At 44.3% G+C, this 72,089-nt stretch overlaps 1 protein-coding gene across 1 annotated transcript; it reads right to left on the bottom strand.

The window, feature by feature from the left end:
* Positions 1 to 17,274: 17,274 nt before the first annotated feature.
* LOC147679604 (2'-5'-oligoadenylate synthase 1-like) lies at positions 17,275 to 54,970 on the bottom strand. The gene is made up of 6 exons (XM_086943179.1): positions 54,532 to 54,970; positions 47,629 to 47,935; positions 46,292 to 46,467; positions 23,270 to 23,508; positions 22,539 to 22,683; positions 17,275 to 19,288 (listed from the first exon to the last, which is right to left on the bottom strand). The coding sequence occupies exons 1-6, from the start codon at positions 54,709 to 54,711 to the stop codon at positions 19,016 to 19,018; spliced, it is 1,320 nt and encodes a 439-aa protein (XP_086799305.1). The 5' UTR covers positions 54,712 to 54,970; the 3' UTR covers positions 17,275 to 19,015.
* Between the last annotated feature and the right edge of the window lie 17,119 nt (positions 54,971 to 72,089).

Raw genomic sequence — 72,089 nt, 5'->3', positions numbered from 1 at the left:
CGTACGGAGCGGTTCGGACCCAGAAACGATTCGGACGGAGTTTTCGCGCTAATGCAGAACCCGATTCGGTGCCCTTCCGACCAAGATCGGAATCGGCCCTATGTGTTGTGATCTGTTTCATAGAATTAAAGTTAAGGTCTGGATTCCCCTGGACTGAAACAATGGCCTCATATTTATATTTTATCTATGGATATATTTTAATAATTGTATATTCCTGTCCCCTTCCCCATGAGTTGCACATTACATTGTGCTAATCAGAATGTGTGGACTGTTGAACTGAGATTGTTATGCACTGTGGTGGTTTGAGGTTGGGCTTCTGAGAGTCGTAAATAACGTATCTTTTCATTGGCCACGAGTCATCTACTTTCTTCACTGGTGACAAGGCTGGGATCCAAACCCATGTGTGCAAAGCACAATGTATATGTACACGTCTAAGGACTGAATGAAGCACTCCTTTTCAGGAAGCTGATTCTGACTAACTCGCTAACGTTTTCCTCCCCAGCAGTTTTAGGAAATATTACTTTCTTTTGGCTGTGTGCACAGTCTGATAACATTTTCCTATACAGCAGTTTCAAAGAAGGTGTTAATTCATGTGTAAGGTGCACAATATCTTACAGATGTATCATTAACTCTTCCTTCCTTTTCAGGTGACTATTCTCATACTGGTGCTTGTTAATTATCAAGAAATACTTTTTACAGCTCAGATTAAGTATTTAAGTCAAATTAAGCACTTCTAAATATAAAGGTTTATTTATTTTTCTACGGCAGAGTAGTGTCATGGCAGTTGCAAATATGGTGCACCCCTCCACCTTTCTTGGATGAAGTTGGTGAGCCTACTGTGCCATGGAAAGAGTGGGAAAAGTTGTTCCAGTCTTATTTCATTGCAAGTGTGATTGAAAAGTTTTCCCTATTGAGGAAACAACATGTTCTTTTGCAAAATCTAGGTGTACATGGCAGGAGAGTATATGAAAAGGTTGTCACACCTTCACAGGAGGAAGAAGATGAGGATGATGATCTTGAGGACGTGTATACCCGGCATTTCGCAGGTTGGAGAATCACTTTGGGAGGAAGATAAACACTGTTTTGAAAGACATACATTCTTTTGCAGGATCCAAGGAAGAGAAGAAAAAGTTACTAATTTTATAGCATATTTAAGGGGAATAGCGAGCTTGTGTGATTTTGGTCCCTTATGTGACTCTCTCATTAGAGACCAACTGGTGAGGTGCACCAATAATATGAAAGTACAGGAAAATTTACTTGCCCACAATCCTAATTTAAAGGAAGCCATTGTTTTAGCATAAAGTGTTGTGCATATAGCTGAGTGCATCAAAGAAATGAGGCAAAATAATGTACAGGATACAGTACATGTAGTGAAGACACAGACCACTAGTGACGACGGGAACAAAGGAAGCAATAAAGATAGTGGTAGTAGCATGAAAGATCAGGTACCGAATTCTAACAAGGGCATGCTAAATAATAGAAGTAAGGAAAGGTATAAATGTTACCTTTGTGGCAATTATAATCATTTGGCTAACAGTTCTGTGTGTCCTGCAAGGTCTGGTGTATGCAGGAAATGTAATAAAGAGGTCATTTTACTCGTGTTTGCAGAAACGGTGAGTTACATAAACAGGTTCATACCATTGAGGAGGGTGAGGAACACATTGATAAGTGCGTGTTCCAAATTAAATCTAAGGAGAATTGTGTTGATTATCCTATGTGTGAAGTCCAGTTAGATGAGACTAAAGTAAGGATGTTTGCAGACTCTTGCTTGCCTTATACCTTCATCGACTGCAAAACATTTCAGCAGGAATTGGGTAATAAGGGTTATGTTTGTGTGTCTGCTGATGTAAAACAGGGGAGTTACAATCAAGATCCTATATCTTTATTGGAAATGTTAGAAATGTGCATTTCTTTTAAAGAGCGTTCTACCAGAGGTATGGTGTATGTGGCTGAGAGAAGGTCAAACTTACTCGACTAGAAACATCAAAAAGAACTAAGCATTCCTTTAGACCACAACAGAAATGGTCATGGCCATTTGAAATTTGCATTTGAAAAATGTTGTTCCTGTGACATTTCCAGAAGCTTTTTGTGAAATTTTGGGCCATTTAAAAAACTTTCAACACAGAATAATTTACAAAAATAATGCAATGCCTATTGTATACAAAGTTAGAAACATTCCGAATTTAATGCGTGTGCATTTTGAAAATTAATTAAACAGACTAGTATCACAAGGTGTAATCGAGCCTATTGAGAGTTCACTATGGCTTGCCACCATTGTCGTCGCACAGAAGGTGGGTGGTAGAGGTATCCGGTTGTGTGTGGACCTCAGAGATTTAAACAGTATATGGGTTGACACGTTTCCCCTGCCAAAGATTAATGGCATGATAAGTATGATTGGTGATGCAGTGATACTTCAGCGTGCTAGATATTTCCTTAGCTTTTCAACAAATTGAACTCCACCCAGAATCCAAACCCCTTACTTCATTAATCACACTATTTGGTGCCTTTCAGTTCCTCAGGATGCCATTTGGTCTGACATCAGCGGCGGCTGTTTTTCAAAGAGTAATGCATCAGTTGTTGAAAGACATTGAGCATGTCCTTTATTTACAATAAAATATGTTGATTTTTGGTGATTCAGTTAGTAGTTATTATGTCATTCTGGATGCGGTTCTCAACACTCTGAAGAATGTGGGTTTGACCATTCTGGTGGACAAATTCAGTTTTTGTGTTCAATCAGTGAATTACTTTGTTCATAACATTTCTAAAAATGGAATTAAACGTAAAGATGATTTACAGGTTGCATTCAAAGAGGCTCCTTTACCCACGAATAAAGAGGAACTCAAATCGTTTTTGGGGTTGGTTAAGTATATGGCAAAATATGTGAAGGATCTGCTGACTACACTGCACCCATGAGGCATCTTTTAAAAAAGGTATTCACTTTGAGTGGGATGAAACTGTGGCAAGGCCTTTGAATTGATTAAATAAGCCATAATGGGTGCTCCATATTTAGGACATTTTGACACGTCAAGGAAAACCATTCTTTCCATGGATGCTGGCGAGAAGGGTATAGGAGCATCTCTGGTGCAAGTTGTGAATGGTAAGGAAAGAATCAGAGCGTTTGCCTCGAGATTGTTGAAGAGTGCTGAAGTAAATTACTACACTATTGAAAGGGAAGCCCTTGCTTGTTATTGGGCTACATCACATTTTAGATTTTTCTTATGGGGTTTACCTGTTACCCGGAGGTCTGATCATAAGCCACTAATGTACATTTTTTTCACCAAGGGCAGAGAGCATGCCACCCCTTGGATAGGTAGATTGATTTTAGGCCTATAGGGTTATAAATTCAAGGATGATTTTATACCAGGGAATAAGAATTCTGTGACGGATTATCTTTCTTGGTTAACGTGTTGTGGGGAAGAAGCAGAAGAGATTATCTGTTCAGAAGATTTTGTGTTGCAAGCGACTCTTCCTGGTATGACTAAAGAAGAGTGGAAAGAGTCTTCTGAAAAAAATATGGATATTTTAACTTTGAAAGATAAAATCTTACATGGTTGGCCTCCCAAACCCAATGGGTTGCAGTATAACATCCGTTGTTTTTGGGAAGTAAGACACAAGTTATTTATTCATGATGCCCTTGTCAGGAGGGGTGGTAAACCTATACCTCCCAGGGATTTAAGGAAAAGAATTGTAGACCTGGCTTATGAGGGCCATTTGGGATGCAGTGTTACCAAAGTCAAAGTTAGAGCAATGTACTGGTTCCCTGGTCTGGACAGTTTGGTGGAAATTAGTGTAAGCAACTGTGTTCCATGGTCATCGAGTGACCAGACTAAGGTTGTAAGGAAGGCTACCCTCTCTCCAGTAGTAGTGCCAACCAAGCCTTGGGACAAACGCGGGTTGGACATTATTGGTCCTCTCAGTTGTTCTGGTTGGAGAGAAAAATTCATGGTGGTATTGGTGGACTTCTATCCCACAGGATTGCTGTTAAGGCAATCAATCATATCACTACAAAAGACATGATTGATTTCCTCTCTTACTCTGACAAAAGGGATACCAAGTCCCCTCATTACAGACAATGGTGTCCAATTTACCTCAGACAAGATGCACAGTTATTTAAAAGATTTGTCCGTTGTCCATCTCAAAACTGCTTTGTATTGTCCTAAGGCCAAGGGCCTTGCTGAAAGAGTGAACCGCATGATAAAAGAGTGTATTCAGACTGTGCAGGTGTCAGGTTTTCCTATTGAATTTGCTGTCAAACTGGTGTTATGGGCTTATCATACTGCGCCAAATTCTATCACTGGTGTTTCTCCTTTTCATTGCTCAAGGGTAGACATTCAGGCACCAAGCTGTTCCCCAATTGGTTGGGGGGTAGCAAGAAAATGTGGGTGAATCAAGAGGAAATAGATGAGAAAATCAGGATGGTTACAAGAAAAGATGCAATGAAAGCATGGGGTAAAAGACAGGAGATGGAATGTAGGAGAGTGGGTTGTGGTTAAGAACCCAGTTTTTGTAAATAGTGGAGCTAGCAAGTTTTCCACACTATTGGGAACAACTCATGGTAAAAACAATGTTGTGGTGATGGAAGATGGCAAAGTCTAGAGTGTGGATCGTATCTCTAGGTGCAACAGTCCTGATCTGGTAAACAACTCAACACATGAGGTACCTACTCCATCACAAGCTACTACAACCTCACAGTGTAACTTAGTTTGCCTACCCCAGCTTCATCAGGTACCAATGTGGCAGAAGGATTATGTTTTCCAGTAACAACGCATGTTCTAGCCTTCGTCAACCTTATGATGGGATGATTAATATTCATTTTATCATACGATGGAGATGTGTTGTGATCTTGTTCATAGAATTATAGCTAAGGCCAGATTCCCCTGGAGTAAAACTATGGCCTCATATATATTTTATCTGTGTATATATTAATATTTGTACATTCCTTGTCCCCTTTCCCAGGAGTTGCACATTCCATTGTTCTCTTCGGAATGTGTGGACCTTTGAACTGAGATTGTTATGTACCATGGTGGTTTGAGGTTGATCCTCTGAGAGTGGTAATAAACTTATCCTTGCATTGTCCACCAGTGATCTACTTTCATCGCTATGTATACCAGAAGGATTCAAAAGTGGCATCACTTTGTAATCCCCGTTTGCCCATTTTAGGCCCAATATTGAAAAAAACAGAGGCTTTAATGCAGAAGTTAATCTCAATCCTGATTGCCCCAAAGTCCAGTGATATTTGGATAATGAAGTTAGTGCTGAAACGCCATCATTGCTCAGCTTGCTTTTGTGGCCTCTTCTTCTTTTCTTTTTTCTATTTAAAATCTTGGTTGACCTGGTCACACCTGGGACACCCACATGCTGGTGGCTAACGGTAGGGAAGCTTTAAGGCTTCTGTGGCCCCTGCAACTCCCCCCACACACTGCACTCCAGTGCAGCGTGCAGGAGCTGGCATTACACTTTCTGGTCCCTCAATGTGGGTACCACCTCTCTATCCTTTGGCCCACACACAGGAGCAGGTGGCAGGTGCTCTGGTCGGATCACAGGCTGGTCAAATATTATGTGTCAGAGACAAAAAAATCATCTAGTGCTTCTCCTCGGCAGCTATGTCAAGTATCGAGGACGTTCCATCGGGTGACTCTGGAATTGCTGGCACAGGCATGCCTAGATCACCCCTGTCCTCTGACAGGAGACCTGGAAAGGGATTTAGAATTGCTGCAAGCGTGGCTGACGGACAGGCTGGACGATCTTGCCCCTGTGATGCCCCCCCCGCAAAACAGCTAAAAGGGTTTCCGCCCCTTGGTTTACCGAAGCGCTGGCGGCTTCGCGGCGGCAGTGCAAGGTGGCATAGAGGGATTGGCACTCGCAGTATGATTCTGCGGCAAAGCTTGCTTACAGGACTTCTGTCAAAGCCTACCATTGTGACATCCTCTTTGAAAAAAAGATGCTATTTTGCGAGGAGGATTGAGACTGCCTCTAATTCGTGCAAAGAGATATTTGCTATCGTGAGGGAATTTATGGCCCCACGCACTCTTTTGGCCCAGGCACCCCTTTCTGAGGCGTGGGTCAGCGCCCTTGCCAACTTTTTTACCAACAAGATTAAAATGATCCAGGACTCTTTCTCCCTGAGGGTGGTTGTTTCATCTCCCTGCACTGAGGGTGTCTCATATTTAACAGCATGTGTGGACCCGGTTCTGGCAGACTTTCCGCCACTCTCAGTTTCCTCGTCCTTGGAACTTATGGCCAACCTTAAATCTGGATCGCCTCTTGACGCGTGCCCTGCCAAATTATTGGCTAAGGTGGCGGAAGTCATAAATCCCATAGTGAATCCCATCTTGAACTGCTCCTTGAGTGGGGGGGTGGTCCCGCAGGCCTGGAAGCAGGCGATGATCATTCCTCTGCTCAAGAAGCCTGGCTTAGATCCGGAGGTTCTGGCCAATTACAGGCCCATTTCTCTCCTGCCCGCTTTTGCTAAGATCTTGGAGAAGCATGCGCATATTGTGCTCTCCAACTTTCTGGAATCCCATAATTTGCTGCATTCCACCCAATCCGGCTTCCGCACCAACTTGAGCACCGAAACGGCGCTCTTGGAAGTTTCGGAGGCAGTTAAGGAGGTACTGGATTCAGGAGGCAAAGCGATGCTTGTGATGCTCAATCTGTCGGCGGCGTTCGACACCGTCCCCCATGAGGGTCTCCTCGCCAGACTTTATGAGATCGGTCTGAGGGGGACGGTGTTCAGCTGGTTTAGATCTTTTTTGGCTGGTCGCCGACAAACGGTCTGGGCCACCTCCTGCTCTGCCGAGATGCCGCCTTTGGGAGTCGGAGTCCCGCAGGGCTCAGTGCTGAGCCCGACTCTTTTTAACATCTTTATGACCCCTCTGGCGGCACTGGCGGAGTCTTTCGGGCCCAGATCGTTTCCTACGCCGATGATACCCAGCTCCTCTTTACGTGCGGGAAAGGAGTAGCCTTTGACGGAGAGAGTATCCGCGGGTGCCTTGGGGCTGTTTTTAACTGGTTCCAGCTTAACAGCCTCAAGTGCAACTCGGATAAATCGGAGGTACTCTTCTTCGGCTGTAGTTCGGACCCAGATTGGCAGGAAGGGTGGCCTGTCAATATGTTTCCTCCAGCAGGCTCTTCCCAGCTGGCCAAGAATCGGGGGATCAAGATCGATAATGGCCTGACATTGAGATCCCAGATCCTGGGCCTAACTGGTACTTGCTTTGGCCTCCTTAGGATGCTCCGCAAGTTTCTTCCTCTGCTCCCGGAGGATCACAGGAAGATCACGGTTCAGGCCATAATTGGCTCGAGAATGGACTATTCGAACGTCCTTTATCTCGGCTTGCCGGAGTATCTTTTGCAACGGCTGCAGGTGGTCCAGAATTTGGCAGCACGGGCCATTTTTGGCCTGCCCGGCCGAGCTAGAACTTCGGGCCTCCTGCAGTCACTTCATTGGCTGCCCATCCGGAAGCGGATAGTTTTTGAGGCCCTGACCTTGGCCCATAAGGCTCTTCACGCTTCTGGAGCAAAGCATCTCCAAAAGAGGCTAACTTTCTATCGCCCGGCCCGTTCCCTGAGATCTGAGTCTCTGTTTCTCGCCGTGGTTCCCCACGTAAAAAGGGCACGCACTAGGGCCCGGTCCTTCAGGTTGCTGGCACCACAGCTTTGGAATACTTTGCCAGTGGCATTGCGTAACACCTCTAATTTGTTGGCTTTCAGGAATGGCCTGAAAACCTGGCTTTTTACTCTTTAGATATGAGTTTCTTCTTTCTGCCTTTGGTCTTTTATTTCCTGCTTTTTTCTTTGTTATGTTTTCTTGGTACAGGTCTGCAATAAAACGCCGGGACCCTCTTTGAGTAGCAGCGCGCTATAAAAGACAAATATAACATAACATAACATAACAGTGATTTCTCCTGGCCCTTCTTTGTCTTCAGGATTCTGGGAATGGGATCCCCGGACACTGCCTTTCATTCACCATGCAGCTCCTTGTCGCAAGGCATTCCTTTTGTTTTGGCTCCGTGGGAGATTGGGAGGCCCCATGCAGCAACAGAAGATACATCAAGGGTGCCCCATGCAAGGATAATAACAGAAAGTAAAGAATCGCCACCCCCAGGAACTTGCCCACCCTGAGGGTATTTGAGGACTGATGGTGGAGCCCAATGCACTCTGTTTCTCATCGTTAAAATGGGCTAATCTTCAAAGGTACCTAACTCAGGCTGAGTTGTGTCAGTTTCAGTGATCGTTGGCTTATTTCACTCCTTCTGTCCAGCTTTAGCCACCTGGACATTTTTCAACAGGCTACTGTTACATCTGGCTTATGTCTAGCATTTCCCTTGCTTAGATTTCCCCATGGCTTAGCCACTGCATCTGGTAGAATGTTTGATGACATCTTAGAATGTTTGGTACCTGACTGGTCTGTGGAGAGGCAGTTGAAGGCAGGCAGGCTGAGCGACAGAAGAACTGCTCTTGGTGGGGTTTACATTTACATCTTCTTATATCTTAATCTGGAACTTAGCTACAATAAATCAAACCTATAATATAATACTGGTTTCAAGGACTTTTATTTGCTACAATTGGCGACGAGGTACAGAACAGAACCTATGTGTGGAAAGAAGACTGATTTAATGGACTACTGCAACGAAGGAACTACTTAAAGCTTTAAACAAAAAGGTAAATTAACGGAAACGCCCTGGTTAGCCCCACCAGTGTCCCCAGTCATCTAGACAGCCTGCTATCCCAGGGTGTTTGAGTTCTGACTGCGTGATTTGACCTGAATCTGAAGAGAACTTGGAGTGAACTACTAAGTTATGATCTGTTCTCATATCAAGCTTCTAATTGGAAAAACTTGAAGAAAACTATTAAGATTTAAACTATTTTGGCCTGAATTGTCAAGAACTTAAAAAAAAAGAAAGATGTGTGCCACGTTTGGGAAAGACACGCCTTTGCCATCTACTATGGTGAATGGAGGTTTAACATTCACTTGTATTAGACGTTTAAAGAGGTTGAGCAGCGTGAGAATGGACATAATGTTTTGCTTTGGCCCCTCCAAGAAAAATGCTGGATTTTGTGTGCGGAGCACAGAGTGCGGTGTCTGCTGTAATTTCGACGCTGGCATCTATGAGCGGAGCACTGTGTGCGGTGTCTACTGTGACTTCGGCAAGGGATGTTCAAGTGTTTCAAACCCGCGTACTGTTCTAAGGCCCAGTGCAGATTTTTGCACATTTCTTGCTTTTCAATTCTTGTGGCGATTTTTAAATAAGAACAACAACGACTTACGTGAGCAATGGCTCGAGCGCTCACAACGATTTCTGAGCGTGGTCATCTCCTTGACAACGCTGAGCATTTTCGTCTTCTCTCCGTCCATGGGAGCAGCAGATGTCATCAAGGTTGCGTGCGCAAAGAGACGTACGCGACGCAACGTAGCGTCATTGTGTCATCGGCAACTTTATTTTATTTCAGTCATTGCTGTTTTCAGTGAAGTGGTAATCCGAGTTTATTTTTGCAGGAGGACATCGCTGTTTCTGACTTCTTGTCTCGTGGCGGAACGAAGTCCTGGGTGAGTTTAATTAACATTGTACACTTCTTTGAGGTACTCTGGCCAATCTTTTAAACCGCTGATATGTAATGGTATGAAAGACAATGGACAACTCACACGCATGAATTTTCGTCAGCTTGGAGGCAGCTTTCAATTGAGGTCATGGACTTTTGTCATTAATGAAGAAAGCAACGGGTAATCTGTATTTTTGTGAAGTACATGTGTACTGTTGAATTCTTCTCGCCTAGATTCACTGAGATGACATTTGTGGATTTCTCTGCTGATAAGTAACATTTTGGTACTCCGTTTCATTAACTACAATCTGCTTTGACAAGAACTCGGTGTCATTATCTACAGTCTAAATTCACCGGGATACTTTGCTGTCATTTCAACATTCAGACTACGGTGACTATGAATGAATGAATGAATGAATGAATAAAACTTTATTTGGTTACTCAAAACCATTAAAGAAGACAAACTTTGGTGGGCATTATTTTCATGTCAGAAATAAAATAGTGAAAAAGAAAAGAGGAAAGAAACAAAAAACTTAAACATGAGTAAAAGCATGATTAAAAGAGCTGTATTCATTAGTCCATTTCATCATAGGCTGAAATGTCTCATATCAGTTGACGGCCGCGGGCCTAATTTAGGTTGGGCCATCAGCTTCCCACGTATCTGTTGTATATATTTACTGAACACAGCCATATCTTTCACTATATCCATTGTGAATAGGTAGTTCACCGCCTCCTTTGTCGTTCTAATTCCTTGTCTGAGTAGAATTGGCTTTAGATAGCGGTTACGCTCGACAGTCAGCCCCGGGCAGCAAAACAGGATGTGAGAGAAGCTCTCTTGTTTATACTTGCATAAGCGGCATTCAGAATGTGTTATCTCAAGTCTATTTGTGGCGTAAAGCTCTTTAAGGGGCAGCGGGTGTAGCCGAAACGCTAAAATCCTATTGACTGCCACCTTGCCCACAGCTTGGGTAAGGTGCTGTTTTGAGGACTGTGCCCGCTGCGGGAGTGTTAGCGATTCGTGTAAGCCTCTTAACTCCAATGCTTTCAGGTCAGTGATGCGCGAGCAGAGCCGGACTTGTCGTTTCGTTGCGCTTTTAATGGCGGCATAGTTAAGTAACTTAGGGTCCCAGTTATTCACAGCAAGGTTCAGGGTTTCTTTTGCAGAGGCAAGTGTATTTGACCACGGGTTCTCTTTTTCCAGAAAAATATTCTTTATGCTGGATTTCAGCGAGTTTTCTGGGGCTGCAGTTGTAAGGTAAAAATATTTACTAATTGCGGCCAGTTCCTCAAGCTTTTGTTGTGTCAAGCCGAATTCGAGCCGTATCAGGGTGTTTCTGGTGCTAGATGGTAAGTGAAATAATTTTTTATAGGTCGAGCAGTGGATTTTTTCCAGGGTGCTTGATAGTTTGCCTGGAAAGGCCTGCTGCGCGTAATTTAATGATGGTATTAGTTTCGCCCTTAATACTCTTTGAATTGCTGATGTTGTAGGGCTGTGTAGAGTTGCATGCAGCTTCCCCAGGGCGTACGAAATACTTTTCCCTTTTGCCCGTACTTTCTCGAGGTGTGTTACTGGTCGCCCTGTTTCACAAAACCAAACTCCCAAGTAGTTGTATTGACGTGTGCAGTCCAACATCAGTTGTCCTATCTTCCATTTTAAGGTTTTTTTTTTGGGAAAAGGGCCAAATATTATTATTTTTGATTTGGTTGCATTCACGATCAGTTTGTTTTTTGCATTGTAGGTGTCCAATGCCATTAACGCTTTTTGAAGCCCAATTTTAGTGTGGTCTAGTAATACCAGATCATCAGCGTACTGCAGTAATTGAATCTTGGTATGCCCAAGGCGGGGAGTTGCTAGTGATGCTCCCAGCAAGGCTTTGCCCATGTCTGCGGTGTATAAATTGAATAACATTGGGGCAAGTACACATCCTTGCTTCAGGCCACGATTGGTGTCAATTTTCTCTGATGCTGAGATGGTTGACAGTTTGATTCTGACCCATGTGTTTGAATATAAGGATATAATTGCTTTAAGTAATTGTGGGTCGATATTCCAGGTAGCCAGTTTTTGCCAAAGAATAGAGCGGTCGACACCATCAAAGGCCGCAGTATAGTCGATAAAGCATGCAAAGATGGGGAGAGATTTTCGTGCCACTGCCTTATGTGTTAGGTATGAGAGGGCTATGATGTTGTCCACTGTTGAAGCACCGGGTCTAAACCCTGTTTGATAAAATGGCAGGAGGCCTTCCTCACTGACCCAAGATGAAAGTTCTATTAAAAGGGTATTGGCGTAGGCTTTTCCCTCGATGTCAAGAAGTGCAATCATCCGATAATTTTGTGGATTTGATTTCGACCCTTTCTTATAGATGGGATGTAGGAGCGACCCGCGCCAGGAGTCCGGTACATTGCCTACTAATCGACATTCCGCATATAACACGGACAGTTTGTCGGCCCAAAAGTCTGTGTCTTGTCTAAAGAGGGAGCCCGGCAAACCGTTGAGTCCTGGCGCTCCGTTGGGTCTGATTTTTTTTAGTATTGTGTTAACTAGCTTTTTTTCCACTATGTATGAATTTTTAGGGTTAGACAGTTGTGTTACGTAGTCTAATTCTGTTTTTGGTTGGTTTTGGATACCTTCCTCCTTGTATAAAGATGTCACGTGGGCTGTCCAGGTGTTGGAGTCAATTGAGTTTTCTCTCTGCTTATTCCCTTGATTTAGAGTGTTGAGGTATTGCCAGAACTCTTGCGTTTTGCTGGGACTCAGCAGTCCGAAGATTTTTAGCCATTTTGCTTCAATTTGTTTCCGTTTTTCCACCCAAACTTGCTTTGAATGTAGTTTCGCTGTTTCCTGCAGGAGTTGTTTATCTTTAAATAAACCGGTTTTCAGATAAGTCTTTCGAATGTTGCGCACTAGTTTCGCGCTTTTTCGGATTGCAGGTATGTCACCGAGGTTTTGTCTCGGGTGATAGTTGGTCGTTCTTATTTTCCCTTCTTGTAGGTGTGTGACCAGATTGTGGGCAAGCTGGTCCCAGTCTTTAATTGTGCCCCTATTTGATTCCTCTAAAATACCGTCCACCCAAACTTTTTTCCATTCCTCAAACTTATGTATAGGGCCTGCGTCCCATTTAATCCTTCTTACCAATGTGTGCTGTTCAATGCCGGTTGTTGATCCCAGTAGATTAGGTATATAGTGGTTATCCGCTGTCAGATTTAAAGTTGTTATTAGAGCTGCATGATCACTTTCCTTCCGTTGCACTACTTTGTACCCTACGTGTAGTACTACGGTGACTACTTTTGTTGTTTTAATTTCTTATTTTAAAAGAAAATCTGCTTTTCTTGTTTTAATTTCTTATTTTAAAAGAAAATCTGTGTAATATGCTTTTCTATTCATATGTACCAACTTTGTGCTTTTTATGCTACTTTTTCGTATATCTACTTGTTACTGATGAATGGTATGGTTATTCCTTGGAATTTATGTATCTTAATCAGTTTTTGGATTAAGCGATGTGTTGTGTTGGTTTACTTTTATTGGATTGAGCCACGTATGTGCTCAACTTTTGTTGGGGTGCTCAATTTGTTTATTTCTCGTGATTATTTGCAGACATGTTTGATGCTGATATGCTGGTTTGAACCACAAGTGTGCTCAAATTGTTTTTGAGGTGTTCATTTCTATTTTGAATTTTTTTTTAAAGATTAATTGTTCAGTGTTTGGACTTATTGGATGTGTATTTTTGCTGGAGCCACTTCGGGGCTCATGTTTGAGGCGCTCCACATTGGATATGTACTTTTGGGGGAGCCACTTCGGTGCTCATTTTTGAGGTGCTCCATTTTTCTAGTTTTAGGTTTTGAAGAGCCGTAGGTTGCTCAATTTTCTTGATATGAACTCTGAGGAGTTCAATTGTTTAATTTAATGTTGTGAAGAGCCGTAGGTTGCTCAATTTTCTTGATATGAACTCTGAGGAGTTCAATTGTTTAAGTTTGTGAAGAGCCGCAGGTTACTCTATTTGGCTGATATGAGCCACGCAAGTGCTCTAAGGTTTTAGAGGAGTTCATATTGTATTTATTGTAGGGATGTAGAGGTTATGGGAGCAGCGTTCTCCTATTTCATAGAATGTGTTAGTGATGTGCCACTGTGGGGCAGCAAGGTTTAATTTGATTTTCCCAGGAAGGGGGATGGTGTTATTATATTTGAGAATGCAATTGTGATTATATTTGGAAATGCTAATTATATTTGAAAATGCAATTGTTATTATATTTGTACTGTCATTTTTTTTAAGAATGCAATGTAATGTGTTGCTTTCACATTGCGTTGTGTTTTTTTTTTATTTGTATATATATTTGCTTAATTTCAGTTTGTTGTTTTCTAAGGAAGGGGGATGTGTTACATCAGGCTTATGTCTAGCATTTCCCTTGCTTAGATTTCCCCATTGCTTAGCCACTGCATCTGGTAGAATGTTTGATGACATCTTAGAATGTTTGGTACCTGACTGGTCTGTGGAGAGGCAGTTGAAGGCAGGCAGGCTGAGCGACAGAAGAACTGCTCCTGGTGGGGTTTACATTTACATCTTCTTATATCTTATTTATTATCTTAATCTGGAACTAAGCTACAATAAATCAAACCTATAATATAATACTGGATTCAAGGACTTTTATTTGCTACAGCTACCTTACCTCTAAAGGTTGCACTGCATGGGGAGCATCTTTTACTGTCTCCCTGCACCATCGTCTCATCTCCTGGTGCTCCTCTATTGCTGGTGGGGGCTTCTTGTGCAGCCGCTCCACCATCCAGCAGAAGACCATTCTGTCTGCACTCCCGGTGTTCCCTAGAGTAGTCCTCAGGAGATATAGGTTACCAGCGCCACTGGCCATGGAGAGACCCATTCAGTCCTGGAGGCAGCAGGTGGCTTCTTCTTCCAGCTGTCCATGATTCTGATATTGTTGCTTTCCATGACCGTGCTCACTGTCTCTCATTTGTGCAGGGATTTACAAGTGCGGGTGGAAAGTTCTAGCCCCTGGTCAATCCTGGGATGCCACATCATCCTTCCATCCCTGCTCCATCCTCCTGCACAGCATTGTGGGTCAATCCAATATGACAGATCCTGTCTTCCCCTGTGAACAGCTTCTGTGCCCACACAGAAATGTGATTTTGTTAATGGGCAAACCCTCCCTTGTGGTCACTCCAAGCCAGTTCTGGGACAGCTCCACCTCTCATTGGGTTTGAAGCCAGCATGACTAGGAGGACAATAGAGAGGGCAATCCCAGGATTTAGTTACATCTGCCTTTCTCAGGTAAGATCCATTTAAATTAATTATGTTACAGGGCACGACCCCCAGGCCATCCTTTTAAGGGGGGTGGACTCTCTCTCCACACCCAGGTGCCTTTGTCCACTCTTTGGGAGCTACACATCCAGCACAGGGGTCATGCAGCTGCCAAGTGACAGTTGAATGTCTACAACCAGCTTCCGGAAGCTTTAGACATGGATAATGGTATATTTTCAAAAGTATCTGTTGCTTAATGGACAAAATTATATTTTAATATTCAAATGGAGTTTTGAATAACTATTAAAATCAGTTCTTGAATTATTTCTCTCGCTGCTACTAATCCAAATGTAGCATTAGTTAACATGTAACAATGTAGCCCAGGGTCTCCTTATTAAAGCCGTCTGCCTTCCTACAGTGAAAATAACTTATGGGCATCTTTCTCTGTAAGAACAGGTTCAGCGTTAACTTTTACGTGTCCTACTTTTAAATTCCATGCACTCTGCCTTTATGGACAATAAGGTTTCCCTTATTAATATTCAAATAGAGGTTTTATGGCAGTCAAAAGGGTTATTTTGACAGGTCAATTTTGCACTTTAAAGCTGCCACAGGCATGTTACATGTGTGCCGCTATCAGGCTGCTCATAGTGGTAGTCTCTCACGTGCAGCACGCATATGTGTGCACATGTGTTACCCGCCCAGTGCTTCTTACCCTAGCTGCACTACAGCGGCCTGATGTTTAAAAGGCCAATAATGGCTGCAATCACGCTCAGACCAATTACTATGATTTTACCACGAGTGAGACTGTTAGTGAGACTCACCTCAGTAAAGGTCCAGGACTAAAGGGGCTGAACCCATTTGCAATAAGTATACACAGTGGGGACTTTGGGTAAGCCCATTACTCATTATTGGATGTCTATGGGGCCTATTTCAGTTTCATGTTCTTGATTCAGTGGATTTTTTACCTCTTCTTTTTGTCCCACCCATGAAACATTTCTTCTTTACTATCCTTTTGATTGGATGATTCGTATCTATCTAAAGTGGAGATCAGGGAACTATTTCTTTCTTCTTATTTAAGCATTCCATGGGAGTGCATATCTGTCATTGCTTTCTCTCTGGCCCACTCAATTGGCTCCCTTTCATATCCCCTCTCCTCCTTCTCTCTCATGAGTGTTAACTGAACCTCACCCCTCCCCTCCTAATGTTACTATTTTCCTCATAGTGTTCACATAACAGACAGAGAAAGCTGTTTGTTACGAAGGACGTATTGTGAACTTACGGTGGGCTTGCAGTCCATCCACGGCTTACTATTGGTTGGATGTATTGGAACTCTAATTTGCCTTCTTAATTGATGGCTTGCTTTCCTCTTTTTTGTGTTTATCTCTGCCTTGCAATATATACTGTTTGATTGACAGACTCATTGCCTTCCACTGCTCACATTGAGGGAATTACTTTATTTTTCTTCAAGCATTCTGTGTGAATGAATGTGTTTCCTTACTCTCTCCCTCGTTTCCTGCCTTCCCATTCAAATATCTGCTCTCCCCTGCCCGCTCATGCTCTTTGGTAATCCACACCTCTCCCATCTTGTCTGCAAATATAGAGCACAAAGGATATTTTTGCTGGGGTATGCTTTTGTTTCCTGCATTTCACACATTGCAAGAAAGCACAAGCTTTGGCAAATAAAGGATGTTATGGCACTGGAAGAAGTGCCATTTGCTGCACTCACTCAGCTTGCATCAAAGCCAGAAGTTGTCCTTACCATGACAATTCTCCTGTAGGTCCATATAGGTGTTCCTTGAACTACTCATACGGACAAATAGCTGGATCCTATGGAAAGTAAAATAATTCTTCGCAAGTGTTTCGCTTTACATTCTGAGACTTCCTTTTTCTTTTTTAAATATGTACACTATCTACAAGGTGAGAAGAATTTGCAAAATAAACCTTATCGTTCAAGAAGCTTGAAAACATTGAATTCAGTGTAGAGTTGTATGATGTCATAAGACATGGGTTTTATTTTCCTCCAGTATTTTGATATATTTTTTTTAATTTTTGTTTTTAACAATACTTTAGAGGAACATTTTGGGAAAGCCAAGAGCTCAGTCCTTGCATTATAAAGCCAAGACTGATTGGCTTTAACAATGCTTCCTTCACTTGCTGCCCTTCTGAAGAATCTGTAATTATTGGTTGAAGGCCAGAGTCAAAATAGCTCTTGATTCACTCACTGTCCAGGTTTTTGTGAACTGAAGTCTTCCTTATTGACCCTGAGCCCAGCACCTCATTTACTCTCTTCGGTGCTACTTCATCCCGGAGATACACCAACCCCCATGGCCCGTTAACAGCGCGTTTCACTGCCCTACATAAGGCTAGCATACATTTCAGAGGGGCAAAATAGTTGCATGTTCTAAGAAGGGAGATTTGTGCCTTTTGATGAATTTTGCTGCAGAAACCAGTAGAAAAAAGAAGACATATTGAAACATCTATATTTCAGATAATTATATACATTTATTTAAAATATAATCATATTTAAAATATAATACTATATATGCTCCGAGGCAATTAACATCCATCACTATCACGTACTGTCTGAATCAGATTTCTTCCACAAATGTTTCCAGTATGGGGTCTGGTTCCACACTCTTCTGCTCTAACGATCTACTGTCCCCGTGACGTTTTAACGGTGAGATTACCATTGGAAATGACCTGCACAGCGCTGTCACTCAAGGTTTCTTCTGCCTCTACTGTCACTGTGTTTCAGAAGTCTCCGCTTCTCATTGCTCTGTGCTGTTGCTATGGAGGCGGCTCCCCAGCCCATGGGTGGTTAATTTGCTTTACCACAGCCCTGAGGTTACTCTCTAAGGTAATTCCATCCCATATATCAATCAGTGGCATTATGGTTCTCCTACCCTTATGCTTCTACTCCTGATTCCCCGACATCTGTGCGGTCACTCTAAGATTCTCCTGCCCTGTGCTGTCACTCTAGGATTCTCCTGCCCTGTGCTGTCACTCTAGGATTCTCCTGCCCTGTGCTGTCACTCTAGGATTCTCCTGCCCTGTGCTGTCACTCTAGGATTTTCCTGCCCTGTGCTATCGCTCTACTGTGCTTCTCACCCAGAGTGCCTCTCGGGGTTACCCTAAATTCCTAGTACAGACCCTGCTCTGTCACTCCATGGTTCTTCTGAACCACTAAGGCTCTTCCATCGTCACTCTAGTGCTATTACTGAAGATTTTCTTTCTTTCTTCTCTGTGCTTTCTCTCTGCTCTTCTGTCCCTGTGCTCTCGCTGCAGGGTTCTTCCTCCCCCTTGTGTTTTCATTCTAGGCTGGCCTACGCCTGGGCTGTCACTCTAGAGATATCGCACCCCTTAGTTGTATATTTTTAAGGGTTCCCCTAACACTGTGCTGCCAGTTGTGAGTTGTATCTAACCCTGTACTGTCACTAAAGTGTTCTCTCCTGTCCTTGCTGTTACTCTAGGTTCAGCTTTTTGGTTCTTTCACTTCAGGTGTCTCTTTCACCTGCACTGTCATTACAGGGTTCCCTTGCCTTGATTTAACACTAGAGTTCACCTCCACTCTACAGTCACTATATGTTTCTTCTGTTGTCTTGAAGACAGTCTAGTCTCTCACTCCTCTGCACTGTCACTCTAGGTTTTATCTTGCACCTGCGCTCTCACTCTAGGGTTCTACTGCCCCTGCGCTCTCACTCAAGGGTTCTCCTGCCCCTGTGCTCTCACTCTAGGGTTCTCCTGCCGCTGCGCTCTCACTCTAGGATTCTACTGCCCCTGCGCTCTCACTCTAGGGTTCTCTTCCCATGTGCTCTCACTCTAGGGCGCTCCTGCCCCTGTGTGTACTCTCACTCTAGGGTTCTACTGCCCCTGCGCTCTCACTCTAGGATTCTACTGCCCCTGCGTTCTCACTCTAGGGTTCTCCTCCCCCGGTGCTCTCACTCTAGGGTTCCCCTGCCCCTGCGCTCTCACTCTAGGATTCTACTGCCCCTGCGCTCTCACTCTATGGTTCTCCTGCCCCTGTGCTCTCACTCTAGGGTTCTACTGCCACTGGACTCTCTATCTAGGGTTCTCCCTGGTCTATTACATCCCCTTTCGGTCCCTCCACGTTCTCCTTCTCGTGTGCTGTCATCCTAAGGTTCTCCCATCCCTTTATGGTCACTTTGGTGTGCCCCATCCCAATACTGGTTTCAGGTGGTTTCCCGTGTGCTGTTATTAGAATCTCAACCACCCCGCAGTCTCAGTAACAGGAAGAGGGTGGCCTCATTGGGGATCCTGTAGTGTCCCAGTGTGTTGTGGTCTTCCAGCTCTCGGTCACTGTAGGTCAAACGTTGTTGATCCACCGGGATATTCACACGCTTCTCAATCATCATCTTCAGGTCCTGTACAGACAGTCTGCCTTGGACATGGTAGGTGTGGGTTCTGCCATTAGGGTTTCTCACAAAGATCTGCTTCTCTTGAGGTGCAGTTGGGAACCAAGGGAATCGTACTGCCGGCTGCAAAAGGAAAAATAACTGATGAACAAAATCCACGTGGAGCAAGAAATGTGGTCCATTTGTATACAATAACAAAATTTGGACTACAGAAAGGTTAGGATTTTCAGAGAAGTTCCTGTAAAGGTAACCAGATGTACAAATTTGTCCTTGAGTGTCACGATCATTGATCATCACAAACATCAGCCGATAGCACAAGACTCAAGGCACGACCAAGGCATCTAGGTACTCTGGCACTTGAAACTTCTCATGTTAAATATAATCTTACTTCTACTTTCACCAGGGGTGGTTAAAACAAAAAGAAGATGCATAAAGCGTGTACGAAGACCCACAATCCACATTGCAAGCTTATAATAAGAGCAGCCTCAACTTGTGCATGGCTGTCACTACGGTTAGAGGAGGGCGGTGTAGCGTTGACTCGTAGAGCGTTATCATCTTATCACTTTGTTGCAGTCCTTTTGTCACGAAGTGTGACCACACTCTAGAGACAGGCACCCTCCTTTCTACCTAAAAACAAATAATGTAAACTCACCCCGCCTAAGTGTTTCTAAAAAGGATAACCTGTATCCAGAAACCTCCTTTATCCATCTCCTCTAAGACATTATCACCGTGTGCTTCCTGTCTCTCGATGGGAGTGCTTGCTTAACTTGTGGATACTGTTATAGAGGCATTTCTCCTTGCGGCTAGCAGTTTGTCCTACTCTGAATCTCTTCCTCCTTTTGCTAGCTTCCTGGACTCCTACATGGCTTATTGCTTAGGTACTAGATGTATGACAGTACAACGGGATCATTTCGATCGCAGTACTTTACATCGCAGTTTTTAAAACGCAAGTGGTTAGAACGATTTGCGTTGGAGGGCGCTGGATTGAGGATTAATATGATTTTCTATTCCAACTCCAGCCCAGGTAACAATAGGGAAGGTGTTGGAATAGAAAATCACAGTATTCCTTAACCAAGAACGTCATCCAGCGCAAGTCGTTGTAATGATTTGCGTTGTAATGGCTGCGTGGTAAAGGTCGTGCGGTGTAAACACCGCGTTGTAAACAATGTTTCCCTTGCTGGTATTTTCCCGGCTTCAGTGGCTTTCTGATGGATTTGGGACTGGGGTTGTGGTTGCCCTTTTTGATGTTGCTGTGGGCCTCTGGTATAGATGTGGATAACTCCACCTATTCCAGGCCAAGAGGCTACTTGGTTGCCCTCTCATGACCTTCCTCAGTGTGCAGTGCCAGAGACGACTTTGTGAGTGGACAGGTAAATGACCCCCTCGGATACTGACTGGGTTTAAGCATCCCACTATGCTCCCTGCCAGGTATGGGATCCGTAGGATATTGCTCTTTTTTCCTGTCTCCTCACTTCTTGATACAAGGCTGTGTTCTCCTTTTTTTGTGGCCTTGTTTGCGGTGGTCTTGTGGTGTTCCTCTGGTCTTCATCGGCTCCCAGCTGGGCTTGAGGCTGGTGCTGCATTTACTCTTCTTAACAGTTTTGCAGCTCTCTGTAAATGGGTATTGATACCCCACTACTGTGGGCCATCCCTCGTGTGCTTTCTGTTGGGTTAGGGGCTGGGTGTAACTGCTCTAGGTGGACTGAGCCCCCTTCCCTTAATGACAGATCACTATTATGGGCTCGGTGTAGGCTTTACCTGTGCTCCCTGCTGGAGTTGAGGCTTGTGGGATGTGTCTCGTCTCACTATCCTGTGCTTCTTGTTTAGGCACTGTGTGCCTCAGCCGTGTGCTTCAGCCTCCTTGTACGGGGCTGTGTGGTACGGGTTCCAGTGTTTTGAGTGTCCTTGTCTGGCACCCTGTTGTGCCCAGTGCCCCCCAGACTCTTCTGCGACCGTGCGGTCTGGTTTTTGGATACCTCCTGTGCACCCTGCTGGAGATCTGGAATATGTGCATTATTTCACAGCTGCTTGTATAGGCTGTGTGTTGCCTTTTTGGTCTTAAAGGGGTTTCAGTGGTACCGATTATAATTTCTGGCCTGCCTTCCCTAACTCCTAGCTGGGGTTGGTGTTACAATCCTTTATTGGGATGTTTACTAGATTGCTGGTTCCTCACCCCACTTTCTGTCTGAAGTGGGTATTTGCGGTAGGTCACCCCCTGTGCTCCTTGTCTGCCTGGGACTGCATTCGGCCTGTTCCGTTTTGGTCACTAATTAATTGTTTACACATGGGAGATGGGGTGGTCTTACTCTGATCTCTGAAATAGGTATTTTGGGGGGGCAGGCTCCACCTTCCTGTCCACACTGCTGTCCTTCCTTGCCTCCCCAGTCTTTTGTTTGGTGTGGATATTGTTTTTCGGTGGAACAGGGCCCTGCTCAATGTCGAGCTTGGCTTGTACCAGTTTCGTATTTCCTGCCCCCAAGCTGTTTGCTGGAGGTCGCTACTTTCCTGTGTGGGGTTGCTAAGCAAGTTGGTATTTCTGCCGCTCTGACTATGTTTCTTTTGAAGGTGTATTATGGGGTGGGGTGGGCATGCTACCTGTGTTTCCTGAAGAAGTCAAAGTAAAGAAATTATAGAAGCATTGGGCCCCACTTCCAGTTATAGGCGAAGGGAAGAGTCGGATGGCTCAGAGGTTGGACTCGGACAAGGTATGTTATCTGTGTATTTTCAGTTTTACCATAAGTTGCATGAATTCTGTGGTACAGCAAAAACGATGTGTGATTGAAAGGCAGTATATACTCCATTTGCTTTCTGATATGGTATTCTGTATGCTTCAAATTTGCATGTACTGATCACCGGAAGCGAGAGGTGGAAAATGTTCCTGGCGGTAACTGGGACCTGTACCAAAACTTTTCATATAAGAGACTCTGGCTTCCACGGGAAACCTCTGTCTCGTTCTCACGCGGGATGTGACTGCTTGGAAGTTTTTAAGAACTAAGGTGTAAGAGTGTGGTTGTGAGGGTAAGAGGGCGTGAAATCCAAGATGCATCTGGAAGTGGTCATGAATGCCAGATAAGTGGGAACTAGTCTGGAGGCTGCAAGGGTCTGTATCAATATATTGGATTTGTGTGAGGCAGGAAAAGGCACGTAAAGAGGAACATATTGGATATTGTTTGAATCCTGGAGGGGGCATAAGATGGGAGAATAGATATATATGTGTGGGATGGTATGAAACAGCTTTGGCTGTGTGGGGAAGAAGGTTGATAACAGGTGGGTAAAAGGGCCACTAACAACTGCATGGAATATGTAAAGGTTGCCTCATCAGAGATGTTTTTTTTATTTTTGAGGTGCTAGTTGGGCACTTGAGCAAGCGTACCTTCACATCCCATCCCTCGATTTCCCCCTCACAGTTCTGGCAGCAGTTTTCCTGCAGACACGCTTCTGCCTCTTGAGCCACAAGGTCCCAGGAGGCCTCATGGCCCACAATTCCAGTCGGGTCTGCTGGGTCCAGAATTACAGGTCTGTAAAGGAACAGCAAAGGAATCCATTAATTGTCGGCTCCTTCTCGGACAGAGAGGAATATAAAGAAGCTGAAACTAAGAAAAAGGCAGTGGTAGACATGAAGAAACACACAGGCACAGACAATAGTAAGCACGATTGACAAAGCCATACAAGCAAAGGAAGTTTACACAGTGATGAACACATCTCATTTGAAAGCTTGATAAGTTATCATTTAATAGTTCTTTTTCAGGAAACGTGTCCCTTGCTTGGGATCAACAACAATTGAGATGGAAAGAAAGAGAAAAACTGATAAGCAAAAATAGAGATAAATGGTAGGAAACAAGGGAAGAAGGATTGAAAAAATATGAGAAAAGTGGATTAATAGGGTGAAGATGAGAAATAAGGGAGGGGAAAGCAGGGGTAATATCGAACTAAAGGTGATAAAAAAGGAAAAAATGAGGGTGGAAAAAGGGAGAAAAAAGAAAGGTTACACTGATAGGACCGGCACACGTATAAGGAGGCATTTAGCCAATCAACAGATGTAGTCACATATAAGAAGTGACAAGTAATGAAATACATATTTGCATATGTGAATGATTGATTCACCTCGGCTTCCTCAGTTGCTTCCTCACAAATTTACCCACAACTGGGTTCTTAAAGTCATAGTTTGTGTTCCAGTAGATGCAGAGTTTCTGGTACTGACGGAGCAGCTCCAGGACGGTGCAGAAGCCTTCTTCCATGCAGAAGTCATCGGCTGCACTGCCCTTCTCCCACGCGTAGATGGTCAGCAGCTCCAGGGCATACTTAGGTGGTAGGGAAAACCCCTTATACTTGCTCTTAACATACTAGAAGAAGAAAGACTCTGGGTTAGTCCATGGAACCATTTATATATGCACCTTTAAAGCCCTGTAGGTATTCCACTGGAGACATTAGGTTTGATTAGAGACTCAAATCCTAACTAGCAAGGAAGTCAGTCATTCAGTGTAGTTGAAAGACTCACAACTACGCATCCCTATGGGAATGCTTCTTAAGACGGGGAATGGGCAATCCCCCCAGTGAGAGGCCATTGAGTAAACAATCCTAGCAACTGAGCTGCACTCCTATTGATTAATTGGAGGCAGTGGGGACTGAAGAAGCAAGGCCCTTATGTCTCCGGCATCCCTCAAACTTGATGTTTGCCTACAGTGTGAGTGAATACAGGCTTAATTCTGTACATGTGCTTCTTGCAGGAAGAGGCCAAGGAATGAGTACGTCTGAGCTCTGAGCTCTGTCTCTCAAGACAGAGGCTTGACTTTTGGGGCAGAATGAAGACTGATTTCCCCTACATACTATACAAATTTACCCCAGCGCATTTACCTCAAAGAGCAAAGGTTTCACAATAATCCACTCTTCCCCAGGTTTCCTTTAAGGCCTTATTGTCAGACCACCAAACCCTAAAGTTTAAAATGTTGAAGCCTATATGAGATCCCTTCTGAAGAAAAGAAAGCATATTAGCATTATCACTCCTTACATGCCCTAAGGGCAGGTCTGCCTGTCCCATGGCATAGGTGTGCAGGCACACATGTGCATGCACACCGGAATCGGTATTTTACCATCAAATTGGATTTGATGGTAAAATACCGATTTTGTAAGGCCTCTGGGACTCAGAAGAGTCCCACCTACATCTGGGAGCCTCAGATTCGGTAAATTTACCGAATTATTATTTTACCGATTCGGTAAAATTACCGATTCGGTAATTTTACCGAATCGGTAAAAAAATGCCCCCTACATACCTGTCACCCATTTACCGATCGGTAACGGCCAAAATCGGCCGTTATCGATCGGTAAATACCCTGAAACGGCCACCTACATCTGGCCCTAAATACCTAAACCCACACCAGGCTTTAAAAGCCAAATGCGTATAGTAAGTTATCTCCTGGAAGCTTGTACTGCTAAAGTTAACTCTTTTGAAAACCCTTTCCCCTGCAGTCATACATGTTGATCCTTCAAGCCGTCCTGATGGACAGGTCTGAAGTAGCTCTAGAAATTACAATAAGTTGGAAATCCCTTCTGTGGACAAATGTTCCAGAGTAAGTCTCCTGAAGCCTTCTTTTTCCTTATCTTCAACAGGTTCTTCGAAATCACAGGAAGTGGGTGACAGGCAAACAAAAAACTTTGGGACCAGGGATTTGAAGACAACATGTATCCTTCAAAGATTCTCCTGCCTCATCCTTAAAAAGAAAAATCCTGGGAGAAAAACATCCTTTTGATTGGCAAACAGATCTATGACTGTAGTACTCCAATCCCGGCAGAGTTATAAAAATGTGAGGACTAAGACACACGTCTTGGTAAGGAGGAAACTTCCTGCTTGGACTGTCTGCTAACACATTCTGAACCCCAGAATGTGAATTGCAGAAAGAGATATCAGCTTCACCAAAATCATTGTAGCAATTGTGTTCAAAGATAGGGGGAATGATTTCCTTTTTATCTAGATATATAGGAATGGTAGACACAGTGTCTGTTCTGATCAACATAGATTTGCCCATTGTAGAAAGGTAAGATTTGACTGCATGGTTACCTCCAATTCGTCCCTGTTTTTTTGCTGGTTTTTGACTAGTCTGACTGGGATCCTGCTATTCAGGACCCCAGTCTATCTTCCTTCTCCCTTAAATTGATATGCATGTACTTCTGTACACTCCAGATTGGATTCTGGGGTACCCTTAGCAGTCCCTAGTATATGGTACGGGCATAGGTACCCCAGAGGCCTCCCATGGGCTGAAGCATGTTTTATGCCACCCTTGCGAGGCCATTCAAATTGACACGACAGGCCTGCTACAGCAGACTGTGTAAGCTGGTGCTTGCACCACTTACTTGAGATATAAATTCACTATATCTATCTAAATCACACTACACTTACATACCTATCAGTCACCCCTATGGAAGGCCTTATCAATCCTGAAGGCAGGGTGCTGGGTTTTACGTGAGAGGGTGCCCATGCATAAGCAGAGCCCCTCTGCAGCCTTTGGAGACCATTCTCCGGGGTTGTCTGTGATGCAGCCTAACATATATGTTTTAGTGCATTATAATCTTGCGATAAATGCTAACTTTTTAAAACGGCTGCTTAGAAACACCTTGGAATCATACCTCCACACCAGTAACTAGTATGTAGGTATGATTCCACCCTTCCAAAGGGACATTTGTGGGTCACCGGTGCAGCACAAAATTTACACTTCCAGCAACAGACACGATTCTGCTCTCCTGCTGCTGAGCCAAGCTTGAGCAGAGGAAGACATGACAATAGGCATACTGCCATAGGGAGATGTGACCACCTCCCAGACAGGGTTTAGTGTATTGGGGCTGGGTGGGTGCACTCTGAGGGTGCCAGAAAGTCTGCACAGGGGGCACATTTGATGGCCCTGTGCATAGCCCAGCTCAAATCAGTTCTGGGAGCCATTTGCTCCTGCCCTGGTGCAAAATTGGACAAAGGACATGGGTGTAGCCACCATTCTGCCCTGCCCCTCCTCTAGGAGGGTCCACAGAATCTTTCCAACCCCTTCCCATGGGTATAAAGTGGGCTACCTGACTACAGGACTTTAGATTTCGCTTGTAGTAAAGGAATTACTCCCCTGCAAAAGCAGGCACCTAATCACATCTGACCGGCTTGCTTCTCCCAAGCTCCTGAGGACTCCAAAGATTTCAGCAACACAGGAGGTGGATTCCCGAAGGTCCTTGAGGTCGATCTGCCCTCTCAGCAATTTTGAGACCTGTATCCCATGTGGGGATAGTGTAACCCAGACCCCTGTGCACTCCGTACTATGTGGTTGCATATGCTTAGAGACACTTCCCAAGCTTGTGCATTGGACTTTGTGTAGTCCTGACCCCAAGCAGTATTTGCACTGAAGATTTCTAGCCTCCACTCCTCGAGTGTCCTGTGGGCTGGTACCTTGCAAACTTGTTTGAGGTTTCCTCTCGATCCCTGGTCTGTTGGCATGTGGGTTCTAGTGAGGGTCACCCTGTTTATTCTTGGGCTTACTTGGTTACTCCAGATGTGCCCTGACTCTCCATTGCTTAGTGAGTCCACCTGGACTTTGCTGGTCCACACTGTAACCTGTTTTCTCTGACCGTGTGGGTTGCATTTGCCAAGGCTTGTTTGTGCTCCAGCTGGACATCGACCCCTCAGCTCTCGACATCCCTTGTGGTTGTGGGACAGCTCACCTCTGGACTCTGGTCATCCTTGATGTCTCCTGGTCCCTATACCTGCAGAGTCAAGCAACACTTCTACACTCCTGAAGCACTCGACATCGGTGGGCATTTGACTACTGAGCCCCTGGTCACCTGAAGTGACCCAGACTCTGTTCCCTCTGCTTTCAGGTTCTTCTCACCTCGAATACAGGCTTGGATTCCACCGGACACTCTTCGCCCTCCTGGCAGAAAGGACTTCTTTGCAGCACTCCATTAAAAACGACTAAGGTTTCCGACACCACTTGACCCGTATGCACCCGGCTCACCTGAGATGGGTAACATGGCTACTTTGGTACTCACTGGTGGGTTGGACTTAGAACCTCCTAAGTTCCATGGGGTTTGCTCGAAGTCCTCTTAGAAGGGTCCTTAACTTGTAAATTTGCAACTGTGACTTTCCCATAGAGTTGTACCTAGCATGCGTTCATGTTTGCACACTGCACCCGTCCTCCATGGCCTACCTCTGGGTGGTTCCTTGGGGTCCCAACGATTCTAAGTGCTCTAGGCACTGTGTCTAGTCAAGTCGTTGTTTTTTTTTTTTTTTTTTATAAATTTTTTATTGAACATAGCAATGGTTAATCAGTGGTACAATGCATCTTTACAGTTTTAAATAAATAAATAAAGAAGAAAGACATCTATATACAAATATATATCAGACATGAGAATTAGGAAAAGGGGAAGAGATTCATCGAGCACAGCAAAAAGGGAATACAGACAATGATTTAATCTAGAAGGGACTGTGCAAAATCCGCAATTTATAAAGTGTTGTTGTAAATAAGTGCAAAAGCCTACAATAAAGTGCTACTGCATGTGCAAAGAACTATGATACAGCGATAACCAAAAGAAGTGCTAGTGCTTTTAATTGTACTAACCCTTTCTTTATCTTTATCTTCTTTTGCTGCTCATCCCTCCTTCAGTTGATCCAAATCCCCAAAATATTTCCAATTCCTTTCAAATCTCTTAATAGAACCTAATCTGCCCGCATATGCTTTTTCAAAAAAACAGGTTCTCCTCATCTTATTGAACCATTTAATAAGTTTTGGAATTTCCCTTGATTTCCAGTTTTGTAGTATTAGAGAGCGGGCAATCGCGCATGATATAAATATAAATACCTCCTCCGATTTGTTGATATTGCTTCTATCCTTGCTTATTCCAAACAAGGCTACTTCTACCGTTGGCGGAAATGGTTTTCCAATGGCCAATTCAATTTGCGCGAATATCTCTTTCCAGAATGACTCCAACATCGGGCAGGCGAAAAAAATATGATACCATCCCCCCTGGCCATGTGCTTAACATCTAAAACACTTATTTTCTGTTCCAGGAAACATTTTTTCCAAAGCCTCTGGCGTATAATAGGCTAGCCAACGAGACAGAAAGGCCATCCTCTTATAGTTGGCAGCACGCAAGGATTTGTTTCCCAGTAAACAGAGAGCCTCCCAATCTTTGAAGGAAAAAAAGCACTGGGTCGAGAGACCTACTTTATTCAGATGTTTAACAATGAGTGGGGATTGGCCAGAGCCATGGAGCAATTTATACCATTGCCCTATCCCGCTGCTCTTCCTACCATAAAGGTTATTTAGTAAATTATTGGGGGTATTCAACAAGCCACTTCCTTCCTTTTTTTTAATAAAATGAGTGATCTGAAGATATTCAAAGAAGGACAGACGCCTTGCGCTAGAGGGCGCACTTGCGGAATGGCTGCCTAGTGCTGCAGCTCCCGCTCCTTGGACATTGATCCTGCATCGATCTGCTGCCACGGGGATCGTGTGATCTCCAGAAGTCCGGTCCCCACATCACGAGAGTGTTCCCTACACTCGATCGAAGTTTGAAGCGGCTGGGAGACTCAGAGCCGGAGATACGGGCTCCCAAAGATTGCCCGGCGTCAGCCCTGGAGCGTACTGGGGAGAGACCCCGGCCACCGCAGCTACGCGACCTCGGGGACCGCCACGAGGTCACCAGGCCGCGCGGACATCTTGCCTACATTACTCCTCTGAGCCGAATCCCGGTGTGTGCTGAAAGGGAAAGCGGCGCTTCTCGCCCTGCACCCGCCTTCACCCAGAACGCGGCGCTACCAGTGTGCTACGAGACCTGCTATTAACGTGGTGCTTGGTGCCCTGCCGGCGGCCTGAGCCTGTCCCCGGTGCTGAGCTCTGTGAGTTGCCTGCCGTTCCCACGGAGCGAAGCCCCCGCGCTGCGGATAGCGCTCCATGCTCACGGATCACCACGGATCCTTCCACCACGAGCGGAGAAGACACCAGCGGAGGGGACACCTGCGATCAGGGGGCCTGAGTGCTCTTCCCCCAAAGGACTACCCAGTGCACTACATTACGCGCTGCAACGGCCAGTGAAGGAGACTTAGCCCAGGGGTTTGGCGCAAAAACTGGCGCTTCTCGCCCTGCACCCGCCCTCACCCTGACAGCGGCGCTACCAGTGCGCTACGCGACCTGCTCTCGACGTAGTGCTTGGTGCCCGGCCGGCGGCCGAGCCTGTCCCCGGAGCCGAAACGGACCCGGAGCTCTGTGTGTTGCCTACCAATCCCACGGAGCGAAGCTCCCGCGCTGTGGATAGCGCTCCTTGCTCGCGGATCACCACGGATCCTTCAGCCGCGAGCGGAAGGGACAACAGCGGAGGGGACAACAGCGATCAGGGGGCCTGAGTGCCCTTCCCCCAAAGGACTACCCAGTGCACTGCATTACGCGCTTCAACGGCTGGTGAAGGGGACCTGGCCCGGGGATTTGGCGCAAAAACTGGCGCCTCGGCACCCACGCTGTCTGGCTGGGGCTGCTGCTGGGAGAGCGGCGGACATATGCTGCCATAGAACAACGACCGGACACGTGGCGCTGCCTGTGTCACTACGCGTGCTTCGACCTGCTACTGGGCCCCAACCTTTGAATCACCCCCGGTACACGGCTGGTTGCTGACCGCCTGCTAGGCCGCTGCTATCCTTGCTAACCTGATTGACCCCTCACTAGGTTGGAGATACCAACATGGGGCGCCCCGACGCTCGCCAACCCAAGCTGAGCTTTGACAGTACTCGCAAGGGCCACACATCGACGCAGACACGCCAGAGTCCCGGTGAGCCGCCCCAGCAGAATGCCCAGCCTGATGCCCCTGCTGCGGACATCGCCAGCCTTCTACAGGAAATGCGGCAGGGCTTTGCCACCGTGGTAGAGAAAGTGGATGGAGTCACGGCTCGACTGGACGCCTTGGTCCACAAAGTGGATTGCCACGAGGAGCGCCTAACGACTGCGGAGCAAAGGATTTCCGACAACACCGACGCCGCCGCGACCCACGCAACACAGTTAGCGAGAATGGGTAACCTCCTTCGTGTCATTGCGGCCAAGAATGAGGACTTAGAAGCGCGAAGCCGCCGCAATAATATTCGCATTACCAATGTGCCGGAATCCACTGCCACAGGCAGGATGGAACTCTATGTGGAGAAATTGCTCAAGGGCTCAATCGGGGAGGACGCCTTCTCCACACAATTCATAGTGGAGAGGGCTCACCGATCACTAGCACCTGTGCCCCAGCCTGGCCTACCACCGCGACCCATAATCGCTCGACTACTGAATTACCGAGATCGCGACACGGCCCTTCGAGCGGCCCGGACACAGAGATCGCTGAGGTATGAAGGCATCACCTTTTCCATTTATCCTGACTTTACGCCAATGGTTCAGGATGAGAGGCGCAAATTCCTTCCAATTAAAAAGAAACTGCGTGAAGCCCAGATAGACTATGCACTCTTGTATCCGGCAAAGCTGAGGGTTACTCATCAGGGCACACAACGCTTCTTCACGAACCCGCAGAAGGCTGAAGATTACTTCAAATCCATCCGGAGGGCACGCAGGGGAGAACGGGCGCCTGAGGACGACCTGGAGAACGATGCCCTACCACCTGAACGCCAGGAGGATTAACTACCTTCACGACCCTCGACACTTAGCAAGCATATAATCATCTACTAGTTGGTGTTCACTCATCGATCGGCGGACAGGCAGCATCATATGGATCGGACTTAATGGACATCGCACCCCCTGTGGTAACGTATACCAAGGACCGCTCTCTTGGCCCTAGCCTCCACCGAGGGCGGTATAGACTGGAGTTATGGGCCGGATTGTGGCAGCGCGCACCTTTAGATGTTCCCTAATAGGGTGTTCCCCACTGAACAATTGTTTGTTTGGCTTTTTGCCACACTGAAGTTGGGGGGGAGGGATGTGAGGGGGGGGTGTTCTAGGGGATTTCATGGCTACTGGCATATTTGGGATGCTGGGGTGGGCGGGGGGGGTTCAGACGTTAAGAGGTTACTATTGCATAGAAGGTGTTTGCTTGTGCTGATGTGGTGTGGGGCTTGGGGCTCCTGTGGCGGCTGTAATTCCATGCTTTGGTACGCTTGGGTACCTTCTTCTTTACTGTCAATGCGCTTATGGCTGCGGTGAACTTGCCTGTGCAATTAACGTGTCTTTCATGGAATGTTCGGGGGTTGAACGATGCTCGGAAATGCAGGAATGTTATCGCATACTTGAAAAGGCACCATGTGCAAATAGCAATGCTACAGGAGACACACTTGCCTGCGCGCAGGGACGCCCCGTTTGGACAGAAATGGGCGGGTACCCGTGTTTTCTCCTCCTACTCGTCTTATGCTAGAGGAGTGGCGATACTGGTTGCTCGAGGTGTACCTTTCTTTCATATGGGGGAATTGGCGGACAGGGAGGGGAGATATGTATTGTTGTGGGGAAGACTGGGGCATGACATTTATTTATTTGTCTCAATGTACGCACCGAATGTTGACTCACCTGGTTTTTTTTCCACATTGTGGGGCGAAATTGTATCCATCGGGGCACGACACGTCATTTGGGGAGGTGATTTTAATCTGGCCTTGGTACCTTCCCTGGATAGGGCGGATGGTGTTAATTCTTACAAGCCCCGAGCTAGGGAGGTTTTGGAGGGGGTGATAGAGGAGGGCGGACTAATTGACGCTTGGCGACAGCTACATCCCCATGGGCGGGAAGGCACGCACTTTACACATCACACCGGGACCTGGGCGCGCCTGGATTACTTTTTGGTGGACCGGGGTGTCACTGGGGAGCTATTAGAGGCCGATCATTTGCCTCGGACCTTTTCTGATCACAGCCCTGTTCAACTACGGTTCCGGACCCCTGGGTGGGATAGTCCAAGACCACACTGGAGGCTCAGCCCCGATACGCTCCTTGATGAGCTCTTTCGCACGGAGTTGGGCGAGGAGATCAGGGATTTCTTTCCTAGAAACAAGGGCTCCGTAGAATCAGTGGAACACATATGGGAGGCTTTCAAAGTCACTATTCGGGGATTCTGCATCTCTAAGAGCCATGGGGTCCTGCGGGATATTCTGCGTACCATCACCACTTTGGAAAAAGAGTTGCATGCACTAGAGCTCCAAATGGTGGCGAGCGATGACCCACTCCTGCGGGTGACCTTTAGGGAAACACTATCCAAGTTTGAGGAGGAAGCTGCAAGAGAGGCGAGGTATCGGGGCAAACACTGGGTGGCCCGGAAATACTGCGAGGGAGATAGGCCTGGTAAAGTGCTTGCCTCACTCACGCGCGCGCCACGTGAACACACCACGATATTAGAACTCATTGATGAGGATGGCATTGTAACTAGAGACTCAGATGGGATACTGACTGCATTTACGGCGCACTACTCGGCACTATATACCTCAAAGGCAGAAACTGATGCTCCATACGCTGAATATATGAATGACGTGGCGCTATGCTGGCTTAGCGACGGAGACAGGGAGTTCCTAGCGGCTCCTTTTGAACTCGAGGAAGTCCGCGAGGCCATTATGTCCCTACAGAATGGGAAGGCCCCAGGGCTTGATGGCATCCCAGCCGAATTTTACAAAACTTATATTGATGTTATGGCACCAGTGCTTAACGAAGTATTCACTGAGTCATTAGCTGATGGTAGACTACCTCGATCTATGCGTGAAGTGGTTATCACCTCCCTTCTGAAACCTGGCAAGGCCCCTACTTCCTGTGACTCTTACCGGCCACTCTCCCTTCTCAATTGTGATGTGAAGATCCTTGCTAAGGTTCTCGCCACGAGACTGTCACTCCTGATGACTAGAATCGTCCTGCCCGACCAATCTGGCTTCGTAGCAGGCAGGTCCACCTCCCATAATCTGCGCACCCTGTTTTCTCTACTACGCTCTGTCCATCCTGATGTCCCAGTGGCGGCTGTGTTCCTTGACGCCACCAAGGCGTTCGACTCCATCGAGTGGCCTTACCTTTTTTCGGTTCTGGGACGCATGGGGTTCCCTAAACTGTTCTTGGCTTGGGTGCGCCTCCTATACACGGATCCCACGGCGAAGGTACTGATCAACGGGAAGCAATCGCCGCCCATCGGTATTACTAGAGGCACTCGTCAGGGATGCCCGCTCTCACCCCTGCTGTTTGCAATCGCGGTCGAACCACTAGCGTGCCGCCTCCGCCAATTACACCGAGAGGGAGCGTTTCAATGCCTGCAGCGGCAAATTGATGTATCACTTTATGCGGATGACATCACGCTGTATGTCAAATCCCCGGAACTGCACCTTAACCCCCTGCTCCGTGAATTCGTCCTTTTCGGGGGACTGTCTGGCGTTCATATTAATTGGGCCAAGTCACAATTTTTTCCCCTAACCGATGCGGTGACTGACTTCCCATTGGATTATCCATTGGAGTGGTGCAAAGACGATCTTCGTTATTTGGGGATCCGCATCGCACGGGACAAAGGTGAGACGCTTCGCTCCAATTATGGCGTGGCTATCACCAAACTGACCGCTACTGTCGACAGGTGGATCACGATGCCACTCTCCATGGCTGGCAGAGCCTCCCTTATTAAAATGGTGATTTTGCCCCGTTTTTTGTATTTTTTCCTAAACATCCCATATTATCCAGGGGCTTTCTTCTTTAGGACACTTCGCGCCGAACTACGCAGACTTTTCTGGGGTGGCAAATCTCCCCGGCTAAAGTGGTCCACGTTGACCCTTCCCTACGACCAGGGTGGCTTTGACATCCCAGATTTTGAGGCATACTACCTGTGCGCACAAGCGCATTTTGCTTATCATTGGATGGCTCCTACCCCCTTCATGCCTCACGTAGCAGTGGAGGATTGGATAGCACACCCACTTCCATTGAACGGTCTGATGCATTGTCCCGAGTCTTCTATCCCTACAGCTGACACCTCGGTCTCCTGCACCCTAGACGCGTGGCGACGCATCGCCCAGCGACTCCTCTGCGCGATGCCTTACTCTCCTAAGCTCCCTCTGACCTACCACCCAAACCTTACCCTGCTGTCGGAAATTGGGTTTCACCAACTCTGCGCCAAACTGCATATCTCCACTTGGGGTGACCTGTTCCACAACGGAACGTTCAAGACAGCGGATCTTTTTTTCCAATCGCATGCCCACTCGCCCCTCGAGTTGTTTTACTATATTCGATTGCGTGCGGGGATGCGAGACATCCTTCCGGATTACCCTACCGAACCTGTGCCTTTGCCTCCTCTGCACCATCTCCTGGAATCTCCAGATGGGGCCCATCTAGTCTCTAGGCTCTACCGCCAATGTCGTGGAGCTGCCCCCCTATCGGTCTCCACTGCCAGATTGCGCTGGTCGGCGGAACTGGATACAGAGGTATCGGACGATCAATGGCACTACTGCTGTGCATTGACTTCTCGCATCACTGCCAGTTGCAGATTGAAAATAATACATTATAAATACTTGCAGAGGGTCTACTACACTCCGGCCCGAAAACACAGATTCGGGCTAGCCGACAATGACCGCTGTGAGCGCTGCCGCGCAGAACACGCTGACTTTCTCCACTTAGCATGGTCCTGCCCCCAGATTGCAGACTACTGGCGACAAGTCATCGAGGCCGTTGTGCAGATGGTGGATGAGGAGATCCCCGCAGATCCCTTGGTTGCCATCCTTGGATACACGAAACATATATCCAGGGGAAGCAGGAAATTCGTCGATATGGCATTCCTCCTGGCCAAGCGACGTGTCGCCTGCCGCTGGGGCAGAGGCAGAGCGCCTAAGTTCAAGGATTGGCTCACTGATTTAACATATTGCCAGGATCAACATAACACTTTTTCGGAATTGCTGCCTCTCACGAGCAGGCCTAGGAATATCTGGGACCCACTGGTACACTACCTGCTCAGGCGCTCGGATGATGACATTGCGCCAGGTGATGGGCTCACTGCCTCCCAACCTCATTAAGACTATTGGTTACCTTATTGCCATCTGACGCTACATGACACACACTGCTTTCCTCCACCTATGGGATCTCTATACCCCTACAGTCTTCTAGTGGAAGATGTGGTACTCGCCTTTACGGCACAGCCCCCCTCGCCTCCCCCCTCCTATGACCGACGTCCTCTCCCGACACGCCGTCGGACGCCCCCCCCCTCCACCGGAGGGAGCTGTCCTGCATACCACTGACAACTCTGCACCCTGGCCCCATGGACTACCACTACCCTTGGCCCTTACATTCTGGATGTTCACTGCCCCACGCACCGACAGCAAGCGGCACCACCACACTGCACCACTATCATACATCTTCATCGCATTGTCATACACCACTACACGCGCGTAACCTCGTGAAAGAGTTGGGGTTTTCTTTTTTTTTTTTCTCTTTGTTCTTTTTCTTGTTTTACACGTTACAAAAAATTAGGAGCGAGATTCTCATTTTGCTCAAACAAAACCTGTTCGGCTGCAGCACATCCTCCCTTGGCCTGCCCCGCTGGTCGGCGCTGTACATAGCATTCCCATAGTAACGTGCCGCCGGGCCCCCGGGATGCCGGCTATAAGGCTGTGTATTGTTGCTCCATTATCGCTGCCGGCCTCCGGGTTGTAGGCACCTCAAGCTGTGTATCCTAATGTGCTCTTATCAATAAAGCAGTGTTGAACACCAAAAAAAAAAAAAAAAAAAAAAAAAAAAGAAGGACAGACGCCTTAAAATGTTGGATCTAATTATCACCTCTTGCCAACTAATAACCCTATTTTGGACTAGCAAGTCTCTCAATTCCCGAAACCCACACAATTCCCATTTTTTAATCTTCGAGAAACTTAACGGAAGTCCTATTTTACTACATTCAAACAAACTTAGATATTGGGAACCATCAGAACCATGTTTTTTAAAAAGCAGCAATAAGCGCGTAGTATATTCTTTCAGCGTCTTATACCTCGATTTTTTGGGGAGTTTTGCGGTCTTTAAAAAAATAGGGATTTGAGACCCTGCTTCTTGGACCATCTTCTCCAAAAAGAAATTGTCTCTAGTCTGATACACCCTTAAAAGACCTGCCACTATATCAAAGAATGCAGCTTCGTAGTATGTTTTTAAGTGGGGTAGCGCTAACCCTCCTTGATCTATTGTGAGTTGCACCACCGGGAGTTGAACTCTAGGAGTTTTATTACCCCAAATAAATCCTCTTAACATTGTTTCTAATTCTTTAAAGAAAGACAAATTAATTTTTAACGGTACATTAGTAAACAAAAATATAAGTAGAGGCAGAACTGACATTTTAACCATTGACACCCTACCAATCACTGTCAGGGGTAACAAGAGCCATTTATCTAACATATGCTTGATTTTATTTTTCATTCTCGTGTAATTTAGTTCTAAAAGCATATCATACTCTGCAGTTACAAAAATACCCAGATATCTTATTGGGTCTCTTTTTGCAGCTTGAGCTTGCAAGAAATTAGGGAGAAATCCTGTATCTGTATTTAAAGCAAGAACTTCAGTTTTTTTAGCATTTATCTTATATCCCCCAATCTTTTCATAAGCTTTAGAATCTTTCAATAAGTTCTCAACCACCCCCTTTTCCGGAGCAAGATAAAGAATAATGTCGTCAGCAAAAAGTTTTAGTTTAGACATGCCGAGGATGGGTGGCGTGATAGCTGCATTATCCCTAATCCTTGCCACCAAGGGCTCAATAAAAAAAGTAAAAAGCAGGGGAGATAAAGGGCAGCCTTGCCTAGTGCCCCTGGTTACATTGATCCTGCCGGCCTGTTGTGCATTAATTATTACCTGAGCAGAGGCCCCAGAATATATATTATGTATCATCTTAATTATCTGAACCGGGAATCCAAATTGTCCAAGGGAATAAAATAGGGCGTCCCAATTTACCAAGTCGAATGCCTTTTCGGCATCAACCATTAAAATACAAGCTGGCAGCGAATTGGTATTCAGATAGTCCAAGGCCTGAATTAGGTATTCCGTATTTGTGGCCATATAACGTCCTGCAATAAACCCGGTCTGGTCATGATGAATTACTTCCTGAGCTGCCAGGACAACTCTTTCTGCCCATATTTTCATAAGTATTTTGTAATCGGAGTTCAAAAGGCTAATTGGCCTGTATGAATTTACATCCTCCTTTTTTTTATCTTTTTTTAAAAAGCATATAATTGTCGATTCTTTGAAAGCCCCAGGAACCGAACCTCCTAATTTTATATGATTAAATAATTTTAATAGAGGTTGTTCTAATTCAGCAAGAAATACTTTGTAGAACTCTATAGGGTACCCATCCTGACCACAAGCCTTTCCCCCAGAGGTCGCCTTGATACTTGTACGAATTTCTAAAACAGTTAATTCCCTATCTATTTGAATCTTCCGGGATTCCGAGATTTTAGGAATCTCTAAATTCGCAAAATATTCGTGAATCTTTTCTTCCTCTACCTGGTAGTTTGTGGAATAGATTCTCTCAAAGTGATCTAGGAAAATACCAGAGATCTTCTCATTTTCCACCACTTCGATCCCACTCAGAGGATCCTGGATTTTAACTATATGGGAAGATTCCTGTTTTTTTTTTGCAGTGTTGGCTAGTAATTTCCCAACCATCTGACTATCTTCATAGATTCTTTGCTGGAAAGTTTTTGAGTTATTTATTTCTTCGAGAGTAAAAAAATCCCTTAAACATGCTTTAGCTTGCTCCAAGTGGTTTGGTTGAGACTGGAGCTGTAATAAATATTGCTCCTCGACAGTAGATTGTAATTTAGCTATTTTTAGTTTCCTTTCCTTCGCCTGAGCACTTGTAAACGCGATTATCTTACCCCGTGCTGCTGCTTTAAACCCACCCCAAACTGAGAAGGGTTCAGCTGAGTCTTGATTTATTTCGAAATATTCCACAATCCATGATCTAAATCCAGATACCCAGGTTTGGTCCTGAAGCAAAGTGCGATCTAACTGCCATCTTGGGCGCACCCTATCGGTCCCTCCCAAAACAAGATCCAGTTCAATTCTGCCATGGTCGGAGAAAGGATTGCATCCAATTAGATTATTTGAGATCTGCAAAGATCTTGATATCAAGAAAAAATCTATTCTGGATGCAGTTCGGAAACGATGGGAATAGCATGTGAACAGCTCCCTCTCTACATTCTTGGAGCGCCAGGGATCCCGAAGTTGGTATTCATCTACAAAAGTTTTGAGAAAGCCTTTAGTTCTGGGCTTCAACTGTTTTTTATTTTTATTTGAAGTATCCCTTTTCAGATCTTGAATAAAGTTAAAATCCCCTCCACAAATAATTTGTCCTGGGACACCTCTTAACACCTCATGAATTTCTTTCAAAGAAGAAACATCGTCAAGAATTGGGCCGTAGTAGTTCACGAAGTTTAAGGGCTTCCCGTGAAGTTTAACTGTAACCCAAAGCCACCTTCCTTTGGAGTCCCTTCTGGTCTGAATAAACTCCCAGGGTAGATTCCTAGAGAAATAAATTGCTACCCCTCTCTGGGCAACTCCCGCAGATGAAAAAACAGCTTGACTAAAGTATCTCGGAATAAATAAGTTAGGGTCGTTCGTTTTCAGATGTGTCTCTTGAAAGTATACTACTTGAGGATTTAGTGAGATTACCCACTTTAAGAGAGCCCCATACTTTTGTTTGTTCAACATACCATTAGCATTGATTGACAGTGTCTTACATAAATCATGATTCATTTAAACTGAAATGTCTTATCCTTGTCAAGTACCAAATTCTGAGAAAATAACTATTACATCCATTGCTTATGTATCTTTTTACTGCGTTTCTCACCCCCTGCTCCCCCCCACCCCAGGAATGTGGCAACCCTCCGCACTTCCACGCTGACCACATTCCTCCCTCCCTTCCTTTTCAACTGGGTGTCTTCTTCCTACACCCTGGGTGACCCGACTGACTGGACCCACCCTGTTTTTTTTTTACCCAGGAAATGTGTTTTCCCCTTTTATAAAACGCTAGCTCACCCTTTTGCCTCCTCCTTCCCTACAAGGAGCCCACAGGATTCCAAGAGAGGACGAAGAGAGAGAAAAACCATTGAGGTAGGAGGGGTAGGGGAAAAGAGAAAAAAGAACGCCAAAGAAAGAAGAAAGAAAGAAGATTCTTCTCGATCCATTTCACTCCCTACCCCCTGATATCTCTTTCAAGAGAGACTGTGCCTCATCTAAATCTGAAAATAAGAAAAACTTCCCCCTGACCAAAACTTTCAGCTTTGATTGCTGAGCAATTGAGTCTTGTGCACCATTTGCTTTGAATAGCTGTAGAAGTTTTACAAATTCTTTCCTTCTTTTTGCAGCTGCCGCTGTCATATCGGAAAAGATCCTGCATTTTGTAGTCTCAGTCACTGCAAATTGGCGTTGCTGATAGGCCTTCGAAAGAATCCTTTCCTTGATCCTGTAGTCTGCAAAGTTCAGTAGAATAGTTCTTGGGAATGGTGAGTTTGCAAACCTCTGAGCTGGAACTCGATGGGCCCTAGTTATGGTCAGGTCTCCTTCAAAATCGGGTAGAACTGACTTCTGGATGAATGAGTTGACCCACTGGACGGTATCAGAGCCTTCTGTTCCTTCCGGAACTCCCACAATTCTCAGATTTGATCTTCGAGAGTGATTTTCAAGCTCCTCGAGCTTGTTCTCCATGATGATCCTCTTCTTTACTGCTTCCTTGGCACCCTCCGAGGCTAGATTCATACGATCCTCGAGGACAGAAATCCTCCCCTCTGCCTCTTGAATCCTGCTTGGGAGCACCATGTATAGCTCTTCAAATGTATCCATCCTAGCATGGAGAGCGGCTATCTCAGTTTGCTGATTGTTCTTTATTTCCCAAATTTCATCAAGGATCAGATTTAACATTTCGCGGATATCTAGCTGATATCTTACTTCCGTGGGTATACTAGCAATTTCTGCCGCCTCTGCTCCTGATGTTTCATTCTGTGGGGTCTCCCCTTCCATAGCTGACTCCTCCCTTGCCAAGTGGGGGTTTGGGGGGTTTGGGGTCCGGATATCAAAAGAGCCTCAGAGCTTAGGCCCCCTCCCTCCATTAGAGCAGAGTCTCTAGGATCAGCAATGTCAATAGAAACAATAGACGATTGTGGAGGAGGTGGTGGCACTAGAGATTTTGGGGACACTTTCTTGGCAAATAGAGGGAAGTGTCTCAGTTCCTTTGCTCCATTAGCTCCATTTGCACCATTATCACCCTTCCTTATTTCCTCCGTTAGCTGCGATGGTGTTGAGATTGAGACTAAGACCTGAGTAGGGGTAGGAGTGGGGTTCTGTTCTTGAGCCCCTGCCTGAGGTTGCACCAGAGAGCCCAGACTTTTACGCCCCTCTACGGTTACTCTCAAGTGATCTTCATCATGGAGGGAGGGAGAGAGGGGGAGAGGGTGGGAGGGAGGGAGGGAGGGGGAGGAGAGAGTATGTTCGTCCTCCGAGGACTCCGGCGTAGTATCTTCAGCAGAGTTACCCTCTCTAATCTTATCCTTCCCTTTCTCTTCTTCAGCTTTAGCTGCCTTACGTGCGGCTTTTTTGGCTTTAGCTAGTCGTGTCCTTGCCTTTGAGCGGGCGGCCATTTCGACTTTGCTTAGTTTAACCACCTCCTCTCCCTCTCCCTCTTTCATGGGTTTGCCCATTGTGGTCTCTCCTTTACACCTTCCTTACACCCTTTTTACACCCTTTTTTGCCTTCACTGCAGGATTGCAAGGTTATTTCTGTTTCTGGTTGAAAAAAAAAAAAAAAAAGTCCTCACCGGGTTTTGGCGGAACCCGGGTGGTGCACTCTGGTCCTGATCCAGTGGTCTAGCCGGTTTGGGAGTGGTTTGGGAGTGGCCGCTGACCATAACAAGTCCACAAAATCACCCCAGCCACCACCTCAGACAGCTACTCATTTTCAAAAGACAGAAGACAGAAAGATGTACTCGAATTTAAGCTAATAGCTTAAAAACAATGCTGCTCCATAGACCACAGTCCGGAAAAGAAAGAGCTGCAGCAGCAACTTTATTTTTTTTTCTCAACCTCCTCCATGTCCTCCTCCAAGCCCCCAAAGCGTTTTGCAGATCAATCACTCTGTCACTCTGTCTGACCTTAACCTGGGAGCTCCGGTTGAGAACGTGTGATGACAGATGGCTGGGGGCTGGATCGGCGCTTTAACACGGTGTTTTCTCTCTCTTTTCACCCATGTCTGCTATTTTATGTTGCAAAATCCCTCTGCCACTGCCTGGATTGCGAGCTGATTTTTTCGAGCAGGGGAGCTCAGCTAGCGTCTCGTCTCACTATCACTATTGAGGGGTGGAGTCCAGCCTTCGGGTCACGGGAGACTACGCAGAGGCGTGGTTCTCTGCAGCCTCCATCATGCAACTCACGTAGTCAAGTCGTTGTTGTTATACAATTTTTTTAGTATATGGTTCTGTATCCTCCTGGAGTCTGCTGTGTATTGTGCTATTTACAAATGTTCTATTGATTTAGTATTGTGTACTTTGTGCCAAAGTCTCGTTTAGAGACTAGTAGAGAGTGTTATATTAATAAAGACATATTTTTATATCAACACTGTATGGTTTTCATTTCATTTAGTCTTTTAGGAGGTGATATGCTGGTAAAGATTAAGCCTGAAGGCAGCTCCCCATAGCTACCACTAGGATAGCTTTCAATAAGGTTATCTTTGACCTCATATAGGACAGAAAATACCAGGCCACCTTCTCACACCCATCAGAAAAGAAGGAGCTAATCAAGCTGCCTCTAATTCCTTCCTATTTTAGGAATGTATTTTCTTCAAAAGAGACCATTTGCTATGGATAGACTGTACTTCCATAAGAGCTCCCTAGCCTCAATCACTGGTATTCATCATAGTCATCACTGTCCATTCTGTAGGAGCAAGAGGAATGCCCAGATGAGAAGAATCCATCCACCAGCTCAGTTCCTTCCTTAGGCCAGAAAACAGCTGCGGGAAACTGAATTCCATTTCGATAGAATGTAATTCACCCATGATTCTACATGAAATCACAGGTGCACAGGCAGAATATCGGTTTAAATATCGACATATACAAATATCGAGTTGGAAATTTCAGGATACAGATATATCGACAGCAAGAATATCATGGCCAAGAATATTGACTTTAAGGTAAGAAATATCATTTTCGAAAATATCAAAGTTAGTAGTATCGTTTGCAAAAATATAGTTGTTTGGAATATCGATTTTTAAATTAGTGTTATGTATTTTAGTATGCATTTTAAAAGTGTGTGATCTATTTTTTTGTATAAGTATTGCTTTTGTTTTTTTATTTTATGTGATACATTTATAGAAGTGATTAATTATATGTTAATTCAATTTTGCGTTTTTTAGTTCTGTAGCGGGGTATGGTTTAAAGGAGTATAGGGTGGGAAGTAATTTAATTATAATAAATTAGTTAATATTTTTCACTTAATAGTATTTATTCAATTTAGATTTTAGAGTGTCAATTGTGGGAATTAATTTATTATTAATTTCATGATTAATTGGTTGTTAATTTCTATTAATTAATTAATTGGTAATTATGTTGATTGTGTTATTTGTTTAGGAGCGGGTTGTGGGTTTGTAGGGGACTAGGGCGGTAAGTAATTTATTATAATCAATTATTTAATATTTTGTATTTATTAGTGTTTATTTAATTTATATTTTCTAGTATTAACTGTGGGAATTATTTAATTCTTAATCGGTTGTTTATTATTAATAATTAATTGGTAATTATGTTAATTGTATCACTTTTGTAGGAGCAGATTGTGGGTTTATTGCAGGATAGAGTGGGAAGTAATTTAAATTTAATAATGATGTTTATATAATATTTATTTAATTTATAATTTATAGTGTTAATTGTGGGAAATATTTTATTAATAATTATCGATCAATTGTTTGTTAATTAATATTATTTAATTATTTGGTTATTAATTATGTTAATTGTGAAATTTTTTAGGAATGGGTGGAGGGGTTTATAGAGGAATAGGGTGAGAAGTAATTTATTTAAAATTAATTAATGGTTAAATAATGGTAATTAAATAATTAATTATTTAAAATTTAAATATGGCAATAGTGTAATTAATTTAGGATGTGAGTTGTGGGGTTTATAGTGGTAAAGGGTGGGAAGTAAATTATTTTTAATTAATTAAGAAGTTGTTAATTGATCATTATTTAATAACGTAAAATTAGTTATGGAAATTGCGTAATGAGTTTTAGGTGTGTGTTGTGGTGTTTATTGGGGTAGAGGGTGGAAAGTATTTTAGGTTTTATTAATTAATAAGTAGTTGCTCATTATTATTCATATATTCATTGATAAATGTTATTTTGTGTGTGGATTTTGGTTTTATAGGGGTAATGTTTGGGGAGTAAATTGATTTTTATTTATTTTAATTAGTTTTTTAATTAATAGTATTTGTTTATTTGATCATTAATTATGTTAATTATGGAGGTACACTTTTTTAGATATGTAGATGTGTGTTGTGAATTGTGTGGTGTTATAGTGTAGGAAATAAAAAATATGAATTTTAATGTAACAATTAATGTTTTTGATTATAATTATTGTCTATTTAATATAGTTATTTGTTTGGAAATTAGTTTTTAAATTTTTATAAAATAATGTTTGTAGGTCATTTTTTGATTTTTTTAACATTATAACATGTTTCTATCTTTTGTTATTTTTATTATTTTTATATATGATTTCTTTTTTTTCTTTTTAACATTGTTTATATTGTAGTCGATATTTTGTTTGGTTTTAATTTTGAATTGACTTGAGTGGGAATATGAATTTTTACCCCTCTGCTATCGATCACTTTCCCTACTGTTGCACTCACTGGAGTAGGAATAGTAATTTTTACCCCTTCGCTATCCAACACTTTCCCTACTGTTGCGCTCACTGGAGTGGGAATAGTGATTTGTAACACTCCGCTGTCCAACACTTTCCCTACTGTTGCAGTAATTGGAGTGGGAATAGTAATTTTTACCCTTCAGCTATCCAACATTTTCTCTACTGTTGCAGTCATTGGAGTGGGAATAGTAATGTTTACTTATCGGCTATCTAACACTTTCCCTACTGTTGTATTCACTGGAGTGGGAATAGTAATGTTTAGTCCCTCCGCTGTCCAACACTTTCCCTACTTTTGCACTCACTGGAGTGGGGAAAGTAATTTTTACCCTACGCTATCAAACACTTTCCCTACTGTTACACTCATGCAGTGCAAAATGTAAGTTCAAAAATGTATAAATATTTTAATGTTCTAATTTATAATATAATCTTTTTTTATTAGATTTTATGTTATAGGTGTATGTATATAAATATTTTTTATTTGAAAATGTGTATATATTTATAACATTTTAAAATAAATTAAAATTATTAGTTTATTAATTGTCTTAAATTAAATATACATTTATATATTACATTTTATAAATGTATGTTTACATTTTTTTAAATCACATTTATTTATTATATTTGTTAAAATGTACATTACATCTAAGTAATTTTTTAAAGTTAATTTTATTATTTATTTTAACATTTTTTATATATTAAAAAAAACAATATTTTGTAAATCGATATTTTTTACATCTATATTATTTGTTTGTACTTTACATAACAAAGATAGGATGTCAATATTTTGACATCGATATTTAAGTGTCGATATTTGTGTTTTGGGATATATTGGTATAATCAATATTATGTCAGTTATCTGAAATCACAACCAGGGAACCACATCTTACTCTCAATCAGCTTGCAGTTGCATTCCAACACTGTGGCGGGCGCATCCTGCATTTTTAGCATTGTGGCGCCACAATGCTAAAAATGCATGTGACGCATTTACATAAACAAAGCGGCAGGCACCACGCGGTGCTTGCCGCTTTGTTTATGTAAATGCAGGGGGGTACCACGGGTATCCCCCGTGTGCACCCCCAACCTCTCCTTCACTCTGGGGGCCCACAGGGGGCCCCCAAAGTGAAGACCGCATGCCTTTCCGTGGCGGCGATAGGCATCTCAAACAGACCATGCTAATTTGGCTGGTGGTGTCTATTAGACACCGCCACCATATTAAACCTTTTCCGCCCCAGTCGCCTAAAAGCGGCGGACGGTCTTTCCCCATATTATGGCGGGGGGTCATATAGCTGAGGATGGCGGGCGGAATGTCCCTGCCAGGCCAGCGGTGGCTACCGCCACCCTGGCAGGGGCAATCCGCCCGCCATCCTAATGGGCCCCATAGAATTTAAAAACAATCTTCACTAAAGGATGTGTTATTAAATTCTGAGTTCAGGGTTACCAGATTCCATATGTCTATCTTGCTGTTATGAGAAGATATGCAGGTAAACATGTTACACAGGATTTCCCATGTTATGCTATGGGCAAGCTAGCCTTTTAATAGTGAAAAGCGAAATTGGCAGTATTTCACTATCAAGACATGTTACCCACACTAGTAACACCAAACAAAAAACTGAACCTCTGGTCACCCTACCTTTGACCTTTGAGGCCCGAAAATAGAGCCCCTAGAGCTCCCTTTCGAGGCCCCCCCGAAAAAATCTGGGGGGCTCAGACCCCCACAGACCCCGCCCTCCACTTAAAGCCCTGAATTTAGGACATAAATACATGTGTTGGCAGCTCCACATTTATTTGACAGTCTAGAGCCTACCTCACCGGAAACGCTGAGCTTCCGCATTCCTGTTCAGTTTCATGTCCCTACTGGATGCAGCTGTTGGACGACCCAAGCAGCATAAAGCTTTGCCCCCATAATTCATAGTGAATCGCCTTTAGAAGCAACCACACTAAGGGAGCTGACCGACAAGCCCCACTGAACTAGGCATTACTCTATAAGCTCAAACAGCGTTTACTCAACCTCACAGCCAACAAAGGAGTAATCAGCAAAGCAAACACCAAGGTATGTTTGAGCTGGCGCTCTGCACACAGCTTTGAGTACGATAAGGTAACCCTTCTTTCTGGGGTACTGCTTGCCTGTCTCAATAGAAAGCAAGCGAGGTGTGCTGGAGGGGAGGTGGTACCTATTAATAAAGGTGCAATATGGTTGTTGTTTATAATCTACATGATTGGAACTTGGAATCCCTGTCTGTTGAAGTCAAGCATTCCTCAATCGTGAGGACTGAAATGAGAAAGAGGAAGAAGCTGTAACACGTATCAATATTATTGTCTTACCTCCTTGTACCAGTGCTTCACTAGGCGAATCAGGTTCTTCAGCTTCACTGGGCGACGCTTTACAAAGTTCCTTTGGAGTTCCGTGAAGCAGGGAGAGAATTCACCGGGTCCTCCTCTAGCCTGAATGAGTGAAACATAGACCTCAGGGTCTGGCTTCACATCAGCAGATACAGAACCTGCAGGAAAGATCAGGATTGATTTGATTAGATTTTTGGATTTATAAAGCGCAACGAATAACGCAGACGTCTTGGCGCTGAGGACTCAGAGAACGTGTAAGGATGGTAAGCAGAATAAAATTAGAGGTCGGATTGAAATAACCAAGTTTTTACTGCTTTTCCTAAATGCTTTAAGATTTGGGCTGTTTTTAATTGTTTGCGGAAGAAGATTCCACGATTTAGCAGATCTCAGAAAGAATCTCCTTCCTCCCCATCGTGCCTGCTTGAACCTAGGGACTTAAAACAGTTTTTGTTGTGCAGATCTAAGGTTCCTAGGCGGCATATAGTATTTTATGCGTGACGTCAGGTAGGAAGGGCCCTTTCCTTGGAGTGCTTTGAACGTGATGCACAGTGACTTAAAGATTATTCTTTTCCTAACCGGTAGCCAGTGCAATGCTCTTAGTTGCTTGGAGACTGATTCCTGTTTGGGAATGTCCAAAATCAATCTTGCTGCTGCATTCTGCAGACGTTGGAGCTTTTTCAAGAATGGAGTTTGGATACCCACGTAAAGGGCATTGCCATAATCCAACCTGGAGATAGCAAAGGCGGTCACCAATGTTTTTAAAGCCTCAGGGGGGACAGGAAGGGAGAAATCAGAGTCATTCGTGGATCCACAATGGCGATCTGCTTTTTATTTTGTGAGAGACAAAGAGAGAGCATTAGAGAATGTGAGAAAGAGAAAGACAGAGAGAGATTGTTTGTTTCTTGGGGGCAGCTTTGAGTGCACTGAGAAATCTATTAGCACCCACATGAACTACCACCAATATTTTGACAAATAATTATAAATTTGCATTTACCTTCACAGGTGTTCAGCCTAGAATGTTCATGCAGGATGTGGCTTATTGCCCTGCTCTATTTGTATGCAGGCAATGACATTTTACTCCTTTCTTCCTCAAATATTAAAAGTTTGTCCTCAATCCAGATTTATAATGTAAAATTGAAATATTGTGCCTTCCTCAAGTCCTAAGCAGATCTGCTTCTTACTATCCCGAGCTTCCAAAACAGCCAAATCCATTTTCTTCTCTCCCAAGCCAAACCCCTTTCACTTCCTGTCACCTGGTAGAGCCACTACAGTCTAGCAGCCAGTAGATCCTATGTAGATCCCATGTTTGACGTACTCACCTAAAGCGTTATATGCCGGAAGAACATCAACAGATATGGACTCCATCACTTTCCGCGACTGGATGGTGAAGGACAGTGAGCGTGGCTGTAGCAGTTGACCCTTGGGGTCATATTTCTCTTTTGGTTCTTCGATTTCTATGTCATAGGCAATACTTTGCCGACACTTGTTCAGCATTACGTGGATTTCAGCAATTACATCTCCACGCTCCTCAGTCTGGTCTTTGAAACTGGTGAAGCAGCTTAGGAAGACCACCAAGTCCGCATCTGAGCCATTCTTCAGGGCTGTGCCCTTCCCGGAGGATCCACCCTAGACAAACATGAGAGAATAAGTGATTTGTGCTAGAGCACAACAGGTTAATCATAGCTATTACCAACCTAGGTACAAGCCTCAACCAAGAAAGACAATCACGCTTGCCCTTTAAAATGGAGAGTAAACAAAACTCCCACCCCATTGTTTTTCAAAAACTCCCCCCCACCTCCCCTCCCCCATTCTCTCTTTAGGGTGATCCCTCGCTCAGTCATTTGTTTTTCATCACATAGTGTTCTGTGGAGCATATATACTCATCTGGCTGCTTAGCTCTTTCTGTGCTTGCATTAACATGTATGAGTCAACCTTGCTAGGCAGGCAGGTGCCATCTGTGTCTTGGTACCATAACACCATCATCATCAATAGAACATTTTTTTTTAATGGATTAAATAAATCGCTTTGCAGCATATTTCCTCCTATAGTGGCTAGGGATTACAGTCAGTTACTGAAAGGAAATTCACCTAATAATCCAAATTCCAAGCTCTGCACACCCCACAGTCCCTAAGACCATTATTTTCTCACAGAAAAAAAGGATCTGTCTATGTGTACAAACATTCTGTGCAGCTCTGACAATGCTGCTTATGTGGGCGGAATAAGGAATAATAACAATAAAGGAATAAGTAATAACAATATTCATAATATTGTATGCACAAGTTAAATAAAAACCATTACAATACTACCTTTCCACATTTAAAATATTCAAATAAAAAGAAATAAAAGTAACTTTACGTCTCATTAATGATCTTTATAGTCATAATATATAGACAGTTCAATCCCGTTATTAACTAACTTCAAAAATGCTAATCACATCCTTTATCAATACAGACAGTTCATACTATACATTATATGCTTTAGATAATCGTGTTTTGTCCAATACCCAGAGAGGAATATGTCATCCAGAATCTCTTGTCTCACTAATATGAGAAAGTATCATTCCATTATGTAATGACGGTCTATTAGTGCAGAAAATCAAGAAGTGTTAATCACAGTCTTGTCATACTCTGACCAATGGTCCACTTCATACCCACTGAACACATGTTGCAAGTTTTTTTTTAAAATCGAGACGGTGCACTATAAATCAGTCCAAAGCGCTTTCATTTTCAAAAATAGTCCTTTTTATTGTATTTCAAAAATTCTTAAAAGGCCTCAGCCGACATGTTGCAAGAATAATCTGAATATTAAACTAACCCCTCCCTGGAAGTAGAGTGAGCCATTCAGGTACACTATTCCTAAAAATGAGCTTCAAAAGAAATATGGGCTAGGGCAAATGTATGTTAAGCATGTACGACTTTCCTTAAAATTATTACAAAGTCTACAGGAGTTTGTAGATCCATTATTTTTTCTCCCACCGTGTTAGTTACCCTCTGGAAAAACACAGCCAAAGCCTCCTTCCCCCATTGGCTCAACTGGGTTTCTAATCTCAGGGGTGGCGATAACATTACCCTTGCTTCTAACCCATGGCGACCACAACATAGGAAACTATGGACCTCACTTGATTCTCACTTTGATTTCTTCAAACCCCCGTGAAATGTCTAAATTCTGCTTTCCCAATCATCTTCTCAATGTGTTAAAGGATGGACGTGATACAACCTACTGTGCTGTAAGTCTGATATAATTACATGCTGTAATAAGCCTCTCGTGTTGTACTGATATGATGCCTAATTGTCACTTTTCTTTCTTTATTTTCTTTCTCCCCCTCTTATGTTATTTCATCGCTTGCTCGATTTTATTTGTACTTGTACCACGAACTTTACCTGCTCTTGTATGTACTGTGCATATCATTGCCAATCTCTCTCAATAAAAACTTTGTGAAATAAAAAATAAAAAAAGCCTTAAACATAAAATTGGGATCTGTTTAGAACTGTTAAATTACACAGTAGATTTATTTGCATTCTCTCTAAATATTAAGCATCCATATTGCCACTTTCAATGCACTCAAGTTTATTGTTTGCAATAAATATGTTTTATTTATGATTTATGGAGAAAAGGGGTCGGAGAACGGGCTAACAAGGAATTGAGTACAGGGTGAATGTCGGGGGTTAAAGAGTTGAGGAGTACAGATCAACAGTGCTTTAAATGGGCCGGTACTCACCGGTACTGAGTACCGGCACTTCTCATTTTTACCGCTCTGAGTACAGGCACTTCTCTGCTGCCAAGGAGAGTACCGGTACTCATCAAAGGTAGGCTCAGTTGCTTTGACTCACGCGGACGAACGAGGCTGTCTGACAGCCAAGCTGAGCCACCTCCTAACAATTCAGCAGAGCTCATCTGCATAATGTTCGGTGATCCCCTCCACGCTGTGTTTGACAGAGCAAGGTCCATTCAGGCCCTGCGCTGTCAATCACATTCACACCATGGTGTGCATTTGTGCACACACTAGAATCCAGGCATCCCGCTGACTGCAGCAATTAAGAAAGCCGCCGGAGATTAGGAGTGTAAAATGGCCTTTATCTCAACTGAGTCTTTTCTGTGAGTGTCTGTCTGCTTCTGTCTGGGTGTTTGCCTACTTGTGTGCCCATGTTTGTGTGTGTGTGTGAGAGAGAAAAGCGAGTGAAAGTGGTAGAGAATCCCGGCACTAGGGGGGTATTTTAAAGGACATTCTTGGAATGCTTTGTGTGAGCATTGATGCTTGTTTATGTGAGTGCGCATTCAAGAATACATAAATATTCAGCCACCAGCCACAGCCGGCAGTGGGAGTACCTGCAGGGCGGTGACGTGTCCTTATCCCCGTCCCTAGCCCCGCCCACTTGCTATCAGTCAATCAATTTAAGAGTACCTGCACTTATTTTTTCCCATTTAAAGCACTGCAGATCAAGGACTGGTGAGGCCCCAGAGGTCCCTCTGCGAGGTTTTGTTTTTGGTGGTCATGTAATGTCACGGCAAAAAATGCTAGAAATGAAGACCAATAAGGAATTCCAGTGCTGTTGGAACACTGGGTGCTTTGGCAGGTCAAGCTGGAGCCTGGGCTTTGCAATGCCGGGGACAATGATGTTACATCATCGGTTAAGGCAGAACGTGGCAGTGAGGGCAGACCCAGGAGCCTAGACAGGCTTTGTGAGAAAACTTAATGGGGTGACTATGTGGTTGATGGAGGAGCAGAGTGCTGGGTACAATTTGTTTCAGACATGGCTTTTGCTGGGGTCTTGTTTGGTGGGATGGGTGAAATGAAAATCAGCGACCAGAACGACGACTGTCTGAGGGAAGGTAGGAGTTTTGCACTTTTTCTTTTTCTTTCTGGGGGTTGGCAGGGATTTGGATGGTAATGAGTTGACAAATAAGAATCTGACTTTCAGGGTAGATAATGAGGCTCCGGTAGATCACTTATTGGCCAATAGGAGAAGGATGATAGGGGGCGGAACTGGTCCATATTAGACCAGGATTAGAAAAACTTCACTGGCTGCCAGTAGCTCAGAGAGCTACATTCAAAGCTGGTTGTATCATTTTTAAAGCTTTGCAGGGTAAGGGCCCGAAATTCATTAGGAATTTGGTTGGCAAATATACCCCTTCACGGAATCTTCGTTCGGCCCACCAAGAATTGCTAATGATTCCCCCTTACAAGAAAAAATGCCAAGGTGGCAGTGTTTTCCATTTTCTTGCCCCCTCTTTATGGAACTCCCTACCAATATCGCTAAGACTGAGCGACGATCTTCTTTCCTTCAGACAGGCCTTTAAAACCCTGCTTTTTAGACAAGCTTACTTTTAATATAAATTGATGTGAAACTCTCCTTTGCTCAATGTTCTTAGGTGTTATGCTATGTTCCCAAAAACTTCAGTAGCGCCATGAAGCCTACGGGCGTACGAGCGCTGTACAAATAAAAATGTAACATAACATAACATATGTTTTGGTACTGCCCTGACTTAGATGATTATTGGCAGACGGTTGGAGACACACTGAACGAGGTGACGGAGAGGAACTTACAATTTGATCTGGCTGCCAGTGTACTACATTGGTTCCCGCATACTCCCAAAAATAAGATTACAAGTAAATGTATTGATATGGGCCTTCTCTTAGCAAAGAGGGAAATTACGAGGCTTTGGAAAGCGAAAACTAGCCCTATATATAGGAGATGGATCAATGAGTTCTTGAAATGGGCGACTGCCGAAAGCACACTAAGATACCAAGTAGCACGCCGGAGATAGGACGACAGGGCGCTGGTCGCAGCGGCTGCTTGGGAAACTCTGGTGCAGGCCTTACGAGATAGATCGTTGCAAGAACTTCCGACATTGGAAGAGAATACTTCCCCAGCCACACCAGGCACATCACAAACCTAGACAACCATTAGCTCCTGGTGACACTACCAGATGTAGACTGTACGAACTCCAAGCATGGGTGGTGGTATCCAGGGAGGGTGGGGGGATGTTGGGATCAGTTTATTAGACCTGGAGGGGTTAGGGAGGAAAAACAAAAGCAGACATGAGAACTCTCTACGAAAGAGTTACAATTACACTTGGGCTAACTTTTTTGACACTTTCCTAAGCAACGCCGCCCGACCTCCTGGTTGTGGGCCCCAAGGCTGTGTACAGTGCTGATTAATGTTAAATGAAAGTAGATGTCAAAGTTGCCATGATAATGTAGGAGTGCTATATGTATCATTGGTCTGCAATAAAAACTACTTTAAAAAAAATAGGAGAAGGATGATAAGATGAGAGATTCCAGAAAATGTTTACTCAGTGTTTCTGACATACAACAACATTTTTAGGGACAGATCTTGTTGTCATCTTTCTAGACACAACACGAGACTTCTCTGTGGCAACTGCCTTTAATTATGCATTTCTAGCATGTACATGTACCGCCAGGTGAGGAGCCGGTCAGCTTCTCACTGGCCCTGGCTTTTCCTCTCCCTTTAACAGCCCAACTTTCCACCTCCTTCCCTTCCCAGACATTCCTCTTTGAGGCAGCAGCTAGACTGTCAACATCTCCAATGTGCTGTTGTTCATGGACAACATCACACATCTGTTACAGGAACTGATAACAATATTTTGGATGCTTCGTCTCATTTGCAGTGGCAGAGATTCTGTGGGCTGATGCCGCGGGCAAGCAGCAATACAAAGGCTGCAAATCCAGAGGAAATGTGAGATAGGAGGCCAGGGTGTTCAATTTGAGTTTGTTAAGAGTTTAAGAAAGTATGCGCATCTAGATGGCTGTTAGTGATTCTCCCACACTCTTGAGGCCCTAGGCTTTTGAGGAGACATTTTTATGCCTTGTGTTAGCTAAGACCTTTTCATTTTACAAAATTATGTATGTAATATACTTATAGGGGCTTTCAACAAGTTCTTTTCACCCATTGGTCTGTTGTGTTATTCATATTTTATTTATGACCACTACATTATACGCCAATGGGTTTAGGAGCAAGTGTTGCAAATATATTACTAAAGCATGGTGTGGCAGCTACAGTCATTTAGAGACCGCATATTTTCCATTGTTAAGATCATTACATTTGCACAGACCTACAATTTTACTGTTAAAACTTTAAACACACAAATATAATGTGCAGAAATTGGGTTTCAGCGAATAGTTGTCTTTTGTGTATCACTAAGTAAAGTGTCTTGATTTTGTTTTGACCCTATTAAAATCTTTGCTTCCATCAATCATTAGGAAAAAACCTTGATTTGGGCTATTTCTCTTTATTTCATTTTGTAAATACCTGTACAATTCATTTTTTAGGTTTTTAGATTGTATTTTGGGTAGAAGAAAACACATTATTTTCATACCAGCGAGGGTTTCACGTAGTTCGCAGAATCCACACACGTTTCAGTAAGAATGGAAAAGTAAACACTGACCTCCATTTTAGCAGCATTAGCAGCAATTTCTTAGAAGGCTAGACTGACTTTTGACCTCTGGCCTTGAACGCACAGGACTCAGTGACACAAAAAGAAAATGTTAGTCCTCTTCAATGATCGTCCACATTCGGACCTTCAGCAAGGTTACTTTGGTGCACTCTCGGGGCTGTTGTTGAGATTGAACCCTCCCACCTCTGACTGACCCCGGTGCACTGCACCTGCTGCTCCATTGGTATCTGCGCCCCTGTGCTCCGCAGCCGCGCTGCTGTACACCAGGGCGGAATATCATTGCCGAAACCATTTACTCGCATTAGGGCAGGTAGCCTTTAGTGGGACATGTCTAGACATATAGATGAGTGCAGCAAAAGATTAGAGAAGCTGGCCTCGTGGCCGTTCGAGTGAAATTAGGGGCTGATTACAGGTTATGAAAGATTTAAGAAGTTTTGGATGTTTGGGGGGGGGTAAGGGTGGGTGGTTGACAAGCAAGCAGGATGGATTAGGCAGAGTTTTAGACTGTAGGGCGTTGTCAGGTTTGTTTGTGTTACTAAGCGTAAACCTATAATTTTACATACGCCCTTTGCGCGTAATAGTGAAATCTTTTATGAAGTGTCGCCGGACACAAACATTTTCCTACCAAGGGTCGAAGTGCACTGAAGTGGAACTGTGACAGGTAAGGTGGCGAGGAAGTCAGGATGGGCGAGTCCTTTTTGTGAGGCTGGGAAACTTGTTAATCCCTACGCGGTCATTGCCCCCAACACCCTCCCCCCCCCCCCCCCCCCCCCACACACACCCCCACCACCACCACCACCTCTCACCTTGACCACCTTGTGGACAGTGGTATCCCGGAAGCAGACCGTTTTCAGAAACTCCACAATCCTGCGGGTGGCCTCTCGGATCTGCAGGCGGAACTCCTCGTCGGGCAGCAGGCGCTCGGCGATCCAGGCGTCCAGCCTGTCCGAGGGGGTTTCGTATAGTGTCAAATCGGACAGCTCCATGTCCGCTGTCGGTGCTGTGCCTCGAAGGCTCTGTCAGTGCTGTGCCTCGAATGCTCTGTCGGCGCTGTGCCTCGAAGGCGCTGCCGCACTCCCTGGCTGTGTATCTCGGGGTCGGAGCGCCTATCGGCTGATGCTGTCACTCCTGACGCTGCAGATAGGATAGGACAGGACTGTCGCCGTGTATCCTCGGTTCTTATTGTAAGTTTTACAGCATGCGCTCTAGTTCAGACTCACTCCAGACCGTCACTGTCAGTGCTATATATGACTGCCGGCTCCACCCTTTAAAGACCCACGCCCCTCCTACCACCCTTCTGGAGTTTCTCTTAAGGGGGATCCGTGGAAGTGATGCCTCACCGTCTCCTCTATATTTAGAAAGGGAAACCACTTCCCACCCAAGAGTGCAACTGGGATTTAACCCCCCCCCCCCCCCCCCCCCCCCACCTGGCGTTCAGTTGGCCACGTTAGGGCAATTGCTTCTACCACTAATAACCAGCAATGGAATTAAAAAAAATTACTGTGGGTAAAGCTTGAAAAGCAAAGTCCAATAGTCAACTTGTACATTTACTTTAAAAATAAACGTGTGCAGCAAAGATATCGGCAATAAGAACATATGTGACAGCACATCTGTTCTAGGTCACTGAATTGGCCACAAAATATCTAACAAGGAGAAGACACCTGCTGCTCTGGTGGCCAATGCTGTACTGGAAGCGTTCTGTGTTTTGTCCCATCACAGTTTTGCCGCGTACGGTAGCACAGAGGGTAAATGTGCCTGCTGCAAAGCGCAATGTGTAACATGCAGACCATATATTTATTTTTTAGGTCGAGCCTGGGCAGCGCATGCTCTGCCCTGCGAGGCATACTGTATTAGTTTATGCACTTGACGTTTTTATTGGCTGGTGTCTTTTTTCTTTGTAAATGCTGGCTTTTGATACGGTAATCGGCTTGTTAGTCCCTCCTTAGTACCGCCTTGTCTTCATTTGTAACCTCCCATGAGTACACCTCCTTTTACTTCAGTTGTTACACCATCTGTGTTATTACTCTGTAAGCACTGTTTTCTTTAATGTGTTTTGCCCTACTGCAGTCACGACGTGCTTTCCTTGGAAACAATCGATATTTGCAATTCAATAGGTGTTGCAATTGTGAGAATTTAAACAATTGACATCTACAGTGCCAATATCTCAAAGTCTCGTAAATGCGAGAAGTATTGCATTGCAAATGCTTGTTTTATATTTGGTAATTGGGCTACTGCTTTTGACACTGATATACATTTGTTACTTCTAGTTCATAAGCAGTGATCCTTCTAATACAGCACAGTTATCTATTTATCAGCATGAAAGCGCTCCATGAAAACTGTAAATTATGGGTTTAGATCCCTATTGTTTTTTTCTCAATCTGTTATTTAGATTATGGAGATTGTAAAAAAGGGCTCTTGTGGCAAATAATTAAGTCTTGTTGGTACAGACATCCCCAATCACTGCATTACAGTTTATATCCTGACTTTGTGCGTCTCCTGACAATTCACTCTTAACCTATAATATCTACAAGTATGTACAATATATGATTCCTACACTTTATAACCCTAATTGTCTTAAGTAACATTTGCTGCACATTGATTTAAACACTTGCATGATTTATTGTGTCTGTGTTGTGTTGTAAAGCACTCTGAAACCCCACATTGGGCTAAATAACACAATAAAAATAATTAAATAACAAATACATTAGTAGGGGCTATTTAAATCATTATTAGTGTAATTGCTCCTACATAGAGACAAATCTTGCATTCTTACACTGCAAGCACATTTCTTACAAGGGGGTTGAACAAAGTTGAAAACTTGCCTTCAAGTCATAGTTTCTCTAACGCACTTGTGAAGTGATAAGCTATGTGCCTTTGTTTCCTTCCATTGCATTGACATCTATGTGTTGGGCATTAAATGGCTCCTAGCCAGGATGTACTCGAACAAAAGAAGGGCTGATGGCCCTTTAAATCAGGCCTTTGTATTCTACCCTCCATAAAGCACTTGAGTGCCTCATCAGAGCTAGCATGCAATTCCACTGTATGCAACATTTTCCTCACCATTCTACTCTGGAAGACAATTCCTCTCCATGCAACATTTCTTTCCCTGCAGAAATTCAACTTTCCTGTATGTGCAACATTCCACTCTAAGTAACATGTCACTTCATGTAACTTTTAATTCTGTGCAACATTCAACTCCATGCAACATTTCACTCCATATACAAGTCTGGGTGACATTCCACTCTGTGCTCTATTCCACTACATTCATCTGCATGCAGCATGCCTTTTCATGTAAGATTCAATTCCATGCAACAGTCCACTCCTTTCAACATTTCAATCCATGCAACATTAAATGTTGTGTGTATTCAGCTCCCCATACCATACCTCTCTGTGCAGCATTCCTATCCATATAGCATTTATGTGCTTGCAGCAGTCCTCTTCATTCCCTTTATGTGCAACTTTCTTTTGGTGTAAAGTACCACTACATGCAATATTCCATTCCACTCCATGTAACATTTGTCTCCATGCAATATTCAACACTATGAAACTTTTTCTATGTGTAACATTACCTCTAAGTCACGTACTCTTTCCAGAATTTACTAATTGAGGTCAATTTCACCTCTACAGACAGGAAAACTCCAAGAAATGATGGCAATTCAAGTCCTGCCCAACCGTACCTGAGTGCCATAAAAGGGCTGGCATTTTCAGCATCCTCCGGTGGTTTTCTGTCTCTGTTGAAGATGAGAACATTGGAAAGTAGGAGGTGCCTGCCAGCCTTCAGCCTCTAGGGGAGATAGTATCACAACATGAGAGCACAGGACAAGGGAGAGGATTGTGCCTCTTGCCTGACGCATCTAGATATTGTCAAGGCTGGACTACTGTAATGTTTTATACCTCCCAGCTGGCATCAGGACGGGGTAGGTCTCTTGAGCCGACACCCGAGTCAAACCCCCAAGAAGGTGTGGGCACCCTACGCCTTAGCTCATGGAGCATTGTTAGCTCCCCTTTTAGGTCACGATTAAGAGGGCAGACCTGACTATTTAGTCATAGCCGCGACTCTCAGTACTATAGGTAGCGGTCCCCCTTTTGATTTTTTAGAGGGCTAATGGCACCCCTCTAATTTAATTACCATCGTGCACTTACATCACTTCCACTTTGATTCTGGTCCTGATGAAACGCCAGGGATCTTTTGGACCAATACAGGCGGGAAACATGTCGACCGTATAAAGTTACCCTGGCACATTAAGCTTCTGCTGGTAACTCCTAACCTACAGGTTTTTTACCCTGCCAAGGGTACCTCTTCATTAAACTTCTTGTTGGTAACCCGTAGGCAGTTTTAATACGCAGTGCACGCAAGATATCACCCTTCACATAGGACTTTACCCACACACTCACATGCACCTACCAGCAGTTCTCTAAAAGATCTCCGACAAAAGAGACCCTTCGAGGGACCCGTAGGGCATTGCACCGCCGGCCCGACGAGGAGCAACTGCCCATTGATGAAGCATGACATCCTTCAGGGTGTGTGAGGGCAACAAGAGACAATGTATGTCTCTCATTCTTCTCCTTTGTTTTTCCATCTAGTGAGGGTTTGACTTTTTGCAGCACTTACTCTGGAACAGTGCCCCCCTTTTGATGACCTTATACCTCAGAGTGACAAAGGACATGGTCAATAGATTACAAAGAGTGCAGAATGTGGTAGCCAGGCATATATTGAATCGTCCAAGATGTGCAACCATGGAGGCTGCCCTCAAACAGTTTCATTGGCTCCCAGTAAGACAGAGATCCACTTTTAAAGCCATATGATTTACTATAATGCCAAGAATTACAAATGTCTATGGTATTTGCAACCGTTTAGGAGACCTTACATGCCCCGAGGAACCTTAGACCAGCAGGGGAGATGTTGACTATAGTTCCCAGACTAAGGAGAGAATATATGGGCGGGAAGTCATTTGGCTACCTAGCACCTAAATTGTGGAATGTTCTGCCCTTAGCAATTTGTCAGCTTCAGTCGGAAGAACTGTTCAGAAAAAAGGTCAACCTGTTTTTTAGTTCAGGATGTAGGGAGTTTGATAACTGCATGAAGGCGTGTGGACACAATTAACAAGTGCTGAGACACCTTAAATGAGGTGGCTATGCATTCAAAAAATCCCATAGTTAGGATGCTATTAATCCCTGCCTTCTTGGAATGCACACTAGTACGCCTTACTTAATCAGCTTCTCGGGCATAAAGATTCCTGATTCTAAGACCTCCCATAGAACTCCTCCTAGTTTTATGTAACAAGGATGGTGTGTGCGATGAGCTCATTTGCAGTACTTATATACTTATACTAGCGGCCCGTCCCGACGTTGTCCGGGTAAAAAAAGGCTAGGCAGCAATGGTTTTAGTATCATTGTACATTCGTCCCACATGATAAGAGACACATTTTGAAGCAGTGTCCCCAAAGGTCAGTTTTTCCGAATAGAGCATATTGAATCCCTTTCAAGGGAAACTGTTAGCGGCAGTTCGAAGGTAGAATGTGCTGTTTTCCCAGCTGTTAGAAAAGTGGCAGCTATTCCAGATGAAGCAACAGCTAGAGCCAAATTCCCAGAAGATGGAACTTTGGCAAGTATGAGGTTGATTAGGTAAGTCTTTCCTGTGCCACCGGGGGCGTCTATGAACAATAGTTTGCCTTGCTTCTTTTCAACACTATCAACTATGGTGTTGTAGGCGAGTTGTTGATCGGGAACTAAGTTAGGCAAGTGTTGAGCAAGGTAGTTATTTAGCTCTGGAATATTGTGTGCGGTAGCGATATTGTGGTATCCAGTTAGGTTAGTTCGGACAGCTGGCGGCAGGCTGAAATCTTGTAAGGACTTCTCGCTTAATAGATACAGTGAGTCTTCAATTTCTATAAGTCCTTGGTTTATGATTTCATTGTTGATAGCAGCCCATGCCGACGTTGTCCGGGTATGAATTGCTGCGGGCCAGTAGTATATTGTTTTGTAGGATTTCGTTTTGATAGCATTTCTTATCTGTGACAGGCCTGTGAAACACTCAGATTCACAGTGCACTGCTGATGCACTTGAGTGCGCGCTCAGTAGTGTGTGAACTCAAGTTTCCCTACTTTATATTTCTTTGCAATATTATATAGCGCAAACTCGACAACATGGCATGAGCACAATTTACATTACAGAAGAACACATTTATTTGTGGTAGGCACAGGGAGACAAAGCGATTTGCCTGGAATCACAGGATGTTAAGCTGATGCCGAGATTCGAACGTAGCTCCCCAGCTCTAAAATTCGCAATTCTAGAACTTGTAGCGGGAGGTGTGTCTAAAAGTGTATGTTGGTGCTGGCCATCAATGAGAGACACCTGTGCTTTTTTCAAATGGGTGGTGAAAAAATATGAGTATGTTGCTGGAGATGTGGGCCTCCGTGCCACCAATGTACTTCCGGGGGGAGGGAAAACACCGATTATTCCGCAACTTTCTTTCCGCATACCATCACTCCCCATACTTTCATTACGAAAGTACCATGACTCCGCAATGCCATTATAATGCATGGCATTACATTTTATATGCTTTTACTGCGCATACATTTACAACGAAATTTGTTGTAAATGCATGAATGGTAAAACCATGGGTTTTTTTTTAATGTTTGGATAAGGTAAGTATGGGTATAGGGGGATATGTTTTGGGGTACTGAGGTATATGTTTTGAGTTGTTTGGATATTTTAAGGGTTCAGATATAGTTTTGGGTTATGGGGTGCAGGGGTAGTTTTAGGGTTTAGGGATAGGTATGGGTTTTGGGGTACATGGGTATTTTTAGGGTTCAGGGCTAGGTTTGGGTTTTGGGGTATAGGGGTATTTTTAGGGTTCAGTGGTAGGTTTGGGTTTTGGGGTACAGGGGTATTTTAAGGGTTCAGATTTTTTGGGGGTTTTGGGGTATAGGGGTATTTTTAGGGTTCAGGGGTAGGTTTGGGTTTTGGGGTACAGGGGTATTTTAAGGGTTCAGGCCCAGGTTTGGGTTTTGGGGTACAGGTTTTTTTTTAGGGTTCAGGGCTAGGTTTGGGTTTTGAGGTACCGAGGTATTTTAAGGTTCAGGGGTAGGTTTGAGTTTTGGGGTACAGGGGTATTTTTAGGGTTCAGGGGTAGGTTTGGGTTTTGGGGTACAGGGGTATTTTAAGGGTTCAGATTTTTTGGGGGTTTTGGGGTATAGGGGTATTTTTAGGGTTCAGGGGTAGGTTTGGGGTTTGGGGTACAGGGGTATTTTAAGGGTTCAGGCCCAGGTTTGGGTTTTGGGGTACAGGGGTATTTTTAGGGTTCAGGGCTAGGTTTGGGTTTTGAGGTACAGAGGTATTTTAAGGTTCAGGGGTAGATTTGAGTTTTGGGGTACAGGGGTATTTTTAGGGTTCAGGGGTAGGTTTGGGTTTTGGGGTACAGGGGTATTTTAAGGATTCAGATTTTTTGGGGGTTTTGGGGTATAGGGGTATTTTTAGGGTTCAGCGGTAGGTTTGGGTTTTGGGGTACAGGGGTATTTTAAGGGTTCAGGCCTAGGTTTGGGTTTTGGGGTACAGGGGTATTTTTAGGGTTCAGGGCTAGGTTTGGGTTTTGAGGTACAGAAGTATTTTAAGGTTCAGGGGTAGGTTTGAGTTTTGGGGTACAGGGGTATTTTTAGGGTTCAGGGATAGGTTTGGGTTTTGGGGTACAGGGGTATTGTTAGGGTTCAGTGGTAGGTTTGGGTTTTGGGGTACAGGGGTATTTTAAGGGTTCAGGGCTAGGTTTGTGTTTCAGGGTACAGGGGTATTTTAGGGTTCAGGGGTAGGGTTGGGGTTTGGGTTACAGTGGTATTTTTAGGGTTCAGGGCTAGGTTTGGGTTTTGGGGTACAGGGGTATTTTTAGGGTTCAGGGGTAGGTTTGGGTTTTGGGGTACAGGGGTATTTTAAGGGTTCAGATATAGTTTTGGGTTTTGGGGTATAGGGGTATTTTTAGGGTTCATGGGTAGGTTTGGGGTACAGGGGTATTTTAAGGGTTCAGGGATAGGTTTGGGTTTTCGGGTACAGGGGTATTTTTAGGGTTCAGGGCTAGGTTTGGGTTTTGGGGTACAGAGGTATTTTAGGGTTCACGGGTAGGTTTGGGTTTTGGGGTACAGGGGTATTTTTAGGGTTCAGGGCTAGGTTTGGATTTTGGGGTACAGGGGTATTTATAGGGTTCAGGGGTAGGTTTGGGTTTTGGGGTACAGGGGCATTTTAAGGGTTCAGGGCTAGGTTTGTGTTTTGGGGTACAGGGGTACTTTAGGGTTCAGGGGTAGGTTTGGGTTTTGGGGTACAGTGGTATTTTTAGGGTTCAGGGCTAGGTTTTGGGGTACAGGGGTATTTTTAGGGTTCAGGGGTAGGTTTGGGTTGTGAGGTACAGGGGTATTTATAGGGTTCAGGGCTAGGTTTGGGTTTTGGGGTATAGGGGTATTTTTAGGGTTTAGGGATAGGTTTGGGTTTTGGGGTACAGGGTGTATTTATAGGGTTAAGATGGGTTAGTGTTTAAGGGTGTTGGGGTATTTTAAGGAGTAAGGGTGGGTTATGATCATGGGGTGCAGGGGTATTTAAAGGGAGCAGGGTGGGATTAGCACACAATATGAGACATGGCATGAAGGGTGGAATGTAGCACACGCCCCCAGTGTTTGTCACGCCCCCAGCACACGCCCACAGCACAACACAGACACGCCCACAAGGGACTACTTTGCTGTCACGGTTCTTTTACCTTTTAAATTTATATGGTGGGCGTCTGTATAGCCTATGTCCTTCTGCTGCAACTGCCCTTTCCAACGCTGTATTGGGTGCTGTGATTGGTGCTGTGGTTCCTGAGATTAGCAGCCTCAAAGGTTTGGGCTCTCTCTTTATATTATTAGTATGGATGAAGGTAGATGTAAGTGCAAGCTTTATCTTTCATCTGGGTATGCAGGTGGCAGTTTGTGTGTGTCGAGTAAGCATTGACTTTGGAACAGGTAAGTGATTTGTACTGTTCTTACCTGACTTTTCTGGTTGATAAAAGTTTCCTCTAGGTATGGTCTAGCGTTCCAGAAAGAGGAAGCAAACCTCATCCTGTCCTCTTCTGATTGCGCTATGTCTGATTAACCTAAAAATATCCAGTCATGGTCGGAGGAAGAGGGGATTAGAAGAAGACTTCTAATAGAGACATTGTCTGTTTTACAAAAAGACCATGATGAATCTTGTAAAAAAAAATCATCAGAACCTATGGCTGATGTGCCTGTGTCTGGGTTTTCTGACTCCAGTGATAGTGATGATGGTGCATCTCCTGGAGGTCAAATATGAAAATATATTGGCAATAATTTATGATTGGAAATGTTATCCCATGTAAATGAAAAGTGAGTTTTCCAGTCCCTGAGGTTGCTGGTATGTCTGAAAATACCTTGATTTACCAGTTTGAAAGAGAATCAGAGTTAGGAGTCCCTATCCATCATTATGTGCTTGATATTATCATGAGGGAATGAAAAAACAAGGCATATGTGCCACAAATGATGTCTCATTGATATCCATTGGAAGAGATAGACACTAAGCTGTCTGACTCTAGGCCAGTTGATTCTGTTGCAGCAACTCTGGTGGGAGGAGAATTTATGGCAGATGAAAACATTCTTAAGATTTCAGCTGATAGAAAACTCAACTCAGCTTTGAAGAAGGTCTATTCAGCTGTTCATTTATCTTTTAGGGCTGGTACTTACAGAGCGCATACCTCTCAAATATGTATTTGAGATTTCAGGAGACGTTTCAAATTGGTTGAAGAAGGAAAAGAGTGTTTAGATTTACAAGACAGGTGTCCTGGGTTGGGAGAGGGAGGAGGGGACTGAATAGAAGATACGGAGTCAGACACTCTTAGGAAAGTTCTTAGTGAGGGTTTTATTTTGATATAGGATTTTCACCTTTTACTAGCAAGTCTTTCTCTTGTTGCCGCTGCTGGGTCGAGGGGTAATCTTCTCGAGGAGTCCAGCTTTTAGGCTCAGCCGGCCGGGGCTCATGCCGATCCGGGACAATCCAAGAATAGAAGAGAGAAAGGGCGATATTAGAACAAGGTTTTGAGGGTTCAGGTAAAGGGCCGGGAGTGAGGGTAACCGTTGTGCACAGTGTACTAGCTAGCTGACGTGAGGAGTGCTCGTGAGGGGTATGGGGAGGTCTCTTTACGTGCTGCTTTCACAGTGCCGGTCACTCGTTAGGCTTACGCATACGCCCAACCCAGCCCGCCACTTTGCCCCGTACCTGATGGAGCCACGCTCCTCCCGCGGGAACGTGGCGGGGCGGCTCGTAGGAACGTTGGCCACCTGGCTTCGCCGACTCCCTCCTGGTCTGCTGAGCGATCTCGTCCGTCTCCGTGTAGCACACTCCGACTTCCTCCTCCTGGGAAACGCTGTTCGTCTCTTCCTGGACCCGCCGTCCCTTTGACGTCGTGCCGAATACGGAGGGTGTGTCCTCAGTGGTTGGAAACTCCCCCTTAAAGGGCTCCATCCAGTGTTTGCTCCTCCAACACGAGTCCGGGGCTTCTACCTCCCACGCATTTTGCGGACCGGTTTCAGGCTGCTGAGATAAGGGGAGGGAAGTAGGTGAAAGTGGGGTGACGGTCCACCATTGCTGATCGGAGGACTCAGCGCCCAGGGAAGAGCCCACCCCTTCACAACAGGATATTTTGTTATTTTATGTTACCTTACCTTATTTTATGCTACGTTATGTTATGCAGAATTATAGAGTGCACTTTCACCCTGGAGGGCATTCTGGCCATTAGCAGGTGTGAGTTTAAGCAGGCAGGTGTGGTCTGATGTGAGTGCAGTGTAGAAGGTTGAGAGCAATTCTGGTCGCCAAGTCTGCAGCATTTTGGTGAGTGGATGAACATCAAGCTAAGTTTCGATCAGATGTTTCAAGAGCTTCAGCCCTGGTTATTGAAGCTTCTGTTGCTATATAAAAAGCAGAAGACTGCTGAAGCCAAAGTACTACAACCCTACGCATGCCTTTCAAGAGAACTCAACATTTTTGTTAAGAGTGTGTAGATAAAATGCATTAGAGAATCGTCTAACTTACTATGCTGTCCATCTTATTTGAGAATTTTCGATGGTTACTCTATGACCTGAACTAGCTATTGTTTTATATAACATGTCTTCTGCTTTCCACAGATTTCAAGAGGTGGTATTGCAAACTTTGTTTTTCTTCTCTTACTGGGCAGGAGAAATGCTTAATTTGTTGAATGTGAAAAGAGCGATGTAAATCTATCTTGAAAGGACCAATTCCTTTAGGAAATCAAATTGTCTGTTCATCACGCTTGGCTTGGTTGGCCAAGGTAAGAAACTTTCATCTATGACCATAAGCAGACAGATTAAAGCTGTCATTTTATTGGCTTACTGATTGCAAGATGTTCCTATACATGAAAAAAATTCAAGGGCGTTCAATGAAAGGTGTGGCCCTGGCATGGCAATTCTCATTAAGAGACATGCACAGCTGCGACTTGTACCTCTTATAATGCATTATCCTGATCTTTTTCCGGAGTTATTAAACAATGGTGGCAATTTTGAATCCGGCGTTTTGAGTACAGTCAAACTTCGGTATGATTTTGGTTTCCTCTTATGGATGTGACTTTAAAGTTGATGAATCTGTTTTCAGTTTATTCATGGATTATTAGTCACCAATTAATGCAACATGTCGTATGGGTGTTGCCTTGGTGGCTACTGTTTGATAATATTTCTTTTGTGGTGAAAGCCTACTAACCATGGTATACCTTATTTAGTAATCAACGGACCATGTGAGGGATATACAATTAATATCCTCTTTACTTTTCAGTAATCTACATTTCTATAGTTGAAATTCACATCCTTTACCAATGAATTGGACAAGGACAAGTGGGGCTAAGATGCACAAAGAATACTGTTAAGTATTCAGGTAATTCCACTCCAAGTGGTGTTTCGTTCCAGTCCATTTCTTGTGATAATCCACTTTATGTAATATTCTCCTCACTGTAGTATTCGTCTCCATACAGCATTTCATTGAATGCAACACTTCTCTGTTCCTTTCCATGCATCATTCCCCTCTGTTTAACCTTTGACTCAATGCAGCATTAGACACAGACTACTGCTAGGTAGACACAGATTTCTGAAGAGGCTTCCTTTACTTACCAAGCTATTTTTCCAGCTGGTAGGCTTGGCTAACAGATAAAGCAGGTAATATAGCAAATGTTCCTAATGTGGAACTGGAAGATCACCACACAAATCTAATCGAAGATGTTGGACGGAGAATGCGTCTATCTGACTCCTTCTAGCATTATGAGAGTTAAGGTAGCATTTGCAGCACCATTTTGTATTCAGCTGCCATTTTGTACCATGATCAAAACTAAGCTCCTGTCTCATACTGTTTGCCTCAGCGGAAAAGCAACCATGATTGTTTCTCCTCAGCTTTATTCAAGGCAGAGCTCCACTACTCTAATGAATAGATTGTTCTGTCTCTGCATACCTTTCCTCGCGAGTAAGCCCTGCTCCCACTCCAGAGAGACGAGATAGGGCAGAGTAACCTTGAAACTAAGATAGCATGTACCCATTCTCAAGATGGTAGCTTGCCTTTCTGTATTCCTTTTGTTTGTTAGTGCCCAGGCTGGAAAAATTCCAGTCTGGGCGGGACTGTATATTTTGTGTTACAGTGTGGACGGAGGTCAGTCCCTCGGCAGCTATTTTAGGAGGCTGGTCAGACAGGACTCCACTCGAGCGAATACTAATAAAATAACTTGGTTTGTATTCTCTACTGTCTGAACGACTCTTCATTTGTATGGAAGGCTGAGAGGCGGTCGCGAGTGACCCAGGTGGCCCTAATAGTTTCACTTCCTTCAAAGACAACACATCTATTTGTCTTTCTAAGGTTGATAAAATGAGTATCAATGAATTGAGTGGCAATAACTCCTATTGATTGTAGGGTGGATTAATTTTAAAACATTTGCGAAACTTCACCTAAAACACACAGATACACTCTTAAATTAGCAAAACACACAAACACTCTTGAATAAGCAAGCACGAACACACACAGAAAAACCATACAGAGTTGGTTCATCCATACAACATTTCATAAAACATAGAAAAATACTGATTAGTCAGAACCAATTTTAATCACAATATCAATCACCAATAACTAAAAGAAAACACTTACATGGTAACCACAAACAGCTCCAAGCGGGCACTATCAAACACAGGCCACTAAAACAATCAACACACAAGCAGTCAACATTGATAGAACCGTGACACAATCAAGGAATAGCAAAACAGGTACACAGTCCCAGGCAGATGCAGGTCAAAATTGCATGTATAGTTTTTCAGAACTACACAGTGACTCACAACCAGTCACATATGTGGCCCATGAAGGGTGAGTTTGTGCATACATTACAAGTAGCCACTGGTCCGGTGTCATCGTGACACCTCTGGCTAGTGTTAGCTTTTAACCAGCAAGACTTTACATGATATAATACATGTGAAAAGAAAGTACAAACTGTAGAAAATACAAACATGAAACAGGACACAGGTAATGCAAATGCATAGCGAAAGCTGAGACAGACCAGAGGCAGTCCACTGGAACTTGAAAACCATACAACAAATATCATTTATACACGTTTGTGTTCCAATTTGTTACATGATGTCACTGCACAGAGTTACATTAAATAAAAGTAGTAGTTTATAAACTTAGATACATTCAGGAATCCGCTCCCGCCCCTATGCTGTGAACCAAGAGACAAATCAGTTTCCAGAAGAATAGAAAATGGGTGTTTTGAAGCCCCTGTTGAAAAAACACTGATTTTAGCACCCTGCGCTCAGCAGAGTCACAGAGCATGCAATTACGATGCAAGAGGCTACCTATTTAGAGAAATCAGACACAGGAGATCCCTGGCATCTTGCTTTTTGGCAAGGGAGAGACACAAACCAGCCCCAGCATTGACACTGGACATCTCAAGTCTAATTGAGGATCATGGAGTGTGCGGCTCTGCTGTTCATCAATTTGTCTGCAGCTTTTAACACTGTAGACCATCCCACTTTGTTGAACTACTTTGAGGACATTAGACTTGACAGATAGGTGCTAACTCGGGTCGTCACTTTCCTTAAAGAATGTGGTCAGTCAGTGGTTCTTTCCAACTTCCGATTAGCGGGTCACTCCCTCAGGGCTCCAATCTCCTATTTTGTTTAGCATCTGTATCCTGCAGTTAGTCATATCATCTGGATTTACCATTTTGTTTATGTATTATGCTGATCACAGCCAGTTAACAGTCCTCATGGACCGGTCACCAGCAAACATGGCCGGTGAAGCCGAAATGTCTTGCAACTAAATGGGAGTAGAATGGAGATTGCCTTGACTAGCAACCACCCAGAGAGATTGCTTTATTTTACGTGTCTGTCTTCCTCAAGGAAAGTTCCAGTCCCATCACCTAACTTTAAATCAATTGTTATCCTCGGGACGAACATCTAGCTTTCGACCCCGGAGAAGTAGAGTCACATCAGACTTTTTTTTTCAAACTCAGAGTGGTAAAAAAGATACTTTCTTTGCATTCACCGCAATTCCCTAGGCAGATAGTATCAGCCTGTATAATGTATAGGCCAGACTAGTAACCTGCTTTACTTGGGCTCCACAGGTGCGCATTTCTACAGCTTCAGAGATTTCAAAACTTGGTGGTGAGACTAGTCTGTGGTCGTAACGGATGAGAGGGTGTGTTACAGACCTGAATGGCCCTGCATAGGTAACATGTGAAGCAGAGGGTGACGTTAAGACTCTTTCCCTTATGCACAAAGTGCTTTACAGAGAAAACTCCTTTTATGCATAATTTCAGGCTTCATAAGCTTACTAGGCCTTACAGTCCAACAAGCAGCTGTGCTTCTTTACACCTCATTTAAGGGAGTCTAGAATTGAAGGGAGATCTCTTTCATTGCTTTGTCCCAAACTATGGAATGACCTTCCATTAAGGTTCAAATCCAGCTCTAGTCATGCCACACTTAGCAGAGAAAACAAAACATATTGGGGCCCATTAGGATGGCAGGCGGATTGCCCCCGCCAGGCTGGCGGTAGCCACCGCCAGCCAGGTGGGGGCAATCCGCCCGCCTTCCGCACCTAAATTCCCCCCGCCATATTAGGATGGCGGGGGGGACCGCAGCGGATGGAAAGACCGTCCGCCGCTTTTCCGCCTTGGTCGCCTTGCGGCCTGGGCGGAAAAGGTTTAATATGGTGGCGGTGTCTAATAGACACCGCCAGCCATATTAGCATTGCTCAAAACAGATGCCTGCGGAGGCAGAGGCATGCGGTCTTCACTTCGGTCTTCACTTCTATTAGACACCGCCAGCCATATTAGCATTGCCCAAAACAGATGCCTGCGGAGGCAGAGGCATGCGGTCTTCACTTCGGTCTTCACTTCTATTAGACACCGCCAGCCATATTAGCATTGCCCAAAACAGATGCCTTTCCGTGGAGGCTTCACTTCGGGGGCCCCCTGCGGGCCCCCGGAGTGAAGGACAGGTGGGGGGTGCACACGGGGGGGGGTACCTGTGGTACCCCCCTGTATTTGCAGGAACAAAGCAGCAGGCACCGCGCGGTGCCTGCCGCTTTATTAATGCAAATGCATATGTGCATTTTTAGCATTGTGGCGGGCGGTGCTGAGAGCGATGCCCGCCACAATGCTAAACATGCAGGATGCGCCCGCCACAGTGGCAGGCGCATCCTAATCCCCCCCATGGGACCCCGCCCTTATGGCGGGCGGTCCCGATCACCGATAGGATGGCGGGTGGACTAAGTCCGCCCGCTATCCTAATGACCCCCATTGTTTTTTTATTAATTTATCCCCCTTTCTCACTACATTCCTATGTCCGGTGTTATTGTGCTTAGTATCCAAATTGTTGTTTATGAACATTGTGCTCAATAAGTTCTATTCATTCATTCATTCCAGCTATGTTCGTAGTTCTTCATAGTGCACAGGTTAAGTGTAAAGGAAAGGAATACATAATTTTTTATTATAATATTAAAATCCCAAGGCATTTATAACAATCCTAAACAATGGATATCACAGCTCCAGGTCACCCTAATTTAACACACAGTTTCAGGAGGGACATACTACTCCAATGCAAGTAATTAACTATTTTAAAAAAACAAATAGATCACAGAGATTGCTGCCCGGTTCCATGCAGTGGATAGGACGCTTGACTGCAGATTCTAGAAATACTTCTATTTACACATTCTTCATTTAAATTCCAGTTTCAGTAGAACAAGCCAAACCACATAAGCACTCTTCCAGATTGTATACATGCCCCAGTGTCGCATAATTGCAGCTGTCCTTTGATTAGCATGAAACTCTATTCTTGCATTCTAAAAATGGTACTAATGAGGGGAGAGTTGGTGCATAAGGTGCCAGGATGCAGCGGACAGTATGAGCTGGTGGTTGCTTCTGGGCACCACAGGCACCTATCTGGGGACCCGGGGACATATTACGGAAAATGCCTCGGGGATGCAACAGGCATGTGCGATTGCTCAGTGCACTTCAGTATTACAGAATGGGTCTCAGACACTTGTTCAGCCCCTTCTGTAGTACTGATAGCACTGGTGTATGTAGCTTCAGTGCTATTGTAAGAGGGTGTTCCCTCGTTTGCATGAGGGTGTGGCCCTTTTTGGCTCTGAGCCCACGTTGTATTATGGATGTGGGTGCAGAGGCAAGCATGCCTTTAACGCAGGAGCCGCACCTGTCTGTCACACCAGTTTAATGATGCGCCATGGTGTAAACAGAGAAAGTGTGCCCAATCAGTAATGAGGGTCCAGGACTCTAAGAAATCCCCTGCACTGTCCCATTCCCTGTGTGACCAGCAGACGAGCGCTGGAAGGTTCTACCTTTGTTTCCAATGAGAATGGAAATAGAAGGACAGCCAATACAGTGCAATTTTTTTTAATTGGTAGCCCTTCGTCTTTTTCCATGAACCAAAATAGAAATTCAAAGAGGACTACTGCTCTTTCTCCAGGCCAGTGTGCATGCTGCTTCCTAACTAAGCTGACTTTTGTCAGCTCAAAATTGGCCCTCTCATAGAGATGGTAGGGGGCGTTGAAGGTAAGGCCTTGCTTCCAATTTGGGAACCAGCACTTATTTTTATAGGTTAAGCGTTGTGCATGGGATAGGCCAGGGCCAAGCATCCAGTCCGAGCTAGACTCGAGCCTTGGTTGGTTTTCCTCGCTAAGCATAAACAATTACTGGATAAAACTCTGGAACTGGTGAGTGTCTCATGTGTTTTACTGGCCCAGTTAGCAACACTGTTGACATGCACTTACAAACATGCACAAATAATGAACATTCACGCATGACAAATATTCACATTGCAATCTTGTAAATTAGTTGTGTAAAACTGTTACCCATGCAGTCACACTTTTATGTGGGTACACTCTGCCCTTAATAGTGTGGTATGGCCTGAGCCTGGTTTATGTACACTGTTATGTTAGCATGAGTTTATTAGAAGTTTAAACCTCATTTTACCTATTGCTGCTTTTGCACACAACACTGCATATAGCTGTTATTGTAAGTTAGGCTGCGTGAAATGGTTTACATGAGAAAGGCTCGCTTTTCAGCTTCCCCAGACTTACATCGCGACCCTAGTCTGCACAGTGAGTGCCCGAGCCTTCAAGGTTATCATAACAGGGTGGCTGTTGTTCGATTTGATCGGTTCACGTCTCTAGACATAACACACATGCAGCTGCAAGCCAACGTGATCCGGGCGCGTTTAATATCACTGAGGGTAAGTGCGCTACAGAAATGTAGGCGCATCCCTGTATTGGGCACACTTATTCAGGTTCTGTGTGTCAATGACACCGTGGATTCCAAAGAGTTTCAATAAATAGTTCCAAAATTGCAGTTTGTGCAAGTTTATTAGATGATTTATCAATCCATGATTTTCTTATTTCTCATTATTTCTTTTCAAACATCATATATTGAGAAAGCTCCGATGCATTTCGGACTAACCAAGTCCTTTATCGAGGAGCACTACAACAGAATATGAAAAAAATAACCCAAATCAATGAAACGATTAAGTAACATTGTTACTAAACAAGGGTGACTGAATTGTGCGACCTCATGCTGCCCAGTGTGAATTATAAGTAATGATGGTTAAAAAATCGCTAAATGGTTAAAAAATCGCTGTATGAATGGTGAACGAGGCTCCAAAGAAAGTGAAAACCATAGTCAATGGTGATGGTGCAAAAGAAATATATAAACAAACCATGCTCGAGGTGAAAGTAACGTGCCAAGACGAACCGGGTGACTAAGTTGGGACTCAGTGAAATGTGACTAGGTGGAGGCTAGAGGGAAGGTGAAAAAGTGAAAACAAATGAAAGAACGGGCGGG

Source organism: Lissotriton vulgaris, chromosome 11 (genome assembly GCF_964263255.1).
Source record: "Lissotriton vulgaris chromosome 11, aLisVul1.2, whole genome shotgun sequence".
NCBI classification, from domain to species: domain Eukaryota; kingdom Metazoa; phylum Chordata; class Amphibia; order Caudata; family Salamandridae; genus Lissotriton; species Lissotriton vulgaris.
Note: the sequence above shows the minus strand (reverse complement) of the source record. Positions and strands in the feature narration are given on the sequence as shown.

What these genes read in the sequence shown, in the direction of transcription:
- LOC147679604 (XM_086943179.1), bottom strand. Translation starts at nt 54,711, where the DNA reads ATGGAGCTGTCCGATTTGACACTATACGAAACCCCCTCGGACAGGCTG. An exon ending in CTGTCCACAAGGTGGTCAAG is followed by an intron (nt 47,936 to 54,531) that starts GTGAGAGGTGGT and finishes ATGTTTGTCTAG; the next exon opens with GGTGGATCCTCCGGGAAGGG. An exon ending in AAGCAACTGAGGAAGCCGAG is followed by an intron (nt 22,684 to 23,269) that starts GTGAATCAATCA and finishes GTTCCTTTACAG; the next exon opens with ACCTGTAATTCTGGACCCAG.